This window comes from Myotis nattereri (genome assembly GCF_964212035.1).
Source record: "Myotis nattereri genome assembly, chromosome: 14".
In the NCBI taxonomy this organism is placed as follows: Eukaryota; Metazoa; Chordata; class Mammalia; order Chiroptera; family Vespertilionidae; genus Myotis; species Myotis nattereri.
This window is the reverse complement of record NC_138089.1, coordinates 35,234,714-35,299,947: the sequence shown is the minus strand read 5'-3', so window position 1 is coordinate 35,299,947 and position 65,234 is coordinate 35,234,714. Positions and strand designations below refer to the sequence as shown.

At 43.1% G+C, this 65,234-nt stretch overlaps 2 protein-coding genes across 3 annotated transcripts; both read left to right on the top strand.

Moving 5' to 3' along the window:
• Positions 1-15,543: 15,543 nt before the first annotated feature.
• On the top strand, positions 15,544-44,133 carry TF (transferrin). The gene is made up of 17 exons (XM_081106175.1): positions 15,544-15,636; positions 17,552-17,721; positions 20,867-20,975; positions 21,697-21,873; positions 22,628-22,775; positions 23,552-23,607; positions 24,142-24,320; positions 25,097-25,274; positions 26,928-27,082; positions 27,670-27,760; positions 28,358-28,393; positions 29,975-30,133; positions 33,598-33,742; positions 34,884-34,948; positions 40,867-41,051; positions 42,413-42,602; positions 43,939-44,133. The coding sequence occupies exons 1-17, from the start codon at positions 15,594-15,596 to the stop codon at positions 43,992-43,994; spliced, it is 2,142 nt and encodes a 713-aa protein (XP_080962301.1). The 5' UTR covers positions 15,544-15,593; the 3' UTR covers positions 43,995-44,133.
• Positions 44,134-46,701: 2,568 nt separating this feature from the next.
• Positions 46,702-64,686, top strand: SRPRB (SRP receptor subunit beta). 2 transcript variants are annotated; one of them, XM_081106173.1, is made up of 8 exons: positions 46,742-46,918; positions 47,510-47,604; positions 48,475-48,552; positions 52,215-52,297; positions 54,739-54,875; positions 56,516-56,570; positions 58,368-58,604; positions 64,621-64,686. In XM_081106173.1, exons 1-7 carry the CDS (start codon positions 46,756-46,758, stop codon positions 58,579-58,581), a joined length of 825 nt encoding a protein of 274 aa, XP_080962299.1. In that variant the 5' UTR covers positions 46,742-46,755; the 3' UTR covers positions 58,582-58,604; positions 64,621-64,686. The 2 variants fall into 2 exon arrangements, with proteins under 2 accessions (XP_080962298.1, XP_080962299.1); XM_081106172.1 differs by lacking the exon at positions 64,621-64,686 and having other exon boundaries at positions 46,702-46,918; positions 58,368-60,460.
• Positions 64,687-65,234: the final 548 nt, after the last annotated feature.

The window sequence follows — 65,234 nt, the reverse complement described above, 5'->3', positions numbered from 1 at the left end:
GAGATTTTACCATACCTATCTATTATATAAAAGCCTAATATGCAAATTGTCCTCTCGGGAGTTTGACTGGGAGACCAGGAGTTTGATAGCTCACTATGACGTGTGCTGAACACCAGTGGGTGGTGCAGAACAAAGGAAGGCCCCAGCTGGCAGCCAGAAGGAAGGCCCCCAATCAGCCCTGATCGCTAGCCAGGTTTAGGGACTCTACCTGTGCATGAATTTCGTGCACCAGGCCTCTAGTTATTATCATAATTCTAGCTTATGGTAGTGTCTCAATGAATGTGTTGAATGGGAACCTAAGTTATATATTGTTAAATGTCAATTTTATGGGTGTAGACTTTTGCCTATAAAAGAGTAAATAGCATAGGACTTGCCCTCTTTTCATTAACAACTAAGAAACTGGACAAAATATACAAAACAACTGTCTTCAAACTGTTGGACAATAACAGCGTAGGAATATGATTCCTGAAAGAAGGGAAGGAAAAGAGGTGAGTAGAATGCTGACTCTACTTTTTGCCTAGAAGAAATTTCTAGCTCACAGCACAGAGAGAGGGGACCCAAGAGAGCCCATTACATTGAGTTGAGGAAGCAGAGATAAGAGCTTGAGGAAGCCACAGTGATTGGAATTTATAACAAAAGAGATCTGATAACAGTCTCCTTGAGTCTTTGGTGAATTACTAATTTCCATGTGTGTAAATGAAATTGAAGTTCATCAGGCCAGGCAAAGAATAACTCTGAGAGACCTATATCCTGAACAATTCTCAGGGCTTCACAACCAGAATGAAGAGACCTCATTGAAAACCTAAGGATTTCACTGACGGTCATGCCTTGGGTATGGGTCTAAAATTGCTGTAGATTAAGGGCTGCTTTATAATAACTGCCCTTTCTGAGAGTGAAACTAGTCTTGGTAGGATAAAGCCAATCTGCAAGTAACTTAACTACCTTCTAAAATAAACCTCAATAATCATTAGAGGGAGACAAGAAAATCTAAATATCCAACAACGTGTTATATATATATAATGCCCAGTATCAAACACAAAAATTACCAGATATGCAAAGCAGCACAAAATGTGACCCAGAATCGGGAGAAAAATCAACCAATAGAAACACAACTAGAAACCACAAAGATTAATGTATTCAGACAATGAACTTGAAAAAGTTTAACAACTGTTTAAACACACAAAGGATTTAAATGAAAACATGAACATAACACAGAAAAAAGTGCAAGGTTTAACAAAGAACCAAAGAAAATCTAGAGCTGCAAAATTTTTGATTTTCAAGGAATTTGTCCATTTCATCTAAATTGTTTACTTTTGCCATAAAACTGTTCAAAGTATTTCCTTATTCTTTTAATATTTATAGGATGTATAGTGATATCTCTTCTCCCATTCTCCATACTGGTAATTTGTATTTTACCTGTTCTTTTTTTTCTTCAATCCTCTTCCAAGGATATTTTTTTCCATTGTTTTTTTTTTTCAGAGAGAATGGGGGGCGGGTATAGAGATGGGGGGGGGGGAGAGACAGACAGACATTGATTGGTTACTTCCCTCATGTGCCCTGACCAGGGCCAAGTATCGAGCCTGCAGCTGAGGTGTGTGCCCTTGACTGTTGAATCAAACCCAAGACCCATTGGTGTGCAGGCCAATGCTTTAACCACTTAGCAAAAGTGGCCAGGGCTCTGTTCTTTTTTCTTAATCTGTCCAATTGAACTTTGCAAAAAACAAATTTTTGGTTTTATAAATGTTCACTATTGTTTGCCTATTTTCTATCTAATATTCTGTCCTTAGAGTTATTTACATTCTTCTACTTACTTTCCATTTCATTTACATTTTTTTTCCCTTGGATTCTTAAGGTGCAAGCTTAGATCAATTACCTAGAACATTCTTGTTTTCTTAAAAAAATTTTTTTAATTGATTGATTTTTAGAGATAGAGAGAAGGGGGGGGGGTGAGAGAGAGAGAAAGAGAGAGAGAGAGAGAGAGAGGAGAGAGAAAAACATCAATTTCCTGTTCCACTTATTTATGCATTCATTGGTTGATTCTTGTGTGTGCCCTGACCCGGGATCAAACCCACAACTTTAGGGTTTGGAACAACACTATAACCAACTGAGCTAACCAACCAGGGCAGAATATTCTTATTTTCTAATATAGACATTCAAAATTATAAATTTCCTTCTAAGTACTACTTTAGTTGCAGCCCATAAATTTTGGTCTGTTTGCCTTTCATTATCATTCAGGTAAAAATTTTAAAAAATACTTTCCAAAAAAACCTTCTTTGATCTATGATTTAAATATTATTTTTAATTTCCAAATATTTGGCTATTTTCCAGATATGCTTTTTTATTAATGTCTAATATAATTCCTTTGTGGTCAGAGAATATATCCTGTATAACTTCAATCCGCTTAAATTTATTTATTTTTTTACGGCCAGCAGATAGTCTATCTTGGTGGATGTTCCATGTATACTTGAAAGAAAACATGTGTTCTATAATTGTTGGGTGTAGTTCTATAATGTACAGCTTTGTAGTATATACTGTGGCTCTATAAACAACAATTTGGTCAAGTTGGTTAATGTTATTGTTCAAATACTTTGTCTTGACTTATTTTCTATCTACTTTTTTTCCATGTAATTACTGAGAGAAGAGGATTGAAATCTCTAACTATAAGTATAGTTTTGCTCATTTCTCCTTCCAGTTCTATCAGATTTTGCTTTATATATTTTGAGACTCTGTTAGGTGTATACACATTTAGGATGGTAGGCTTTCTTGATGAATTGACTCCTTTATCATTAGAAAATGTCCCTAATTATCTCTGATAATACTTCTTGTCCTTAGTCTACTTCATTGGATATTATTAATATGACCACTCCACCTTCTTTTTTTTTAAATTAGTGTGTGTTTGGTGTATTTTTATTATTTTCTTTTAATCCATCTGTGTCTTTATCTTGAGGCGGGCTTCTTATAAAGAGCATATAGTTGGGTATTTCTTTTTTCACCGAGTGTGACAATTTCTACCCTTTTAAATGATGTGTTTAGTTCATTTATACATAATGTAATTATTACTGTTTGGTTTTTATCTGTCTCAACTGTTCTTTGTGTCTGCTTTTTTTGCCTTTTACAGGCATACATCAGAGATATTGTGGGTTTGGTTCAAGATTACCACAGTAAAGTGAGTACTGCAATAAGCGAGTCATAATCTTTTTGCTGGTGGAGGGTCTTGTCTTCAATTTGTAAAAACATGCAACATCTATGAAGTGCAATACAGTGAGGCACAATGAAACGAGGTATGCCTGTATTAAATTAATTATTTTTTGGTATTCCATTTTCTCTCCTCTATTGCCTTATTAGCTATTCTTTTATTTTTTAATGTCTTTTCCAAGATTTGCAGTATACATATTTAGCTTAATACTACTATCAAATAATGTTATATCACTTTGTGTATACTGTACGATCCCATAATAGTATAGTTCCACTCCTCCAGTGATGTGTGGTAACAACCAGATCTTTAAGGTTAAAAAAAAAGGCCCTGATTTGTATCATTTGCTAGTGTTATGGAGTACGTACTTTTGTCATGGGTGATTTCAAGCTACCAAAGTTATGTCAAGGAATTCAGAGTTGGGAAGAAATACACACACTCAGCATTTAAAGCCAACACAAGCTGACTACACTATTCCACTGATTTCCCTCTTTTACCTTTTGTGCTCTTTTTATCATATATTTCACTTCTACATGTTAGAAACTCCGTAATACATGTTTATTTTTTTTATATCAAGTAATCTTCTAAGGAAATTTAAAAATGAAAAAAAAGAAATCTTTACTATTTACCCACATGTTTAATGTTTCTGGCTCTCTTCATACCTTTGCGTAGGTTACATATCTTAAGTGTTTTGTGGGCATATCTTTCCAGCATGCTTTCATAGACTGTAGAGTAATTTCTCTCATTTAATTTTTTCTTGTAATAACTTTGTATAGTATTTGACCATGGGACTTTCTGTTGCTCAATTTTAAGTGAAATTTGCTTTCTTGAACTTTTAGAATAAGGCTATTTTTACTTAAAAACATATTAGCTTGCTTTTTAGGGTTTTTTGATTTTATTCTCTTGTCCACTTTGGTCTAGACCAGCCATGGGCAAACTACGGCCCGTGGGCCAGAGAAATGAATAAAACTGAAAAAAAAAAAAAAAAGACCGTACCTTTTTATGTAATGATGTTTACTTTGAATTTATATTAGTTCACACAAACACTCCATCCATGCTTTTGTTCCGGCCCTCCGGTCCAGTTTAAGAACCCATTGTGGCCCTCGAGTCAAAAAGTTTGCCCACCCCTGGTCTAGACCTTTTTATTTCATCCTTGTCCCTTTCTTTGACAATTTTGATTTCACTTCTAAATAGTGTTTCCTGCTTCAGACTGCTCCAGATCCTTTAGTACTTCTTGGGAAAGGTATTTTCATATCTAGTCATAGGTCATCTCCTTGCAGGCTTCCCCCAGAAAGTCACAGGCATGCTCATCCTTTATGCTGGGGGTTCTAGGAACACTATCTCCTGGAGTTTCACCTGCTCAAAAGCCCTCAGGCTCTGTTGTCCAAAGCCTTGGAGAGCCAGGAGAGCCAAACGTAAGTCTTGAGTGACACAGACCTGAGGGCTGAAGACTCTGATCCAACGGGGACCTTTCTCTGGTGCTGGGGAAGAGCTGTCAAGTGCCCTATCTCCACTTCCTTTCAATTCTAAGAACTTGGAAAGAAGACCAGAGCAGATGATTAATGGTTAGCATTCCAACATATTTGAGATATTAATGGATCCCCTTTAAGGATTGATAAAAGCTTGGGGCTCTCACTGTGGTATCAGACACACACACACACACACACACACACACACACACACACACTACTTGGTGTATAATTTTTATGTATTCATATCTCCAGTCCAGTGATTCTCTGCAGCCTTACACCACGTGCCCCTGGGCTGAAAGGGTGGGGACAGAGGCTAGTTAACCTGTTTTTAGCAGATGCTAGCCCATGGGACTAACTGTTGTTAAATTACACATATAGACAAGTGACATATATTTATGTAAAAGACCTGTCAGTGGGAACATTTAGAATAAGTAAAACATAAGATAATTCAATTGTAGAAACTAATAGTGGACACCAATTGTCTACAAATCTGTACAGGTCAGAGGTTTATTTTGGAACAGTAAACCAGGAGAAACCAGGTGGAATTTGCTCTTCTCTTCCAGTAGTGAGCAGGGACATTAAACAATGGTGTTTGCTTTGGGGGCAATAGAGTGATCAGTGATCTGTTTGTTTTGGCTTCAGACCACTAGACTCTGCTCAGCTTAACCAGTTGCTACTCATGGGCCCACCTGATGATCTTGGGACTTGACTTCTTTTGGTGAAAGTAACGGGAAGTGAAATCCCTAAATAATTTTGGAAGAAAATAAGAATGACACTTTCCAGAAACTGTGTCACAGGATGGTTAAGGACAACTGAAGACACTGAGTCCAAACTCCTATGTTCTAGCTTTGCTTGCCTGGCTGGGCACTTTCCCAGTTATATCCTCTCTGGCCTTCAGTTTTCCTCTCTGTGAAATGAGCTCATTGTAGCAGGTGGTCTTTCAAGGTGTGTTTTGCTGAAGAGCCCATTAGCAATGGGGGGAGCCATGAAGAAATGAGGTGGAGTTACTTATTATCACTGAATGTGCCATCAGTACTTGGTCCATACCAGGTGTTCTGTGATAACGATAGTCATTTATATCTATTGGTGACTGCTACATGCCAAGAAGAGCCAGCACTTTAACACATCTTCCAAATGACCCTAGATGGTATGTATTCATATTCCTTTTACTAACGAGAAAACAGAGGCTCAAACAGAGAATTAACTTGTTCAGCATCATGTAGCTTCTAAGTGCTCTAGAATTCAAACCTAGGAGTCTCTGACTCCAATTTCATACCTACTTTACCCCACAGATTGCACATAATATCCAGTACTTGTCCTTAAGAATGGACAGGTAATAAAAGGAGTGCACAGGTAACTGGTACACAGAGAAACAATACTGCGAGGCTCTGTCTGCTCTATTCTCTATGATGCATTGTCTAGGACAGCGATTCTCAACCTGTGGGTCGCGACCCCTTTGGCGGTCAAACGACCCTTTCACAGGGGTCGCCTAAAACCATCCTGCATATCAGATATTTACATTACGATTCATAACAATAGCAACATTACAGTTATGAAGTAGCAACGAAAATAATTTTATGGTTGGGTCACAACATGAGGAACTGTATTTAAAGGGCCAGAAGGTTGAGAACCACTGGTCTAGGACCTGGTGGACAGAGTGCCTGCAGGGCTTTCTGATGTGGTGTGACCTCATGGGCTGGGCTCACAGTACTGTGTATGCAGGACTTAAATGGGGAAGGTATTGGTAATGACACACGAAAAATAAGAAGGATAATGTGCTGGGTATAGAAATAGGAGATTTACTTTAATTGCTAATTTAGTTATCATAATAACCCTAAGAAGTAGGCATCATTTACATTTACTAGATGGGAAACTGAGAGTTATGTAACTTGCCTAGTTCACTAAACTACTGAAAGTCCTACCATAAAGAAATGAATATGTAGGAGCAAATGACCTAACTACACTAGTTTAGTGGTGGCCCCAGGCACAGAGAACCAGGGCCACATTTTCCTCTTGTCCTAACCTTTGAAGCTATAATCATGTCTCATGTTTACTTAATGACACTTCTACTACCACTATGTTCCTACTCTGCACTGGGTAAATGGTTTCCAATTACAAATCTGGGAATAAACTCTACTTCTGGGAGCAGATAATTCTATCTGAAACCTTTTCTTTAGTTTATAATCCAGATTTCTTGACACCCTGGTGTCCTGGCCACATTATACCAAGCTCTCAGAATTCCCCAGCCTTCCTTTTCCATCCCTAGCATTCCACTTTGTGGTCGGGGAGTCAATTGCCAGAGGGGTGTCTGGAGTGAGAACGGAAGCAGCTCCTGGGACAGATATGGCCTATTGCATTTTGCTTGAAATCAACCCTGCCATGGACCTCTAAACTGTATCCCTGGCCCTGAACTCTAACCCCCTTCCCATCTTTGCCAATCCTGTCCAAGTGTTCAGCAAACAATGTGCCAGAGAAGATCAGCTCTTCCTGCATGCCTACCTTCGATCAGGACTTTGTTCCTTTACACATGAGGGCTTCCAGAGTCTACTCAGCTTCATGGTCAGTGGCCTCTGAAGCTGTTCGCCTATAGGTCAGGTATGGTTGGATTAGATTGAACATTATACTAATGAGGAAAGGGTTTTCTTAGGTTGTTTTGCTTGCAGAATGGATTGTACTGGCTTTTGAAACAAGGACATATGGCTTCTAGTCTCTCCCAGTAAATTATAGAAGAACTAGAGGCCCAGTGCATGAAATTCATGCAGGAGGGGGAGAGGGGCCCTCAGCCCGGCCTGCATCCTCTCTAATCTGGGACCCCACAGGGGATGTCCGACTGCTGGTTTAGGACATCCCCCTCGCAATCTGGGACCCCTGGCTCCTAACTGCTTACCTGCCTGCCTGCCTGCCTGACCACCCCTAACCACTCTGCATGCCTGCCTGATCACCCCTAATCACTCTCCCCTGCCTGCCTGATTGCCCCTAACCACCTCTGCCTCGGCCCCCGCCATTGTGGCTTTGTCCGGAAGGATGTCCAGAAGGACATTGGGAAGATATCCGGTCTATTCTATCTAATTAGCATATTAACCTTTTATTAGTATAGACTAGAGGCCCAGTGCATGAAAACTGTGCACTCAGGGAGGGGAAGGACCCTCAGCCCGGCCTGCACCCTCTTGCAGTCCGGGAGCTCTTGGGGAATGTCCGACTGACGATTTAGGCTTGGCACACTCCCTGCCGGGCCTAAGCCATCAGTCGGACATCCTTAGTGCTGCCGCAGAGGCGGGAGAAGCTCTCGCCACCACCGCTGTGCTCGCTAGCCGTGAGCCTGCTTCTGGCTGAGTGGCGCTCCCCCATGGGAGCACAATGGCCACCAGGGGGCAGCTTCTGCGTTGAGTGGGATCTGGCCAAAACTGGCTCTCTGATATCCCCCGAGGGGTCCTGAATTGCGAGAGGGCACAGGCCAGGTCAAGGGATACCACCGGTGCATGATCAGTGCCGGGGAGGGACATAAGAGGTTGGCCAGCCTTGGAGGAACTGTGGGAGGGCTCCAGGGCGTGTCCCGCCCATCTAGCTCAGTCCTGATCAGCCGGACCCCAGCAGCCAGCTAACCTACCGGTCAGAGCGTCTGCCCTCTGGTGGTCAGTGCACATCATAACGAGCAGTTGAGCAGCCTTAGCATATCATTAGCATATTATGCTTTTATTATAGAGGGTGTCTGAATTGAGGAAAAGGGGCCCAGAGCTTCCTAACATTGAAAGATGCTGACCATGTCTGTTCAGTTATTACTCATTCTACACATGACTTTGCTATATGCCCTTGACAGTACCATCTGTAGAGACAGATAAAAGGCTTCCCTTTCATATTCCTCTTCCCTTTCCCCACCTTTCTCACTTTTCTTCCCTTTTTTGTTCTTCCAAAAAATTATAAGAATGACCAATAAGCATATAAAAAGATGCCCAAGATCACTAATCATTAGGAAAATGCAAATCAACTCTATGAGATACCTTTTCATATTTATTAGGATATCTACTCTTAAAAAAATCAGAAAGTAGTAAGAGTTGAGGATGTGGATAAATTGGAACTCTGCACTGTAGGTGGGAATATAAAAGGGGACATCCATTGTGAAAAACAATATGGAAGTTCCTAAAAAAGTTAAACATAGAATTACTGTATGACCCAGAAATACCCCAAAGAACAGAAAACCAGATCTTGAAGATATATTTATGCACCCATATTTATAGATGATTCACCATACTTAAAATGTTAAAGTAATCCAAGTGTGCATCGACAGATGAACAGATAAGCAAAAACATAATACAACATACAATGGAATATTATTCAGCCTTAAAAATGAAGGAATTACTGGCATATACTACAACACGAATGAAACTTGAGGACATTACTGTAAGTGAAGTAAGCCAACCACAAAAGTCAAATACTGTATGATCCCACTTAAATGAGGTACTTGGAATAATCGAAATCATAGAGCCAGAAAGTAGAGTGGTAGTTGTTAGGGGCTGGAAGTAGGGGGAAATGAGAAGTTACTGTTTACTGGGTATAGAGTTTCAGTTTGGGAAGATGAAAAGAGATCTGGAGATTAATGGTAGTGATGGCCACACAACAATTTGAATGTCCTTACTACTACTGACTTATACACTTAAAAATGATTAAAGTGGTAAATTTTATGTTATGTGTATTATGCTAAGTGATATAAGTCAGACAAGAGGACAAATACCATATGACTTAACTTATGTGTGAAATCTAAAAAACAAAATAAATGAACAAGCAAAAAAGAAACAAATTCATAGATACAGAGAACAAATTGGTGGTTGCCAGATGGCATAGGGGTTGGGGGGAATGGATGAAAAAGGTCAAAGGGATTAAGAAGTACAAAGTATCAATTATTAGAATAGTCATGGGGATGTAAAGTAAGCATATAGCCAAATATTGCAGTAACTATGCATGGTGTCAGATGGGTACTAGATTTATCAGGGTCATCACTTTGTAAATTAGGTAAATGTCTAATCACTATTTTGTACATCTGAATCTAATATAGTATTGTACGTCAACTGTAATTGAAAAATAAAAAAATAAAAACGATAGGAAAGAATTATAATCCACTGAAAAAAAAAGGAATTCCTGAGTCCATACTAATAAAAACAAATAAAGGAAATAAATATATGGAGAAAGAGAAGCACTTGTTTACTTTAGAATACCAATTGATAAATGATATAATTAGGGAATCACTATTTGGCGACTAATATAGTAATAATTGATTCAGGCAAGAATCATCAATGGGGGTGAAAGTGTGATGAGCAAAATATTAAACAAAGTATTTCCCCACACATTACTCATTAATTAAAAAGATAAATTTACAGTGTAGAAACCTGTCAGACACCATCCTAACCAAGCAAACAGTTTTAACGGAAGCGATAATGAGACAAACTACTATTGTGCTCCTTCTAATGCAATATCCTGAGGCACTTTTGTTATATTGCTTCAAAAATGCACACCCTGAAACATTCGACAAACCCAAACTGAGGAGCTTTCTACAAAATGCTGTTAAATACAAAATAAGACCATATCAACCAAATCCAGAAATTCCAAAGGACAAATGATGTAGTTTCTTCAGCAAATAAATAGCATAAAAGATAGACTGTTTTAGAGTAAAAGAAATTTAAGAGAGATAATCAATGCAACTCCTGGATCTTGTTTCAAGTTCTAATTTCAACAAGGTAAATTACAAATATTTTTAGACAACTAGGGAAATTGGCATATTAACTGGGTATTGGATGGTAATATAGAATAATTGTTTACAGATGTGATAAACACATTATGGTTATATAAAAAAAATTTCTTGGCTATTAGAGATGCATGCTTTTGTGGGTGAAATAATATAACGTTTGTTAATCCAGAAAAAAAAAAGTGGAAGTGGAAGGATGAATGAAATACGATTGGCAAATGATTGACATTTGTTGAAGCTGAGTATGTTGTGAATGGATGTTTATTATATTATTTTCTTTTGTATGTTTGCATTTTTTTCATATATATGTAAAAGAAGGAGGAGGAAGATGAGACAAATCTGAAAAAGACCTTACACCATAACTAGTCAAAAGTTTAATTTACTTCTTAATGTGGAAGAATTGGAATTCTTTTTCCAAAAAAATTGTAAGAATGGCCAATCGTATATAAAAGAATATGCTAATTATCCATTATGCCCTGAGGTGTAACGACCAAGGGCATCACGACCAGATCACGGATCAGCAGGAGGGTGGGCCCGCGAGGTACAAGCGGGCTGTGGAGAGCTACAAGCCGGGGCAGGGCAGCAAGCTATGAGGGGGAGCTACCGGAGGGCGGGGCAGCAGGCAGAGAGCTACAGGAGGACGGCAGCGACTTACTGGCGCATGGATTTGTGCGCAGGTCTACTAGTAATCATATAAAAAGATGCTCAAGATCACTCACCATTAGGAAACTAGACTCAAGCCCTGGCCGGGTAGCTCAGTGGGTTAGATCATTGTCCCAATACACCAAGGTTGCAGATTCGATCTTCAGTCAGGGCACATATAAGAAGCAACCAATGAATGCATAATTAAATGGAACAACAAATAATTGTGTCTCTCTTTCTCTGTCTCCCATCCTCTTTCAATAAATACATTTTTAAAAAAGAAACTCGATTATATACCTATTGCAGTGGATAGATGTCTACAAATCCTTAAGTATTTAGTGGACTACATATAATTTTCATTCCATACTACTAGTCCAGTTTCAAGTTATAGAAAGCACTTAGGTAAAATTATTGAATTTTGAATAATACAGTTCAAAAATACCTGAACTGTATTATTGATCTTGGTGATCAGAGTTGGGCGGACAAGGTAAGAAAAATCAAATACATTCTGTTCTTACCTTGCTATAATACAATTTACACAAGGAACCAAATATCTACTTTAGGACTTTTTCATTTCCATATAAATTTTATAATTATATTGTCAATTCCCAACAAAAAATATAAAACACTTACTGGGAATTAGACTAGAAGTTCATTGACTCGATATATTAATTTGGGGAGAATTGACATTTATATGATATTGGGTCTCCACTCTATGTTTTGGGTATAACCCTTCATTAACTTAAAGCTTCCTTATTTTTCCTCAGTTGTATTTTATAGTTTGGTGTATACAAACTTTAGACATCTTTTGATAAACTAATTCTTAGGCATTTGTTATTATTATACTACTTTATATAGCACTTTCATAGTCTTTTTCATTTTGTATATAGAAATACACTTGACTTTTATATATTTATCTTGTATCCAGCCTAATATTGCCCAACCTTTCTTTTAATAATTCTTTTAGAATTTTATACATGTATAATCATATATCACCTGTGAAAATAATAGTTTTTTTCCTGTTCAATACTTTTACATATATATGTATATATATGCATGTGTATATATGATATATGTATGTGTATATATGAATACAAATGTATACATACACACACACAGATCTATCAGATTAAGCAAGTTTCTTAGGATAAGTATGCTAAGAGGTTTTAAAACAAATGGATGTTGAATTTTATCAAACGCTGTTCCTATACAGATGATATGGCCATATAATTTTTCTCCTTTATTATGTTAATGTGATCAATTACATGATTGATTTTCAAATAACTTGTATTCCTGGAATAAATCCAACTTAGTAATAATTATCATTTTTAGATATTGCTGGATTCAATTTGCTAATATTTTGCTTACAATTTTTACATCTATGTTCATAAAAGGTAATTTTAAAATCTTTGTTATGATATCCTTGATGGTTTTTGCTTTCAAACTATACTTACTGGCCTAAAAAAGTTAGTGAGGGAGTAATGCTTCTTTTTCTGTTCCCTGGATGAGTATTTGTCAGATTGTCTAATTCTTCTTAAATGTTTAGTAGAATTCATCGGTGAAGCTATCTGGCCCTGGACTATTCTTCACAAAAAAGATACTTTTATGGATCCCTTGGGAAAAGAATGGACTCCTTGAGAATCATTGTTGGGAGATTTCTGAGAGGGAGAGGGAGAAGGAGAGTGAGAGGGATATGGTATATGGCATTTCAAATTATCTGACATTTTCTAAAAGGAAAATTACTCTTGGTTTCCACTCTTGGTTCTCACCACACTTTCCCTGAGCCACAGGTCTATGGGATAACAGGTCTGTGAGCACAGGATTCTATGATCCAGACTCAGGTCTTTTAGAGGAAAAGGCCCTGTTGTTGGGCAGAGTGCAGTGAGTAGGAGGTGGAGGAGGAACTGGTTTAAGCAGACAGAGGCTCTTTGTTTGCTCTGTTTCTTTGTAAATGAGGCAACATTTGGAAACAACAAATATTGGTTCCGAGAACTAATGCCTTCTGCCCATCCTCTTCAGGTCAGCTACCCAACACCCTTGCACGTACACACAAGTTCAGCTCTTTCTACAGGCGGACCAATCTTGTTGAAATTTAAGACTTTTATTCAGTTTATAATAGAAAATTTGGGTCATGACTTAGATTGTTCTATAACTGAAAAATCTCTCATATTCATATTCTCTCTTTCCTCCTTTCTTCCCTTCCTTCTTCCCTTTCTCTCCTCCTCTTCTGGATTAAAAAAAAAAAAAAATCAACATCAAGAAGGCAGTTGTGGTCTGCAGAAGGCTGGGGCACTTAGGAGATTTGAGTTCAAGCTCCAGAGCTCTGCGAACAAAGACCTGTTGTTTCACTGCAGTGTCCACATTTAAACAATGGTTAGGGTTAGGAACAGTGCTTGGCACATGGAAAGACTGCAAACACGAGACTTTCCATCTGAGCATAAGCCAGGGCATGCCTGAAGTTCTGCAGGCAGGGTACTTGATGGACCAGGCCCTCTGCAGACTGAAACCTGGGGCTGCATCTCTGTGGAGAAACGGCAGGGTTGGGAGTGCCCTGTCTATCCCTCTCATATGAGCTCTGTGAGTCCCTGGTGAATGGATATGTACATTCTAGAACCAGACTGCGTGATTTTGCATCTGACTCACCAGCCGCCTTTGGACACATTATTAACCTCTCAGGGCCTCAGTTTCCTAATCTCATCTGTGAAATGGGGATTCAAATGCACCAATCACAGAGGGTTAGCACCCAGTAAAGCTCTCAGTGAGTGTTAGCCACCATTAAGTGGTAAATGAGGGACAATGAGTTTTCTGACTCAAGTGTCTGTGGTGTAGAACTAAACATCATAAGGGAGAGTACAGGCATAAGTGTCACGGGCCCCATGAATCACTGTCATGTTAACCTTTACCTCCACACACACCCATACTCTTTACAGATGTGGGCACAGCCATACAACCAGGGTCCTATACACATGTACACCCCACAGCCAGCTTCGCCCCTTCCTCCAAGGAATGGCAGACATAGGGGTCTGTTCCTGTCCTCCTGCTGAGCAACAACTAAATGATGTTGGGCTCCTGCTGTCCATGTCTCATCTGACCTTCCTCCCCTGCACATGTATGGGCTTGGACTCAGAGGGCTCCACTGAGGAGGGGCATAGGGCTGGCCAGATGGTGCTCCCTTTGAGGGGCTTAGGCTAGGCTGTGCCTGTCCCTGGTGGAGCTGCCTCAGGAAAGGCTCACTATGTGAGTGCAGTAGGGGCCCAGGGAGGAGGATCATGGTCCATTGACCTTCCATGACCTCCACCAAGCTTTCCTGTTTGTGGATTAGCTCAACATTTAGCAACTCTCCGTCCTGCTTCCAGGCAGACTCTGCAAGCTCACTGTAGGGCCCAAGGAAGGCATCAGTTGACCATGGGCATGCCTGCTCTGCAGTGTCCTCTCCCAGCCAGCGCTGCCCCTCACTTTCCCCTCCATCTTCATCTCTGTACCTCAAGGTCCCCAAGTGAAGCCAGACCCCCACCCCTCAATGCCTTTCAATTATGAAAATAATAGAAATTTACACATTTCTATTCAGAAAAAAAGTTAGTTTATATTTGTTTAAAAAGTTTAAATATATTTGTTTAAAAAGTCACTTTATTTTTTCTAATAAGGTTGTGCAATCAAAACCTTTGAAGACTATTTAGCTGGAGAGCTAGGGTGACCCAGGTCATTGAGATCAGGCCACATCCTCCCCTGGGTCTCTTTCTTTGAGCTCATGTGGCACTTTGTTCTGAGTCTCACAGAATTTTGACCACATTCCTGGGCAGCTTCTTATGGGAGAGAATTTGTCTCTCCTGTGACTCTGTCCCTAGACCAAGATGTCCAGCAGGCTGCATGAAGGGAGGGAAGATTTCCGGTCCAGGAGCCTTGGCTCAGCAGGGCACATGGGGAGAGAGCAGCCCCTCAGTGGGGCAGGCCCTTTGAAGAGCCCAGGAGCAGGGGGCAGACCCCTGGGAACAAGTGAAGGATGTTGAGCCTGTTGTTTTTTTTACCTGAGGCCAGCTTTATTCTTCTTCGACACCCTCCCCAGGTAGGTCTTTGCCTGTCATTCTCTGGTTCTAGTCTGGATCTGGGCAGTTCCCTTCCCTCTTCCATCTGTGCAATGAGCACCTAGGACTGGGGCAGGACCAGCTCTGCTGTCTAGGGATTCAGGAACAGAGCCACCCACTCCCCACCCTACCCCTCACCCCCTCTTCCCCAGCCCCAACCAGCTGCAGTTCCACTCCTGCACAGAGGCAGCGCACATGAACAAAGGATTGGTTTTTCTTTAATTTCCTTCCAATCAGCATTTTTTTGCTGGACTCCTTCCATGGGTCTGACCCAGATCTCAGGAAATGAGGAGAGCGGGGGCGAGGATTGAAGGGTGATTGGGCAAGCGGGCTGTGCAAACACAGGAGGTCAAAGATTGTGCTTAGTCCCCCTGGTCAGGGATAAAGGGGAGCGGGGCACAGAGAGGCAGCGCAGAAGACCGTTGGTCTGTGCCTGCTGCTCCACCACGCAGACCCAGACCCGGAGGATGAGGCTCACCATCCCTGCCCTGCTGGCCTGCGCAGTTCTGGGTGAGTGTGGGTGCAGGGAAGGCCCCTTATACCCTGGACCCAGCCACACTGCCCCCTGGGATCCATGTTCCCTTGGGGCTGGACAGATAGTGCCTTTCCTCAGCTCTTCCCCATAGCACCTCTGCACCTGCTTTAGCACTGCCTCAGGGATAGCTCTGTGCCTGCATGCACCTCCTGCTTGCACCCCTGGCACTTTTTCATGCTCTTCTTGCTTTCTCCTCCTCCTCTTCCTCCTCCTCCTCCTCCTCCTCCTCCTCCTCCTCCTCCTCCTCCCTGTCCAGTAAATCTTGTAATAGAGAAATACAATAAATTAGAGCATTCCCATCACAGCTTATCAAATCCCTTCCCTGGGGCCTCTCAATCAAGTCCAAACAGTTTAGTGAGGCATTCAAGGCCTCGCTGGATCTGATCTCCTCCTCTTTGGCAATATGATGTTTCATGGGAGTCATTGGCGCTGACAATATCCTCCTGACACATAGCAGTCCAGGAGTTTGGAGCATGGGATTTAAAGCCAGATTTCTTAGGTCCTCACCATTGAGGAAGGTAGTACAACCTGTCCTGGGAGGGTAGGTGAGGATAATTGAGGCCATGGAGCCAGGCACTGGTGGAGTTTGTTACATCCCTGCAATGGGGGCTGCCTCTCCCACTCTCATCACCTCCTGAGATTATTGGCTCCCCTTATCCTCTTACTTTTACCTGCTACTTATGGCACATTTGTCACACCTTTGGAGACTTCCATGTTTAGTTATTTGTCTCTCCTGAAAAAGTTTACCCTAGAGTGTCGGTCTCACATTATTTGCCTTTGCCCCACTCCTTTCCCCCCCCCACCCTAAGACCTCATAGGATGTGCAAGGTAAATGCATGACTAAGACAAATTCCTGCCCAGGGGAACCCCAGGAGGGGCTGTTTGGGGAGGCTCTGCCCCTGGTTCCTAAGGTCTCCTGTGGTTTCCCAGGGCAGAGTTGGGATAAAGGCTGTTGGGGCAGAAAGTTCCTCCTTATGCATTCTGGAGAACTGCTGCCCTCCCCCTCTGCTGTTTTGTGCTTTGTGGATATCATTGGCTTCCTTAAGTTAGTTGATCCATGGAGAGTAGAGATAACAGAGGGTTTTGGGAACAGTGCCAAAGCTCACATGAGGGGGACAACACATCTGTAACCACATGGATTTTAGTAGCTACAGACATGGCTGACTTTAGCTTCTCCTAATTGCCACCAAAAAGACTGGTGAAAATTGAGGGTCATTGGAAACAGAGAAAACCACTGAAAATGTGGAGTTTCTAGTTATTCCCAGAACAGAAGAAGGCAGATGGTGTCACAGACAAATTCATGATCTCATCAGTCATTTACCTCTATCTACTGGCCAACCAGATGCAAATAACTCAGAATGTTATCTTCTTTAGTTCCCTGGGAAGAGACCAAAGACTGGAGGCCTGGTTTCTAGACATCTCGGCCACTAATGATAGGCTGGGTAAAACATCACTCTCTGAGCACAGTTCCTGCCTCTTTTAAAAGTGCTAATTCCTACCTTGTTGGCTTCCTGACTTGCGGTATTGAGCCAATGCCTTGAAGTGGTTGAAAATGCCATGCCACACCAATGAGGTTTGTGTCCCACTGCAGCCCCATGATGGGGAGGGAAGAAGGCATGGAGAGCACAGACGAGCGGACTGTGGTTTCCTATTGAGAACTGAAGGCCAAGCCCTCTCTCCTGCCAGCAATGGGTGGCAAGTGGGAACCTGGGAGGTCACTGGGGTTCGCTTCTCTTGTGCCAGCCTCAGAATGCAGTGGGACCTGTACCCTTCACTGTTCATGGACAGGAGTGGGAGGAGGACAGGACAGAGGGGATGTAGCCTGCAAGTCCCTTCAGAGGGTGCTGCTGCCCCTCTCACTGGGACAGGGCCCTGTCCTTTTTTCCACAGGGCTGTGCCTGGCTGTCCCCGACAAAACTGTGACATGGTGCACCATCTCAAATCATGAGGACACAAAGTGCACAGCTTTCAGTGAAAAACTGAAAAGCCTCCCTCAGGCTGCTGCTACTCTTGCCTGTGTGAGGAAAAGCTCCTACCATGAGTGCATCCAGGCCATTGCGGTAAGTCACTGCTGCCTAAAGGGGAGTGGAAAACAACCCACACTTTCTCTTGCTCCTGGCATTCTGGAACAATTCTGTACTCACACATAGGCCGATGTACTTTAGAAATGGACATAGGAGAGGCTACCTTTAAGGAGTGTTAAAGCAAAATTCATCATGCTCTGAAAGGGGGCTATTTTGAGGCACTACGTTCTCTGAACTCAGGGGAAAAATAAGAATGTTTGCTATCAAAATAACATGGTTTGGAAGTTCTTAATACATCATGAAAGTAGATGAATGATGGTCACAGGGAAGAGAAATATGGTGACAGAATTGCAGATGATAGCTGACCCCTTTGTTTTCTAGGTTTTCCAAAATCCTCTTCTCCTTCAACATTGTTCCTGCTCATTTGAACCTGTGTCAGTTGCTGGCTGGGCAATGGGGCTATAGTGATGGATTTAAACACACATGGTCCTTACTTTTGAGGAGCTTTTCTTAGGAGAGAAGAAAAGCATGCAAACAAGTAGATGTGTAATTTCAAAATGTGTGCCATAAAATGAAGGGGAAAAGTAGAATGCTCTGACAGAGCCTGGTATCAGGAACAATGAAGCTGAGACCCCAGGGATGAGCATGGGTAAGCCAAGAGCCAAGATATAACACTCCAAGCAGTGAACAGTAGCATGTGCAAAGGCCCCGAGGCAAGGGAGAGCTGAGCTTGTTTGAGTTGCTGTAGAGGAGCCAGGGTGGCAGAGCAGAGCAAGCAGATACTGGAAGGAGCAATGAGGTGGGAGAGGCAGACTCAGCTAAACGGAGCTTGATTAACTCAGGAAATTAGTGATTTGATACGAAAACTTATGTTTTTTTTAAAAGATTTTTATTGATTTCAGAGAGGAAGAGAGATAGAAACATCAATGATGAGAGAGAATCATTGATTGGCTGCCTCCTGCACGCCCCCTACTGGGGATTGAACCCACAACTTGGGCATGTGCCCTTGACCAGAATCAAACCTGGGACCCTTCAGTTTTCAGGCCGACACTCTATCCACCGAGCCAAACCGGTTAGGGCAGTGGTTTTCAACCTTCTGGCCATTTAAATATAGTTCCTCATGTTGTGAACCAACCATAAAATTATTTTCGTTGCTACTTCGTAACTGTAATGTTGCTACTGTTATGAATTGTAATGTAAATATCTGATATGCAGGATGGTCTTAGGTGATCCCTGTGAAAGGGTCATTCGACCGCCAAAGGGGTCACAACCCACAGGTTGAGAACTGCTGGGTTAGGGCTTGTGTGTTCGATTTTTTGTTTTTTTGGGTTTTTTTTTGTTTGTTTGTTATTTGCTTTTAAATTGGACCTCAGTTTCTATCATGGCTTAATTATAACCCTTGAATTATGAATATGATCAGCTTTGGTCTATGCAAGCCCCTCTTTTTAAATATGTTAATAATATAAAGTAATACTATTCACAAATCCACAAGTTCTCAAAACTTCATTACTGCCAATAGCTTATGTTTGCAGCAGCATTGGATTCTATGGGAATGGTGCCACTTGGGGTTATGGAACCCCCTGGCCTTACTTGCAATGATCTGCGCTTCCTCTTCCTAAGCAAATAGAATCCTAAGATTTTTTTTTGCCTTTTTAGTTTTCAGACTGATCTATGTACTAGAGGCCCAGTGCACGAAATTAATGCACTTGGGGAGGGGGTTCCCTCAGACCGGCCTGCACCCTCTCGCAGTCCGGGAGCCCTCAGGGGATGTCTGACTGCCGGCTTAGGCCCGCTTCCCATGGGGAGCTATACCTCCAAGATCTGTGTCATGTTTTATGTAGGGAATAAGACAATAGTAGTTCTAAATGAAATAAAACAATAATGTAAGCCAAACTATATATTTGTCTAGCTGATACTTGTCTAGAATTGTAATTCTATCAATAAAAACTATTCATAGAGTACTGGCAAGGGCTTCTAGAAAAATTATTTTGATTAAAGATAGTTGAAGAAAAATGGAATAGAAGTTAAGAGTATATATAAAAAAAATAGTGCTTCTTACTTTAAGAGAAAATAAATTATAGATACAGTGGAAGGTACCAAAAACATTTAAAGTGAACTATTAATTTTTCACTTCCACTAGTGGTACATTTAAATACTTTACATTCTTAAATTAATTATAGATACAGTGTGAAGGCATCCAACAACAACCAGCAAGAAACAGTGTAATGAAGGAAATAAACCCATACTGCCTGGATTCTAATGCTCCATGTCTCACTAGCTATATGACCTCAAGAAGTGATTTAAAGTGTCTCTGTTTTTTAATGTGTAAAATGCAGCTGCAGAATGGCTCCCGCCTCCAGAATGGTGCTACTGAAGGCTGCCAGCCAGCAATGTAGCTAACCTCCCAGCTTACAAGTAGGCACGAGTTATATAGTGGTGAGCTGTAACTTGTCTGAATACTCCATTAAATGAACAATGAGCCACAATGGACATAATCATCACTTAACACTTAGATCAGAGTAAAGCAAGACGTTAAATCCAAAGACACACTGACTCTATGAATGCAAGACTCCTGCAGTTATCTGGACCCAGGACAGGAAGGAAGAGTACTGAGTACTGAATCAGAGTGGAGAAGAGTATCATCAAAGCCCCACTCCCCCATAAGGAGGGCTGTACAGTGACGCCTAAAAAGGACTCAGCAGAGGGCCCACGATAAAGAGGTCACCGAACAACAGCACCTGGGCTCTCAATGTACATGTGTAAGAGCATGGCCGAGCAGAGGGGCCTGAGTGATTGACTGCAACCTCCTTCAGAGCCTGCAGTGCCTGGGCTGTGCACCCAGCCTGGTGCGGGGAGGGCAGCTTTCCACCATGAGGCCTGCGAGTAAAGCCTCTGTAGCTCAGGTTGATCCTAAAAGATCACACACAGGTTTCTGAGCCAAGAACCAGATTCCTCACCAGGAAAAAGAAAACCAACCCATTCCTTCCTCTATGTTGAAGGAATAGGAATATGGTGGCCAAACTCCCCCACTGAGGTGGTGGAGTCAACTGAAACGGTTTAGTGTGTGGTCTGACCAAGGTGATGGCTTTTCTGGCCCCAGAAGTCACCCTCACTCACCTGGGTTTAGGTGGTCTTTCCTGGAATTGAGGACTTCATTGGTGTCTGGTTTGTTCCTTTTCAGGAAAGCAAAGCAGATGCTGTGACATTGGATGCAGGTTTGGTGTTTGACGCGGGCCGAGCCCCCTTCAACCTGAAACCTGTAGTGGCAGAGTACTACGGGTCAAAAGAGAGTGAGTTCTCCCTGGGGACCCGGGAGAGGGTTTGTGGCTGTTGTTCTCTCCTGATAGACCCTTGTTCTCTCCCGGTAGACTCTTGTCTTATTTAGGCAGGTAATGGAGGAATGAGTGGGCAATGTGGTGCCCTATAAGCCCCCACAGGCAGAACTCCAGGCCTCTGTGGCTTTGGGCTGGCTGAGGACTGATGCTGCTGGCACTGACCTCCTGAGCCAGGAAATGTGCTCCCTGGAGAAATAGAGCAGGCAGTGTATAGCCTGACCTGAATCATTAGAGTTTAGAGCTATATAGAGAGTCCTCCAAGAACCACAGGTGCCTCACTCAGAGGAGAGACCACACTGGAGCACACACTCTGAGAGTAACCTGACTGCCCCTAGGTGCCAGGAAATACTCAGAGTCAGGAATGTGACCTCTGGTTTCCAGGTAGGCTTGGGTTGATAGATGTAGGCAGACAACCTGCAGGGCCAGGGTAGGAAAAATCATGTGCCTGTGGCCTTCTGGCCAGTGTTTGCCAGTAGGGTTATACGAATGTCCCCTCTCTGGTCCTTTTCTTCCCTGCAAACCTAGGGAAGTTATTCTGATCTCTCCCTCTTTAGGACCCAACCCAACATAAGTGTGGCTTGTGGGTTCCCCTTCCCTAGTCAGGAGCCCAGCAGTGATGAGCAATGTTTCCCTGAAGCCCAGGTTGTGGGTCTTCCATTCACATGTCTCTTTGTAGATCCACAAACCAGCTATTATGCTGTGGCCGTGGTGAAGAAGGGCAGCGGCTTCCAGCTGAATGAGCTTCGAGGAAAGAAGTCCTGCCACACAGGCCTTGGCAGGTCTGCTGGGTGGAACATCCCCATGGGCACACTCTATTCCCAACTGCCTGATCCACAGGAATCTCTTCAGAAAGGTAAGCAGTCAGGAGGGTGTGTGCCCTCGGGCAGATGTCCCTTCTTTAGGTGCCATACAGGCCACTCTGAGGTCACTCAGACATGATCAGGTGGTCATGTGTGATGATTCTTGGGGTGGAGGTGAGAGGTTAACCAGCTTTAAACTGGTTGGGTCTGCAACACTGGCAGCCCTTGGGAGGGTTCGGCTGAGTCTTCTCTTCTCTGAGCTCCTGATACCTCAGCAGAGGCTGCCCGGAGGAGTGGGTGGGAAAGGGTATCAGGCCCGACAGAGGGTTCAGGCAGGACTAAGGTCAGTGGGCCCTACTGCCCTCTTCCCTGGGGTGCCTTCCTTTCTGTGTTTCCCTTCCTGCTGGAGCATTCTCTGATGGCCATCTGCTGGCCATGAGCCTGGCATGCACCTGTCCAGGTGGGTCTGTCATCTCCTGGGCATGACTTCCAGGGAAGACTTCTCTGTGAAGACTTCGTTCCAGTGTGATGAGGCAGAGAGGAGGCTTGCCAGTGACCTAAGACAGGCCTTGGTTGGTGGCAGGCATAGGCCTGGTCCTTGGGGAGGGCGGTGGGAGAATAGTTGTTAACATGTCCCTTTTTGGAAACCTTGATCTTGACAAATGAACACACATATGGGCAAGCCGGGCCTGGTATGCTGGTTTTGTTCTGGTCACTCTCTGTTCATGCATGAGCCTGGGCTGGGACCTGTAATTGTCTTTGGCCAGGCTGGCTCATGCCCTGTGTTTCACATTCTGTGTTGAGCAGCAGCGTCCAATTTCTTCGCGGCCAGCTGTGTCCCTGGTGCGGATGCGACAGCCTTCCCCAAACTGTGTCAGCTGTGCGCTGGGAAAGGGAAAGACAAGTGTGCCTCCTCCCACCATGAACCGTACTCTGGCTACTCGGGTGCCTTCAAGTGAGTGAGACTTGCTGCTGCTCCATGGCAGCTGAAGTGTTCAATGTCCTCAGGCTGGGAAACCCTCTCTGGCCCATAGCATAGCCCAGCCTGCAGCAAGAGTGTTCAGGTGGCCTAACCCCAGAGCTGGGACTCCCTAGACTAGGCCAGCACATGCTCCCTTCATGTTTCATTGATAAGAAAGCCGCTTTCCTTGGTACTCTTCTGTCTTCCCAGAGCCCTTGAATCTAGCAAGTGTGTCCTCTCACTGTACTGGGCAGAGCCTGAGGGGACAGGAACATGCCTAGTGTCCAGGACATTCTCCAGTGACTGGCTCTGTTTTCTACTGCAGCAGTGTCACTTGCTCAATGTACTGGCCTCTCTCCTGCCTCCCCTCATGGCCTCTGTGCAGACAGACAGCTCACATGGCTCATTTCTTGCTTCTTCTTTTCCCTTGGTTTTATAGCAAGCTAAGGGTACTTTTCTCCCTCAGGAGATGCTATGCCTTTATCTTCCATTTCAGAAATTTGAAAAACATTCTCTGTACTAAAATATCTTCAATGCCTTTTTGCTGCATTGGGGCACCTGGTGAGGGACCTCTAGTTCCTGTGAGCTCCCCTCTCACACATCGGTGGTACCCTAGATAACATAACCCCATGGTGCTTCCTCTGCTGTTGGTCTGCACAGAGGTCTCCACCAGGCTCTCCCCTTGTACCAGGCTGGACAGGTGATCAGACCCTCAAGCCAGAAGAAGGGTCTATCCTGCGGAAACCCTCCTAATGTGTTTCTTCTCACAGGTGTTTAATGGATGGTGCTGGGGATGTGGCCTTTGTCAAACACTTGACGGTTTTGGGTAAGTGATAGAAAAATTTGCAGATCCCCTCCAAGCAGTGGGCCTTCTCTATTTCCTGCCTCCCTTTTCATGCTCAGTAGTCAGACTTGAGCATAGTGTGTTCATCCTTTATCACTGCTTGGGTTTCTACATGTTCAGAGATATGTGCCTGTGGGGTCCCCACCTGGACTCCTGGGCCTTCTTCCATCATTCAATATCCTGGATACAGGGCCCTTTCCTTCTGTTAAATGTTGCCATAGCAAAGGATTGGGGACAGGTCTGGCCAACCTTGGCCAGTAGTTGGCCTACTTAGATGAGACCCAATTTGAGACATGGGGCAGTTAACCCTGCACTGGGTACCAGAAAATTCCTCTCCTGTAACTGGCTGTGGGATCGTGAGCAAGTCAGTTTCCCTGTGTTCTTTGGCCCTCAGTGTCAGCTCCAGGCTTCTCAGCTCACACATTTTATGATGCAGTGGGATTGCAAGGGAGGGGAAGGGGACCAAAAGCTCATGGCTTTTCGTGCAGTAGGTTCATCTGGGCTTTCCTCCCTCAGAGGACCTTCCACACCAGGCTGACAGGGACCAGTATGAGCTCCTCTGCAGGGACAACACCCGGAAGCCAGTAGATAAATATGAGGAGTGCCACCTGGCCGCTGTCCCTTCCCATGCCGTTGTGGCCCGAAGTGCAGGTGGCAACGAGGACTTGATCTGGGAGCTTCTCAACCAGGCCCAGGTACCAAATCCATTGTTCTCTCTCCTTAGTGGTCCTTGCTTGGATGTGGGGCATTTTCCTTCATTTCCTTAATGCCACTGCAGACCCTTCTGTTTTTAGGACACAGTGGGGATTATGCTACACACCATCCACTTATCTAAAAGTGCTCAGCAGGGACTCTTCTCAGAGTAGTATGGAACCTAGTCTTGCATTATCATCTACCAGACTCCTACATTTTGGACCAGTGACATGAAGATGCTCCTAACTGCTCTATTACATTTCTTTCCAACTAAATCAGGCTTTTAGGACAAGGGCAAACATCCCTGCCCTCATGAGGCCTTCCACGAACTCCCCAGAATGAAATGGTTTCTTTCTTGATGTCCCTCAACCTGATCGCAAGGGAGCTGCTTGCACCACTAGCTTTACATTCCTACGGCAGCAGAATGCCAGAAATGAGCCAACTGTCTATCATCCAGCCCTCCCATCCATCCATCAAGAGTTTAAGTGACAATCACACAGTGTCAGCCTCTGACAGAGATACTGTTCTTGCACTCAGTGAGCCATCAACCCAGCCAGGGAGACAAGCACAGAAACACAGTCAGGGAGATAAGATGTGGTAAATCCCTCAGAAGGCTGTAAGTGGAAAAGGTGTTGGGTAGGAAAGAGCAGGCCTGACTGCCCTGGCATTTGAAAATTTCATGGTTTAATTTAATTTTCTGGGATTTTGGTTTTCTTAGTCCCATTTCACAACTTACTTTGGTCATTGTAGCCATTCACTGCTGTTTTACCATAAATAGGAACATTATGGCAGAGGTACATCTGGAGACTTCCAGCTCTTCAGCTCCTCCCAGGGGAAGGACCTGTTGTTTAAGGACTCTGCCCAAGGGTTTTTAAAGATTCCCCCTAAGATGGACTCCTGGATGTACCTGGGATATGAGTATGCCTCTGCAATTAAGAATCTGAAGGAAAAGACACGTAAGTACTTGGGAAGGACCATGTGACCTTAGGAGCTTGGAAACCAGATGAGGGCAGGGACCAGTGATAGAGTCTGTTCAGGTACTGAACATCTGCCCTGATGTTCCTTTAGCTGCCCTACCTGTTGGATAGATGTTAAATGGCATTCATCATCATGAGATAAGCCTGGGCATCACCAAAGGGAATTCAAGGAAATTCATGCATAAAATGACGGGGTATAAATCAGGGCTGCCCCAACCACTTTGTGAAGCCAATTAGCCTGGCACAAAGTAAGTCAAAGAGAATGAAATAAATTTCCTACCTATAAAGCCACTACAATGGTCAACATGTGGCCTAGTGAGCCTGAAACTCTAGACAGGTCCATCCTGTTTCTAAATTTTCTTGGGTCACTGGAGGTTTGTTTGGTCATTCGTTCATTCAGCAGAGAATTATTGGTTATCTGGCCATAGATTGTGCTAGGTGCTGGTATATAATGGTGAGACAAACATATTAGATTTTGCAATCATGACGTTTTCTCACCAGTAGAGAAGACAAATGTTCAATGGATAATCATTCTATTGAATGATCAATTAAAATGGAGAGATTTACTCAGAAGAAGGGAAAAAACCAACACAGAATAAAATACCATGGTCCTATGAGACTATGAAAACAAAAACAGGTCCTGGAATTGAGATAAGGCTTCCCTGAGGAAGTGGCTCTTGAGCTGAGTCTGATGCTTCAGTGCGTGTCCATTTATTCAGCAGACATTTATTGCGCTGACCACAAGCCAGGCACTGTCCTGAACAATGAGGGTGCAGTGGAGAAAAGACAGGCATGGCCCTTGCCTGGCAGAGCTTATGTTCTTCTACAGCAGTGGTTCCCAACCTTTTTTCGGTCATGCCCCACCTAAGCATCTCTAAAATCCTGATGCCCCCCCTGTGACATATAACTCTTATTATTCAAAAAGTGAACTCCTATTCATATGGAGAAAGACTAAAAGGCCATTAACTTGTCTAAACAAGCTTCCAAAGAACATGGTATCATGAAAGAGAAAAATGAAAGGACAGTTGAAGTACTGAAAAAGAAATCACTAAAAAATTGTTAAAAAAATAATAATATGAAGTAATATGAAAAAATAGCAAATAAAGTTTCAAAACATATAATAGAGAACTGAAATGCATAAATATGTCACAATACATGTTAATACACTGTATATGAGGCCCCTAGAACCGTAAGAAATGCAAAAAATTCACTGTTAACAACTCATTCTCGAATTGCTCCCTTAAAAATTAAATTGCCCCCCCTGTGGGGTGTGTACCCTACGCTGGGAACCACTGTTCTACAGGGAACAGACAATAAACAATGAACAAATAAATAAGAACAGCTCAGGTGGTTAAGTGTTATTTCAAAAAGAGGAAAAAAAGCTAGCCTGAAGTGATAGAAGGCCCGGCATTTCGGAGGATGATTGGCTTCTCAGAAGAAATAAATTTAAACTAAGTCTAAATGATAAGTCAATCAAGAGATTGTTATTGCCTTTGCTTTCTAAGATAATTCCTTGAATGGGATCTGTTTGGGCAAATCCCAGCATTTTCATGAAGACAGTTAGTAGCATTCAAACTAGCAGGCAGCTCCTGGTGCCACATCGGAAACCCCATTCTCTTTCTTATGTCCTAGGCCCAGATGCCTCAACGGCTAGATGCAATACTGTGAAGTGGTGTGCAATAGGCCACCAGGAGAGGCTCAAGTGTGATGAGTGGAGTATAAACAGTAAAGGGCAAATAGAATGCGAATCAGCAGAGACCACTGAAGACTGTATTGCCAAGATCATGGTATGTCATTCCTGCTTCCACAGGGCAGTGCCCTTACCACTGCTGCTACCTGTCCTAAGTATTCCTGGGAGTGATATGAAAACCCAGGAATAATCAGGTATGTGGGCGGCTAATTCACTAGGCAAAATGAGTTAGAACCTTTCCCTCACTGAGGGAGCCCAGCCCCACAGAAGCTTCAGCATTTTTGAACTTGTGGACTGATGGGCTCCTTAGAGCTGGGCTCCACTCATCTGTCTTGCAAAGGAGAATCCTTGGTGTCAGGAAGATGTTGTGGGAATGTCTCTGAGACAGTGTGTCCTATTAGAGGACCAGCGGACTGAATGTGGGTCTTTGCTCCTGTAGAAACTAAGCAAGGCACCCAGAACTGATCATCAGTTCAAGGTGGTTTGGGTGAAAATGAGAGTATTTTTTATTTTCTGTGCTGGGTGTACCTGGCTGATCCTTTGGGGGTCCAGAACTAGCAACAGCTGTCTCCTTGGTACTTGATGACCCAGACTGGGAAGGCTGCTTCAAGGAAACACCTGGAAGGGCAGACAGGACAGGAAATGGCCTCCTTACATCTGCTCTGATGTGCTGTGTCTTTGCAGAAAGGAGAAGCTGATGCCATGAGCTTGGATGGAGGCTTCATCTATATTGCGGGCAAGTGTGGACTGGTGCCTGTCCTGGCAGAGAACTACAGTAAGTGGAAGGAGCACCCCTCAGTGTTGTATTTCTTCTAGGCTACGAAAAAAGGAGATTGGAAAATCATAGCCTGACTTTTACTACAATGGCCATAAAAGATCTTGCTTACTGAGTATCTCCCACTTCCCAGGCTCTGGGCTCCCTCATCTCTAATCCCCACAGTTAACTGAAGGATAGTTCTTCTATCATACCTTCCACCAGGGGAAATGGAGGCTTTGCATTGCAAAGTTCCAGCTAAAAGAGAACCTACTGCAGAGAACAGTTGGGATTCTCAGCTGAGATTCCTGGCAGGTCTTCTTGCTTGCAAAACTCACACTTCTCCTATTGCTCTGGTGCAGAGATTCAAGTATAATTGGCAGGGACCACTGTGGCTACAGGACAGAGAGCAGGAAACTTGAAATTCATAATTTTGGGCTAAATTCCATTGGCCAGTGAGTAAAAGTGAATTTGCACAATCAAAAGAGCTTGGGCTTTTTGGGAATTGGTGATAAGTAGTTTTTATGGCTCTTTTTATTCTGATCTGCAACATGGGGAAGGCATGATTTCCAATCTATAAATGAGTATTTAATAAATTCTTCATTTTCTCTTCTCCAGAAACTACCAGTAATTGTAAGGAAACAGCAGAAAAAGGTGAGTTGGGATTGGTAACCTGAGTTTAAGATAAATTCCATTGCTTTTGGGGAAAAGGAAGGTAAATTTAAATTCAAATCACAAGTAGATAAGGCAACAGAAGAGATCAATTTTTAGGATGCAAAAGAATCATGGAAAGATAGTAAATGGTAATGATGGTTCCCTTTTTACACTTGCCATTACTTACACCAGCGGTTCTCAACCTGTGGGTCGTGAGCCCTTTGGGGGTTGAACGACCCTTTCATAGGGGTCGCCTAAGACCATCTGAAAACGCATATATAATTACATATTGTTTTTTGTGATTAATCACTATGCTTTAATTATGTTCAATCTGTAACAATGAAATTGGGGGTCACCACAACATGAGGAACTGTATTAAAGGGTTGCAGCATTAGGAAGGTAGAGAACCACTGACTTACACAAAGGATTTCTCATTGAATCCTATAAGGTAGGTCTCCTCATTCTCTAAGGATGTTTAAGAGGCTGAGAGTTTATAAGCTGTCTAGGCTCCTATATCCTATAAGCACATCTACACCCTCCTCACCACTCCTGACTCCCTAGCATTACATTAGGCCTGCAGTTTCAGATGAGTACCAGCCAAGGAGCCTGGTATATTTGTTTCTGGCTGGGCTGGGGAGAAAGGCTCACCCGGACAGACATCTAAGAGGATAAAATTCCCCAGTCTTCCAGCCAGGGCTGAGCTGAGGAAGCCAGGCCAACCTGGCTCTTGCCCAGGGTTCTGGCTAAGGTGGATCTGGAAAGATGGGGTGGGAGCAAGTCAGGAAGTCTTACACCTCGGTAAGCACTGGGCCCCAGAACCTCTATGCACAGTCCTCTCCAGGTCATTTTCCAGCTACTAGTGTGCAATTCTGTCCTCGTGACTTTCCCTGATTACAACCTCCCAGCCTTTCCCCATCACTCTAGGAGCCAAGCTCAGTAGGAGAATATAGAAAGGCCTTTTCTTATTCCATGGATAATACGATTGCTCTGTTTTCTGTTGTAAACAAGTTACTGAGTTAAATTAGACAGTTGAAATCACAGGTTGATGTTCCATCCCCAGTATTAAGAATCAGCAACTATTTGCTGCTAAAAATGGTAGTTGGCTTGATTGTGACAGTTTCCACTTCACATATTTTAGTGTAAATCTGTATTCTCTTTGTCACAAAATATCTGGCCAGAATATCCCCTGCCGTTTATTGGCCATATACAATATTTCCTGATAACTGTTAGTACACTATGTACCCTTCAGTATTCATTCCTCAGATGTTCCACAGTGGAGGGTGAGTTGCTGATTTATAACTTCAGTAGCTTTGTGCATTTGGGAAAGAGTCATACACCAGCCATTGCTCTATGATAATATATTCTTACTATTTTGATTTTTTAGTTCAGATTAATCTCCACCTGAAAGAATGACTTGTGCTCACCTCACTGTTATTGGGAAGGGCTCCTTCAGAGACAGTAGGAATAATTCAGAATAATTTTGCTTCCATAGGGAGATGGCAGGCTTTGACTGTTGACAGGCACTCTGAAGGGCCTAAAGGTGTTAATACATCCTTTTTTTTTTTAATGTATCTCTTATAGGATATTTGGCTGTGGCTGTGGTTAAGTCATCATCACCAGAGGACCTCACATGGAACACTCTACAAGGCAAGAAGTCCTGTCACACTGCAGTAGATAGAACTGCTGGCTGGAATATCCCCATGGGCCTGCTCTACAGCAAGATCAATCACTGTGAATTTGGTGAGTGAATCCTGGGAGGTCACTGTAGTCAGGACAAGCCAGAAAGAGGTGTACTGGGAAGAGAATGGTATGGTACAAAATGCTGCTGGGACTCTGGTTCTATAGTAGTTAAAATTTGCTTAAAGTGAACCTTAAGGAAATACCTAAAAGGGATGGTAGGTCTGGGGGGATGAATCAGAATGGTTCTTTTTGGTTGCACATAATGGCTTACCTTTCTCTCTTATGAAAAAGAGGAGAGGTGAGCAGTCCATGCTGATATGATCCTTAGAAATCCAGGTCCCCTCTCTCTTTTGCTTCACCATTCTGAGCATGGGGCTTCTGTCTTCAGGGTCATTCATAATTACCGTCACATCCATAATCCAGGAAACCGCAAGGAGCAAGGGCAACTTAAAGTGAATATTAAGTAAATATTACTGTATATGAGGCCCCTAGAACCATAAGAAATACAAAAAATTCACTGTTAATAACTCATTATCGAATTGCCCCCTTAGAAATCAAATTGCCCCTGCATGCATGCATAGGACATCCTGCATGCATAGGACATCCTGCTGTTAACATATTAAAGAAGCCATCCAGGAAATCTAACCCAATCACTTCAAATAACTTCTCATTGCTCAGAATTCAGGCACATACTCCACTTAGCTGTAAAAGACACTGGAAAATGTCATCTTTTATTTGGGCATGTTTCTGCCCAAATAAAACCAGAACTTTGTTTTAAAAAATTAAAAATAGAATTACCATATGATCCAGCAATTCTACTTCTGGGTATTTATTAAAAGGAAAAAACACTAATTCAAAAAGATATATGCACTCCCATGTTTACTGCAGCATTATTTACAACTAGTGGCCCAGTGCATGAATTCATGCACACTAAAAAGGAAATTAATTAGAGGAAATATTTTAATATCACTATTTGCCCTTTCTCTATAATAGAAGGTTCAACCAAATTCATGATCGACAATGACAGATTGAAGTACATGTGTGTGATTGGCGCCAGTGAGAGCTTTATATGTATCGTACATGCACAAGTCAACTTGGCCTTTTATAGATATAGCATAAACTTGCTTAATTAGACCTGCTTTCTAATTTAGCTAAACTTTTTCTAGCCCAGTGAAACACCCCAACTTCTCTTTCAGGTAATTGTCAGCAACACAGCAGTACATATCCACACGAAGCAGATTATTATTATAGATCACACAGGGAGAACAAAGGGTAAAATATTTAACTGCAGCAGTGTTTGACTATATTCTGCGCAGTGAGAAAACCTGAAGTCATTTTCAAGATCCACCATTTCTTACTTCTTTTTAGTCGGGTCAAGTTTCTAAGCTTTCTAAATCTCCATTTTCCGGTTAATGAAAATAAAATAGGATTCTACTGAGTCTCCTATCTACCTACTTCAGGACTTCTGTGAGGATCAAATGAGATGAGGCACTGGAAAACGCTTCACAGACATTTGGTTAAAGTGTAAATGTTTCCACCTGGCTGTAAAGCAAGTCATGTTCCTGGGCTGAAGAAACTGTAAGGAGGCTAGTCGCTAGGGAGAGGAAGCAGGGCATTGCTACATGATGTCATTATTGGTGCCCACAGACACCGTTTCCGGGCTGGGCTGGGCTGTGGGCCGCATTTTGCGCCATGGGGTCTTAGCAGCATTGGTTGTGATTTGGTGGGGTGTCGCTCCGGGGGTGTGGCGGGGCCTGTGTCCCACTTGGAGGAAGCTGACTGCTGGTTTGTCAGCGCCAGGTCCATGGTGCCGTTTATTTTTAAATGGCCAGTGCATGTCACAGCAGCTCCTGCGTTGAGTGCCTGCCCCCTGGTGGTCAGTGCGCGTCATAGTGACCAGTCAGATGGGAGGAGAGACACTTAACATATTAGCCTTTTATATATATAGAAAAAGATAGCCAAGACACGGAAACAATCTAAATGTCCATCAATAGATGAATGGATAACAAAAATGTCACACACACACACACACACACACACACACATAGGAATATTATTCAGCCATAAAAAATAAGGAAATCTTGCCATCTGCAACAAGATGGGTGGACCCTGAGGGCATTATAGTAAGTGAAATAAGTCAGACAGAGAAAGATAAATATTGTATAATTTTACTAATATGTGGAATCTAAAAAAAAAAAAAAAAAAGGAAACCAAACCAAGCTCATAGATACAGAGAACACACTGATGGTTGCTAGAGGCCAGGGGTGGGTTTGGACAACATGGGTGAAGCGGATCAAAAGGTACAAACTTCGAGTTATAAAATAAATAAGTCATGGGGATGTGCTGTACAGCATGGTGACTAAAGTTAATAATGTGTGTTAATAATATTTAAAAGTTGCTAATAGAGATCTTAAATTTCTCATCACAAGAAAAACAGTTTTATAACTGTATGATGGCAGATGTTAACTAGACTTATTGTGGTGATCATTTCACAATATATTCACAATCATTATTTGTATACCTGAAACAAATATGTTAAATGTCAATTATATATAAAAAATGATTAATGGAGAAAAACATTGAAAAAACTAGATCTTTGTTACTAAGGAACAAGGGGAAATAGCTACAGGGTCAACAGCTATAATCCCTGCCTTAGGGCTTTCTGGGCAATGTGAGTGTGTGAGATCCTTAGGTCTCACAAGTGACTGCCTGATTCCCAGGACTCTTCCAAGGGATGGAAATCAGTATATATTCTCTGTCCACTGAATATCCTCCAGTATGAGCTTAGTTTTCTAATAGTTTCTAAATATTTTCTAATAGTTCTCATTTACATTAACTTCCTGAGTATGTCCTCCCTGCCACCTCCAAATATGTGCAACTGATGTAAAAAGGAGAGTCCTCTAAAAATAGTTAGGGACCAGATGAATTGTATGTGTGGACTGGATCACATTTATGCATGCAGTTGTTTTGGTACCAACTTGACAGGAAGCGAAGAGTAGCTGGGGTGACATTCAGAAGCTCTGGTTCCCAACCAGCAAGGGCACCACCTCTGCTCTCCTGAGTCTCCTGGAAGTGTTACAGCCAGGGGAGAGCAGCTGAGCTGTGACTAAATTTCCCCAGCTCTTTTTTGAGCTTTGAGTTCTACTAGTAAGTTCTGTAAAAGCCTCTTGTAATAAATGGCAGGAGAAGGAAACATCTGCAAATAGGTGGCACAAGTTCAGGGAATGAGACCTTCAATTTTATCCCCTTTAAGTCATTTCCATCTTTTTCCTTTAGATAAGTGATCACACTCTCAGGGTGTCCGAAGAATTCTCTCCACCCAAATTGTAACGGTCACTAACTTCTATTCCCAGTCTTAAGTTTCCCTTTAAAGCCTATAGCCTGGCAGGTCCTGAGTTGATGGAAGGTCCCAGAATAAATGAGTATGTTCTGCCTGTCTTGGGCCATACACACCTGTTAATGTGTTAAATGAAGGCCATTCATACTGACTTAGGAAAAGCTGACTTCTTCTTGCCCTTCTGCAGATAAATTTTTTAGTCAAGGCTGTGCCCCTGGGTATAAGCGAGGTTCCAGTCTCTGTGCTCTGTGCGCTGGATCAGAAACTGTTCCAGGAAAGGAGTGTGAACCCAACAACAACGAGAGATACTACGGCTACACGGGGGCGCTCAGGTAAGACTTAGAAAGCTGGAATGAATATAATAATACTCCCAGCTCTGACAAGATTCCTTTTTAGGAACTAAGGTGAGTTTCTTATGTTACTAGCCTATTAGTCCTGCGTGTTTCAGGTGCCATATTCAGCAACCATGTGTAGAACCCTGTGTGAAGGGCCCTCCAGGACTGTCTCCAGACCTGGCTGTCATAGACAGCAAAGACTGGCAGTAAGGTTGGTCTCAACAGAGGGCACTTTGCCCCCTGGGGACATATGGCCGTGTCTGGAGATATTTTTCATTATCAAATAGGACTGGAGTGGGTTGGTGTGCGGAGAGGGTGCTGCTGGCATCTAATTGGTAGAGGCTGCTAAACATCCTGCATGCATAGGACAGCACCCTACAACAAAGAGTTATCTGGCTCCAAATATTACAAGTGCCAATGTGAGGGAACTCTATCATAGTTGAATATAGGAGTCAGGGGCCTGGCTCATGCTCTTCATGCGCCCCTGGGGAACCTACAATCTGGAAATATACAAAAGTAAAGTACATGATTTCTACATTCCCAACTATAATTCTATTTCATGGAATGTTTATCATTTTTTTATACAGACACCTGTGCACCTTACGACCTTATTACTTTTTAACTGTCCTTTCTGATTCAGGCCTGTGTTACTTAGTAGTTCGTTAATCCATCAACTGCACAATGATGGTAGCATTGTAACTGAACTTCTCGGTGAAGAAAAACACTAAATTTTATCCCAATGTATCAGTTAGAACCACCTTGTGAATTAGAGTAAGTACAATTCACAGTCTACACATTTCCAATTTTACAAAGAAATTACCTCACTGAAAAACTACTCTCTAAAATATGTTTTGATGCTTAGAAAATGATATAGCTCTCTCTGTTGGAGAAACTGTGCAGAATTTAAGATTCAGTGTGTGGAACCGAGACTGTATAACTACAAAGCAAATCGGAGATTTCTTTTTCTTTATTCCTTTGTGATGTAAGATTAGTATAATAGTTGATTAGTGATAGAAGGGGAGTCCCAATTGCTGATGTCAGATGGCCAGCTCTAGATCTGTAAGGTGGCCCTCCTGAAGGAAAGATCTATCTTGCTGACTTCCTCTTTTCTCCCTATCTTCCTCTTTTCTCTCTGTAGGTGTCTGGTTGAGAGAGGAGACGTGGCCTTTGTGAAAGAAGAGACTATCGATCAGAACACTGGCGGTATGTGCACATGCTCCCTGTCCCTCCACACCGGGGTTGCCGTGTTCCCTTGTGTTCAGGATGCCTTGGTGAAAGTGTTATGGACTCTATCAGGCTCCAGAGCTCTGATTCTCAACCTTTTTGTTCAGTGGAGAGAGGTTTTCACCTGGGTAAGGAGTGTGGCAAGAACTGTGAGGTTCCAGTGGCCCTGAATTCTCTCCCAGGAACCTTCCCATAGGTGCAGGCATTGTGCTGCCTGTCCCCTAAATACTTCAGGGCACATTTATTAAGAACAAGGACATTCTCTTATATACCTACTTTACAATTACCAAGAGCAGGATATTTACATTAACATGAATTTAATATTCATTACATCCACAGTCCATATTCAATTTTTCTGAATCATTGCAAAAGGGTCCCTTATAATTATTTCCTATATTTTCAGGTCCAATATATATTCCAATGTATTCTATGTCCACTGGGGGGAAAAAACCCTAGAGACAGTGGCATACCAGTAGGGATGAGTACCAAGATCGTGGATTCTAGAACCACCTCCATTAAAAGTAACCAGGGCCCCTTAGAACAACAGCCTATTCTAGGGCTGAGCAGGAGAAATATAAGGTGAGCTTGGAACATCACATGGAAGTGATCAGTGATGGAACATGTGAAAGCACACAGGAGCCATTTGGACCCCCACTGGCCAAATCTGGGGCATTCTGAGTATTAAAAGAAATAATAATAATGTAACTATAATAACCCATTAAATAAAAATAAGAATACATGAGTCCATCCTGATTAAACAAATGAAGGTAGAGGAACAGATATTCCTTATTGTAGAATACTAACTAATAAATGTAGAAATAATTATAAAGTTAAAAAACTATCACTTGGCAAACAATAGTTTTTTATGATTGATCCAATCAAGATTGATTGAATCAGGAACTATTATTGGATCCTAAAACAAGAGGGTGAATATTGGATAGCTATGACATTAAAAAACAAGCCCTGGCCAGGTGGCTCAGTTGGTTGGAGCATTGGCTCATACACCAAAAGGTTGTGGGTTTGATTCTCAGTCAGGGCACATACTTAGGTTACAGGTTTGATCCCAGTCAGTGTGCATACAGGAGGCTGGTAATTGATGAATTGATGTCTGTCTCTCTCTCTCTCTCTCTCTCTCTCTCTCTCTCTCTCTCTCTCTCAAAATCAATAAAAAAAACATATCCTCAGGATTTAGAAAAAGTTTTTAAAGTTGGTAAGAATGAGTACGCCACCTGCCCACTCGGTATTACTACTTATAGAGCCCAATATAGTCCAAGCAGCTATTTCTTCCCTTCCTTTCCTCATGCCCCTTCACCCAACCTCAAATCTTTCCAGCAATCCATCTAGAATAAACTAACTCCAAATCCCCCAAGAAGCCTTCCCTGATGGGACACACATATCCACAACAGAATCCCTGGTCCATATTGCTAGTATTGTTGAACTCATCCCACTTTGTAATAATAAACTGGCCACACGAAATCTCTGAGCTCCTTTTCCCCTCCTTTTCTATCCCAACACTGACTATAGTATGTGGCATACAGAAGTGCTAAGTACTTACTTGAAGGAACATTGATTTGGCTAATTTTCCTTTCCTCCTTCCTATTATTTTTGCATTTTTTCTTTAAAGGCTGTCCTTTTTCCTGCTACCGAGTATTACCCTAGGACTGGTTCTTTGTCACCCCTTGATTTCCTTTTGTACTCTTCTGAGTAGGGCCCCCTTTCTAGGCTTCAATTCTCTACTTTTGCAATGGCTCCAAGAGCTTTGCCTCTTGAGGGGAATTTAGAGAGGAACCTATCCTATATTGCCACATGGTCATTTTTATGTACAAAGTACACTGGCGCTGCAACCTCAACCTGTGTAAATCCGAACTCCTCATATTCTCTCAAAATCCAGTCCTCTTCCTACAGCCTTTGTCCCTACTGAAGACTTGACCATATGCCCTGCTAGTCAAGCCTAGATTAGCCTCTATCAGTATGATTTTATTTCTTTAAAATATGTCTTTATTAATTCCGTGGTATGTTGTGGTATAGAAGAATCAGGATACAAAAGCATGTGGACTCTATGATCTAATTATTTAGATTTGTCTGCAAATTATGTGTGTCGAAAAAAAGACTAGAAGAAATGCACCAATCTGAAAAGTGGCTGCTGTGGGATTATAAGCGTTTCAGAATTTTCTTCCTTAAACTGTGTAACATTTTGCAAATTACTGTTGTAAAACAAAAACCAAAACCAAGGATTAGTTTTACTGGAAATAAAAAGTTTTATGATGCACTTCTAGATGCCCACTGCTACCCTCCTAAACCAGACTAAATCTCCTCCCATCTCATTATTCTTTTTTTTAAAATATATTTTTTTATTAAGATATTACATATGTGTCCTTATCCCCACGTTACCCCCTACCCACCCCCCCGCCCCCGCTCATGCCCTCACCCCCCCGTTGTCCATGTCCATTGGTTAGGCCTATATGCTTGCATATAAGTCCTTTGGTTGATCTTTCCCCCTTACCCCCACCCTCCCCTACCTTCCCTCCAAGGCCCAACAGTCCAATCAATGCCTCTCCATCTCTGGATCAGTCCTTGTTCATCAGTTTATGTTGTTCATTATATTCCACAAATGAGTGAGATCATGTGGTATTTATCCGCTCTCCAGTTCCATCCATGCTGTGGCAAATGGTAAGAGTTCCTTTTTCTTCTTCCTTTTCTTAAAGAATACCTTTCAGCATTTCATATAATGCTGGTTTGGTGGTGATGAACTCCTTTAGCTTTTTCTTATCGTGAAGCTCTTTATCTGACCTTCTATTCTGAATGATAGCTTTGCTGGATAAAGTAATCTTGGTTGTAGGTTCTTGCTATTCATCACTTTGAATATTTCTTGCCACTCTCTTCTGGCCTACATGGTTTCTGTTGAGAAATCAGCTGACAGTCGTATGGGTATTCCCTTGAAGTTAACTGAGTTTCTTTCTCTTGCTGCTTTTAAGATTCTCTCTTTGTCTTTTGCTCTTGGCATTTTAATTATGATGTGTCTTGGTGTGGTCCTCTTTGGGTTTCTTTTGTTTGGGGTTCTCTGTGCTTCCTGGACTTGTAAGTCTATTTCTTTGACCAGGTAGGGGAAGTTTTCTGTCATTGTTTCTTCAAATAGGTTTTCAATATCTTGCCCTCTCTCTTCTTCTGGTACCCCTATAATTCTGATGTTGGTACGCTTGAAGTTGTCCCAGAGGCTCCTTACACTATCTTCATATTTTTGGAATCTTTTTTCTTTTTTGGTTGGGTATTTTTTGTTTCTTAGTATTTCAAATCTTTGACTTGATTCTTGGGATCTTCTAGTCTGCTGTTGGAACTCTGTATATTATTCTTTATTTCAGTCAGTGTATGCTTAATTTTGAGTTGGTCTTTTTTCATATCCTCCAGGGTCTCACTAAATTTATCGGCGGTTTCCATAAAATTCTTGAAAAACCTTATAAACGTGGCCTTGAACTCTATATCCAGTCATTTGCTTTCCTCCATTTCTGTCATTTGTGACCTGTTTCTTTGTCTCCGCAATTTTTATGCTTCCCTGTGTTGGTAGAGTGGTTTTGTGTGCTAGGTGTCCTGTAGGGCCCAGTGGCTCAGCCTCCCCAGTTACCTGAGGTGGACACTCTTGGTGCACCCCCCTGTGGGCTTTGTGCACAGTCTTGTTGTAGTTATGCCTTGATTGTTGTAGGATCACTGGGAGGAATTGACCTCCAGGCCAATTGGCAGTGAGAATCAGCTGTGTCTGCAGTGGGAGAACTTCTGTGCTGAAGACACCCTTCTGGGGCAAGACTTGCTTCAGTGGGGCTTTGGTGCTCACTGAGTCTGTGCCCTGAGTGTGTCTGCTATGGATCTGAGGAGTTGTAATCTGGATGGTCCCCTTCTGACCACTGGGTACACTGGCTCTTGGATCTAAGGAGGTGCTAATTTAGCCTCTGCCTGAGGTTACACAGCAGGAGCTACGAAGAGAACTGCAGGTTCCCCTTCCTTTTTTGGAGTTTGGAGGTGCCCTGATGAGGCCCACCTGTGAAGCAATGCAAGCTGCTGTGAGGCCTTCTGCCTTCTCTTGGAAGTTCTGGGTCTGTCTGGCCCAGCTGCACTTTGTTAGGTAATTTTCAGGTTGCAAAGGGCCGGGGCATTCATATGCAAAAGCCTCTGCTGCAGCCTGGGTGGGGCAGGGTCTCAGGGAATCAAAGGGCGGAGCAAGCAGCTATGACGGATCCTCAGCCCTGCCCTAAGGGGCCGCGCGTCTCAGTGTCCCGATAATTGCTGCAAGCACCTCTGAAGGAAAGCCGCCCTCAAGTTCAGAGTTCTGCTTGCTGCCAGACAGTCCAGTTTCTCCCCGTATGAGTCCTGGGTCCCCAGAGACTTCCCAGAACCGGAGTTCAGAGCAGTCGGGAGCTTGTGACTCCCTCCCGATTCAAAAAGACAGCCACGTCCTCAGGTGCCAGCCCCTTAACGCACGCGCGCCTCCATACCTCTGCACTTTACTTCCGCAGCTCCTCTGGCTCTCAGTGTGCTTTTCTTTCCTTCTAGTTGTAGAATTTCCACTCAGCCAGCCTTCCTGTAGTTCTGGATGATGTCTGTTTTGTCTTTTGTTTTTGTGTTTTGTTGTATTTTTGAAGTTGTTGTGGGAGGCAGCAATTTCCAGGTGTTTACCTATGCCGCCATCTTAGTTTCTCTCCTCATTATTCTTAATTGTCCTATTTTAGGCTCTGGCTCATACAATAACATTGATTTCCATTCCTAAATCCTCATAGACGCACTTTTCCTCCTGCCAAGTGCCACACTCAAGGCCTTTAGTGCCTGGGCATGCCTCACCTGCTCAGCCCAACCACCGAGACTGTCCCAGTGGGGCCATTCTCCTTTCACCCATTAGAAACACCAGGTTTGTACCTTCCTGAGTCTTACCAGTGCCCTCCACCTTCCCAGAGAAGCATTCCTTTTTCCTCCTCCCAATCCTATACAAGATACGTAAAACCTTGCCTCTTCCAGGTAGCTTCCCCTAATTACTATACCCTCACTGTGCTGGTTCTGAGTTCACACAGCATTTAGAGGTATGTTCTACCGCTAAATGGGTAGAACTGGAACTGGTAAGAAAGGAAAGGAGAGATGTTTAAAGGTGAGTGAAGATGTGTATGGTTAGGCAATTTGAGTTTTCTGTTAACACTAAAAGGGTACATTTTGGGAGTGCAGAAAACAGGTATTTTGACTTTATACGTAAGTAATATAAAATTTTATAATAGTGAATCCATGTATTAGTTGTTCCATTAAATGACAAAAATTAAATGAAAATTAAGTTAAGGAAACGATTAGGAGAGAAGTAAAAACTGGGAAAACATTTGAGAATTGCTCTGGAGCCAGAACCTTGAGAATGGGTAAGATTTTCTTTTCCAGAGAAAATATAGAGGTGAAGCAAAGGGCTGAGAACAGGGTATGGACCTGCGTGCACAGAGGAATGTACCCATTTTCAAACAGAGCCAGTATGAGTCAGATTTAACACACTGCTGCAGTTTCCAAAAGGGCTTCTAGGGAAGCTCCTTTTCTTGTTGGTGTAAGAAGATAGAGCATAGAGACTGTCAACCAGTTGAAGGTCACATACTTCCTACACTGGAGCAAGAGGCCCAAACGCTTTGGAATTTAGTAGAAATGAAGAACTTTTGGAACAGCATCCACAGAACACAGTCCTCTTCTCTGGCTGGGTGGGGCAGGTTGGAAGGGGTGGTCGCTAGGAATTCCTGGTAAGTCTCTTCCTCTACACATCACTGTGTGCACTCCTGCTGGCCACTGGGTCCAGGCCCTCCACACACCAGTGGATCGGTCACAGTGCCCGGAGAGGGTGACTTGACCAAAGCTGTCAGCTGTGGCTGACCCACCTTCTCTATCTCCAGGAAAGAACACTGCTGACTGGGCTAAGGACCTACAGAAGGAAAATTTCAAGCTCCTGTGCCCTGATGGCACCAGGAAGGCTGTGACCGAGGCTGAGAACTGCTACCTAGCCCGATCCCCAAATCATGGTGTGGTCTCAAGGCAAGATAAGGCAGCTTGTGTTCACAAGGTGCTACTTGAACAGCAGGTAGGAACCAGCCAGGGCCTCCACCCGTTCATTCTGGGTGGTGTGGATTATCTGGAAGGAGCTCACAGCTAAATGGAGCCTCTATTCCTGCATTCTCTTTCTGGAAACTAGAATTGGGAGGGTATGGATTGTGGAACTGGATCTCCGAGGCCTGGGTCTCCTGGTCACTGGAGATTAGCCCCCATCTGATGTGCATGTCCTCAGGTCTGTCTTCCTGCTTTGCCCTTGGTACCCTTGTTTTCTGCACATTTGCATTTTTTTTTTTTAAATGAAAAGGACTGATTCTGTTTCCCAGATCTCCTTGACACAGGTCATGAAATGTGGATCTGTGTTTCCCTTGCTTAGACAGACTGAGAACCACTCAAACATCCAGAAAAATCCAAGCTCCCAACCCTCATGGAGCTTCTCCTCTGGCCGGCCTTGGTGAGGAGAGGGGCTGCCTGAGTATTCTAATTATAAAGGCTCCTCTACCCACAATCACCATCTGCCTATTGATTTACCATTAGTTTTATTTTTAAAAAATTAAGATAGCATATTTTTGTGAGTCCTCTTAAGGTAAATTATAGTAGTTCAGACTTAATGAAGATTTCCTAGGTGCTAGGTGGAATCATCATTTCACTTAAAATCTTAGGAAGCGTGGAATAATTAAGCCTCTTGCCCACGATAGGATAAAAAATGTAGTCAAGCCCTGGCCGGGTAGCTCAATTGGTTGGAGTGTCGTCCCATACACTGGAAAGTTGCAGGTTTGATTCCCGGTCAGGGCACATACCTAGGTTGCAGGTTCAATCTCCGGTTGGGGCACTTACAGGAGGCAACTGATTGATGTTTCTCTCTCACATCAATATTTCTCTCTCTCCCTTCTTCTCTTTCTAAAAATCAATAAAAACATACCCTTGGGTGAAGATTAAAATAAAATTTAGTCAAACATGAACTTGTAACAACCACCTGTACCACCACTTATTGGGTAGCTCATGTTTAAAATCTTCTTTGACAGTAACACTTAGAAGGGACATGTTTCTGCCTGTCCTCTCGTTTCCTGCAAGCAGCCCATGAGGCCATGGCCAAGGAAGTGGGGTGGAGAGATCAGAGAAATCGGGAGCAGGTGGCTGGGTGGGAGGGACTCCACAGAGGATGTGGACCACGAGGAACCCTACAGAGGACTTTGGGACGTCATGAAAGCATGGAGCTGGGGCCAAAAGTGGGTGAATGCCAGGTGAGGGAGGTGGAGGGATCCTGAGGCATCCTCTGTAGCTTCCCTTGCTTTCCAAAGCTGGTTCCTAACTTTTAGTCTCCTCCATCCCATCCATGTGTTCCTAGTTGCTCACTTCCACAGTCCTCAGCACTTCCTATTCATTTGACAGGCCCAGTTTGGAAAAGATGAAAATGGCTGCTTGGGCGACTTCTGTCTGTTCCAATCTAAAACCAAGGACCTGCTGTTTAGGGATGATACAAAATGTTTGGCCGAACTTCAGGGCAGAACAACGTATGAATCCTACTTAGGAGCGGAGTATGTCACAGCTGTGGGTAACCTGAGACAGTGCTCAACTTCAAGTGAGTAGGAGGAACAGCATGGGGGAAGCTGCAAAGCAAATGTGGGCAGGGTTCTGGGTGGTGGGTACAAAAGGAGAAGTGGGCTACAGTCCCCAGGAGATGGCCAATGGACAAGATGAAACAATGAGGGAACAACATAATCCCAGAACATATGAAGGCTACTTGTAAGGGCAGTTGGCAAGGAGGCCATTGCCTCAGGGCACTGAAGTAGTGAGTTGTCTGGACATGCTGAATTCCATGTTATTACTAAGAGAAGGAAGGGGTTTATGTGCCCATGCCCATTGCTCTGCACTAAAATCCCCCTTTTTTTTTATACAGAGTTGCACTGTCTAATACAACAGCCCCTAGCTATATAATGCCATTTAAATTTAAATTACTTGAAATTAAACAAAATGAAAAATTTAGTTCCTCAGTCACACTAGCCATAATTCAAGTGCTCAACAGCTACATGTGGCTCCACATAGGTGAGCAAAGATGCATTTCCATCAGTGCAGAAAGTTCTTTAATGCAGCGCTGCTCTTGAGAGCTTGAACAATGATAATCCTGGTAACTATAAAGTTGTCATATATAATACTCACCTAGAACACCAGTTTTCTCAGAATTAAAATACAAAAAAGTACGTTTGCACTATATGTATGTTGGACCTCATTTAATCACTTGAAATCATTTGGAAGATGTGGGAGAATAGTATGTTACAGGGTGAATATACAGCAACTTTTGTGTGCATGTAAGTGAGCCACGGTCCTTAAGATATGCTTTCAAATCCACATGGCCATATGGATTCTGATTCCCAGGCCCTGTGGATACTGAATCAGCAAGTCTGTGCCACAGTCAGGTTTTCTGAATTTTAACAGCTGCCCCACATGATTCTGATGTAAGGAACATGCTTGCCCAGGGCCACTGTTGTGAGCACCCAGTTATAATTACCTAACCTATATCCTCCAAGAGGGGACAATCTGGCTTTGCTGTTCTCTGCTCCATCCCCAGCCCCTAGTACGGAAACTGGCTCATGCAGGTGCCTGGTGCATCTTGCTATGGTGGTTCCTTTCCAGCCTAGAGAGGTCAGAGAAGACAGTACTCGCAGGCTCCTCCCAATCACATGGACTCAGTGTAGGAGCTCTGCCTATAAGACATCAGGTGGGGGATGATGCAGGGCAGGGAAATCGTGTTGCCATCCTCGGTATGGGGCCTGACCTGGGGTAGGCACAAGGGCTATGCAGGCAAGTGGAGAAGGCCACTGGGATGCTTTTGTATCAGATTTAACTGTTTATTCACTCGACAGAAAATAAATATAGGTATATACTGACTTTCCTACCTTTCTTCTTTTCCCCTACAGAACTCCTGGAAGCCTGCACTTTCCATAAACCTTTAACTCCAAAAACGGGGCCATGAGCTGATGGAGCTGGGAGCTCATGTGACCCATCAGCGTCCCCTGGTCTCGCTGGCCTGAGGGGTTTTTTGGCTGCCTTCATAGTTCAATGTTGCCATCTGTGCAGGAAATAAATAAAAAATATTATTGGTTTTACCTTTTAAAAACTTCATTCTTTCCTAAATGTTTGTCCTGGAAGGATTTCTTCTATACTATCCATCTAAACACATGTGCAATTGAGCCCTTCCTTCAGAGCTCAAGCTCTGATCCTTCCCACAGCTCTGATCCTTCCCATAGCCACACCTCCTGGGTACAGTCCCAAATGGAATTCTTTCTAAAAGGGGTCTGCATGGTCATTATAATGCAATCAAGTGTATGTGGCTGTGTGTGTGTGTGTGTGTGTGTGTGTGTGTGTGTGTGATGCTAGGGAAGGGGCAGGAAGGAGGATACAGAGTGAGTTATTGAGATAGACTACAGAAAAAGAATATAAAATATTTATATATTTAAATTTTTTTAAAATGAATTTCATCAGATCCTGATTCTAGCTGGTTGGAAAAGTGAATCACTGTGACATCTTCTTGCTAAAAATCATCCGTGACCCCGATTCCCACAGCAGTCATTGCCCTGTCTCCTCCCCTCCTCAGTCAAACTCCTGAAAGATGGAGGCTCGCTCTTTCCATGCCTCCTTTATTACTAACGGCTGAGCATACGGAAATCAGCCTTCCGCTCCACTCACTTCCCTGCAGCTACCCTGGCTAAGATCGCCACCCACCTGCCAATTGCGAAAACCAGTTTTAGTTCTTTCATTCCTGAGTCTATGTGCTGCACTCGATACAGCTGACCACTCACTCTTCTTTGCAAGTTTCCAGCTTCTCTGTCCTGGTAGTCCCTCTGTCCATTTGTGGCCTTACTTTGGGCTCATCCTGCCAGCCCTGAGGGAAATAATTGTAGGGAAATAATCCTGGGGTTCTTCTCTTGACCCAGCACTCTTCTCACTTTGCAGGCCCTCCCTAAACAATGTGAGTGACTCTTGGGCATCTACATCCATAGCTATATTTCTGACCCCTGCCTCCAGTGTCCCCACTCACACCCCCTCCTCCTTACTGTGGAGCTATACTCGTGGAGCTCTCACAGGAACCAGATACCCCCAAGTCAAAAACTGGAGGTGATCATCCTGCCCCTTCCCTCTCCCGCTTGCCTAACCTAACTGCTGTCTACATGTATTTCACACCAGCTAAAGTCATGGTCTTTTACCCTCACAGGAGCCATAAAGTGAGGAGTCAAATTCCAACTCCCTGTTTTCTCTCACTCCATGTCCACGGCCAGCAAGTTCTGCTGATTTGCCCTCTAAACAACCCTTCAGTTTGCCCCTTTATTTCCTAACTCCTTCCACAGCCTCAATTTACACTCAGGCACGGAGCTGCCGAGAGGGAGTTTCTGGACACAACAGTCCACATCTCTCTTAAATTTCTAATGTCTATGGAAACAGGATTCTAGGTGCACTTTGCAGTGAAGACCTGAGTTCACCTTTTCACACACACACAGCCCTACTTTGCCTTGAGCCTCTCAGCATTCTGCCTTATTTAATATTCACCAAAACTCCACCCTTACCCCAAATCCTGTAACTTTCTTTTCCTTTGTTTGGTGAGATACCCCATGGGGTGTAGTCTGTATTGTTGCAATGAGTCAACAAACCCAACTTTGTCAACAACGTATGGGAGCACCTACCATGAGCCAGACACTGTTCTAGGGACTGCAAATACAGCAGTGCATGCTATAGCTCCTTAATATAATTTGTGTATTTTTATTTATCCCTCTCTCTAGATTGCCTTATGATCCGTGTATATGTACAAAGAAATGTCTGAAATCATGTTCATCAGATATTCTCTGTATCCCCCTATCGCACCGTCCATCCTCTGTCAATCCTATGCCCCATTATATTCAGATGAAATGCTTCTGTGGCTAAGATGTGGAAACTGCCCAGGTGCCCATCAGCAGATGAGTGGATTTAAAAAAGCTGTGGGCCATTTACACCATGGAAAACTTTGCAGCAGCGAAAAAGAAGGCTCTCTTGCAGGGACGTGGAGAGCATTACGCTAAGCGAAATAAGCCAGTCTGAGAAAGACAGGTGTCACATGATCTCACTCACATGTGGAATCTAATGAACAAAGTACATTAGAACACATTGGAACACACTGGCCAATCTCAGGAGGGACGGGTTGGGAGGGACGGGAAGAGATTAACCAAAAAACTTGTATGCGTAGCCCATGGATACAGACAGCAGTGCCGTGAAGCCTGGGGGCTGGGTGACGGAGGGAAAATGGGGGACATCTATAATACTCTCCACAATTAAAAAAACCCATCAACAAATAAAGAAATGTTTCTGTAACGTTTGAGTTCCTCACAAGGCTCACCTGAGGGAAGGAACGACTGGAAATCCTCATTGGGGATTTCTCGAGCCACTCGTTTTATTCCTCCAGCATCCTGTCAAAAAGCATGACGAGGGCGGAGACATGTGACATTTATCTCCAAGGGTCAAGGCCTCACTCGAGAAATTCCTCTGCCGGCCCGCTAGCGCGGGCGGCAGGTACGCACTGTACGACAGCTACGCACTGTACGACAAAAAAGAACTACAACTCCCATCAGGACATTCGGGACCATGGTCCCCGCGGAGTAAATATAACTCAGGAACTACCACTCCCGTGATGCTCCGCTTCATACGTCTGCTCAGAGCGCAGGGACACGTTGCATTTGCGGCGCCGCAGACCCCGCACGCCTCTCAGCATGGCTTCCGCGGACTCCCGGCGAATGGGGAATGATGGTGGTGGTGGTGGTGTCGGGGGCGCCTTCCAGCCCTACCTGGACTCCTTGCGGCAGGAGCTGCAGCAGAGGGACCCGACGCTACTGTCAGTCGTGGTGGCGCTTCTCGCGGTGCTGCTGACGCTGGGTAAAGGGGCGGCGGTGCTTATGGAGGGTGCAGGGCGGGGAGTCCGGGCTTGGACTGGGAGGATTCCGGGCGGAGAAGGCACCTGGGGGGGCGTCTATAGAGGGAGACTCACCCCTGAGGACACACTGTCCTCCTCCCCGAAGCAGGGGGAGCATCGCTGAGTTAAAGGGGAACCCTCGCGACCCTGGAAGGGATGTCCCAGTCCCCGGGGAACGGGTTACTCTTCTTCAGCCCCTGTTCAGCCTGAGGGCGTTACCCCTTATATTGCGTTTCCTGCCAAGCCGCACAGGGCCTCCACTTCAAGTTTGAGCGTCGCGTGTTTTTGCCTGCAAGGCGCTGGGGATACAGAATTAGACTACCTTGCACTTAGAGAGTCCACTGTCGGGGTGCAGGGGGTGCACACAAAAGTTGATGTTGGATAGTGGCCGGTACCCAGTGGGGTCTGTAACCACAATAACAGTAAAAGTACGTTTCCTATACTAGTAATTGCGGCGTTGTGTTGTAGACTTCTGTTAATTTCCTCACCCCAGCCGTACACACACACCGTTGCTGATAAGGCCTAACCTTGGTTCTTCTCCTCTCCCCCCACAGTGCTGTGGAAGTTCATCCGCAGCAGAAGGAGCAGTCAGAGAGCCGTTCTTCTCGTTGGCCTGTGTGACTCCGGGAAGACATTGCTCTTTGTCAGAGTAAATGCTTTGGTTTACATCTCTCTCAAACCTGATAGGAAAATTTAGGGATTCCCATTATTTCTGTCAGGTCATGATTTATTTTGGAGAAGAAACTGATGCTGATAAATTGGGGAGTTGATTCTTGACGCACTTGGAAGGACAAGAAGACTCCTGAAAACTCATGAACTGGATTTTTTTTTTTTTTACCATTTCTATTTCCTCGTGCTTACCAAATACTGATATTTAGTCCTTATCCCATTTAAAGGTTTTATGTAACCACTTTCATGCTATGGCTAAGGATGACAGAACTCCTGGAAAGATAGAAGACATTGATCTGTATATGGTGTATAATCCATTGTACAGTATACTCTCCTGATAGCTTGTCAAAGAAAAATTTTAAAAGGATGATTCTTTGTCGTTGGGCTCCTTAGGTTTCTTTTCACAGATAATATTTGTAATCTGTTTAGTATTTTTGTTTGTTTTTTGCTACGGAGAGTAGCAGAGATGTTCTCATTATTCTTCCTTTTGAGAGTATCAAAGATTTTCCTTCCAATAAAGAAATATACTCTTTAAGTATTTTAGTAATTAAAAATGTGTAGGGACAGGTGGTAAATTTGGCCACTAACCATTTGAAACTCTTACTTGAAAAAAGCATGGATTTCCCCACCCCTCTCAGTTGGGTAGAAGGGAATAAAGTTTGCAATAAATTAGATTTTTTTTTTTTCTACAAGTAAAGGGGAAAAAAAAAATCAGCATGGTTCTTTTCACCTTTTGCAAGCAACACTCATTTATTTGACCACTTAGGAGCATTAGAACAAAATTACTCTCTTAAAGTTTGCTATTTACATGTTTACGCTGATCTCACCCATGTTATTATTTTTTTTATAGTTGTTAACGGGCCTTTACAGAGACACTCAGACTTCTATCACTGACAGCTCTGCTGCGTACAGAGTCAACAATTCCAGGGTAAGCAGTTCCTAGAATGTTGGGAGTCAACCATTTTACTTCACTATGATGTGCCAGGAAAGGACATTTCTAACATAAATTAGTCTAAGGGTGTAGCTTATTGTTATGGATAAATATAATCCATGTGACAGATTCTGGTCTTGACCATCCAGGCAACAGATTTAATCATGCCCCCTCTCCTTTGTTGTACCTCATGTACCCTGACGTTACATCACATTTTATTAGTTTTTGTGTCTGTGTCTTAAGGGTGAGCATCAAGCCTTTCTCTTTTCATTTATGTTTTGACTATGTAATACATGTATATGGGACAAAAATTCAAAATGTTAATAAGGATCTTTGGTGAAAAGTAATTTTGCCTTTCCTGTCCCTACTACTGAGTCTTCTCCTTAGAGGTAATAACTTCCCATATCCTGTGTACCCTTTCAGGTGGTCTGCGCATATACAAACATATCTGTATGTCCTTTAATTTTTTGGCTGTACCATACAATATACTTCTTATTTAATAAGAGCCCTATTAACAGACATTTAGTTTGTTATAATCTTTTGCTTTACATACAATGTTGCAGTGAATATCTTAAAAGAGTATACATGAGTATATTTCAGAAAATACCAGTAAGGAGTCATGAGAAAGACTTTTTACATACCTATGTAGCTCTATGATGTCAATAGTGACTATCAAGTCAGTTATAATGCTTAGTAAGTATTTGGTGAGTGAGTAGAAGGAAGTTTGGGTGGCTGATTGGAGAGATAGATATACAGTGGGGCCTTGACTTACGAGTGTCCCGACTAACGAGTTTTTCGAGATATGAGTCATCTCTCGGCCGATTTTTTGCTTTGAGTTGCAAGCTAAAATTCGGGTTATGAGCCAGCTTCAGATACCCCACCGTTAGTTGGCACAGCGAACATCACAGTGAATGCCACAACATCAGCCCAGCATTCAATTCATTGTAATGGTGAAAATTGATTTGATATACGAGTAATTTGAGTTACGAGCTCTGTCACGGAACAAATTAAACTCGTAAGTCAAGGCCCCACTGTATACTTGGATGAATTAAAATGGTGATCTTAGCCCTGGCCAGCATGCTCAGTGGTTAGAGTGTTGACCCTTAGATCTGTGGGTCGATGGTTTGATTCCCAGTCAAGGGCACATACCTGGGCTGCAGGTTCGTCCTACCCTGGGTCAGGGTGCATGCAGGAGGCAACCAATCAATGTGTCTCTCACATCTCTGTTTCTCTTTCTCTCTCTCTCTGTCTCCTGCTCTTCCTCCCTTTCTCCACCCTTCCCTTCTACTCTCTGTTAAAAAAAAAATCAATGAAAAAAATATCCTCGGGAGAATTAAAAAAAAAAAGGTGATCTTAGAGACCTTCTCTTCTTGTGTTCCTTTTGCTTTTCTGAATTAAACATTGTAAGCAAAATCAAGAGACATCCTTTTAAATGTCTTAGAGATATTTTTGCTCTTTTCAACAATGATATTCTTTTTGGCCAAGTACTTTTTAAACTCCTAATATTCAAATTTTGAAATTTCAGGTTTGGGAGATCTTTAATTCTTGGGGCACTTGTACCAGGTCTTTTAAAGTGGGGAATTCCAGCACTTGCTGGTTTGGCTCACTGGATAGAGCGTTGGCCTGGGGACTGAAGAGTCCTGGGTTCGATTCCGGTCAAGGGCATGTACCTTGGTTGTAGGCACATCCCCAGTAGGGGGTGTGCAGGAGGCGGCTGATCGATGCTTCTCTCTCATCGATATTTCTAACTCTCTATTCTTCTCCCTTCCTCTCTGTAAAAAATCAATAAAAAATATATTTAAATAAATAAATAAATAAATAAAGTGGGGTATTCCAGGGTATGCCTTAGGACCTATACTTTCCATTAGAGTCATCACTGGCCACTTGTGACTATTGAGCACCTGAAATGTGACTAGTCCAAATGGAATGGTGCTATAAATGTAAAATACACACCAGACATTGAAGACTTGGAATGAGTAAAAGAATGTAAAATACATTAATGTTTTGATTTTTTAACATTATATGTTAAAAGGATAATATTTGAAATAGAGGGTGGGGAAAAAGTAGTTTTACAGTCGTGAGTATGTGAAAGAGTTTATTCTTGTATTATTTATTAACTAGAGGACTGGTGCACAAAAATTTGTGCACTGGCGGGAGGGGGGTGTCCCTCAGCCCAACCTGTGCCCTCTCACAGTCTGGGACCCCTCGGGAGATAACCGCCTGCTGGCTTAGGCCTGCTCCCTGGGTGGCAGATGGCAGGCCCGATCCCGCAGTGGGGCGGGGGACGGATGGCGTTGCCCCGCCCCACCTGCAGTATACAAATTTAATGGCCATCTTCATTGGGTTAATTTGCATACTCTTCTGATTGGCTGATGGGTGTAGCAAAGGTATGGTCAATTAGCATCTTTGTCTTTTATTAGTGTAGATTGTATTTCTCCTCCCTGTATGTTGGATTAAATAATATATATTATTAATATTACCTATTTCTTTTTACTTCTTTAAGGTGGTTTTCAGAAAGCTTAACATTACATCTGAAACTTACATATTTCTATTAAAAATGTAGAAACTCCACCCTTCTTTTTTTACTGTTTCTCTTACCCCCTTATGTTTTAGTTCTAGCCTCTCTGTCAGGATAGTAATGCATCTCTGGATTATTTAATAGTGTTTGCTGCTGTGCTGATTATGAAATGTGGTAGTGGGTCCCAACCTGAGATCCTTAGACTCTTACCTGTATTTAAAAAAAAAAAATACACATCATATTTTTGTCCATAAAAGACTGCACAGACTAAGTGACAGGTCATAATAAGTCCAGCTATATTTATGTCAAATCTGAGTGATACTGACTCCCTCCTGCTAAACAATGGTTAAGGATGGCTATGGATAAGGTAGAGTATCTGAGAAATGATTCGTGGGTCTGATGATACGTGTGCCAGAGCTGTATCTGAGAGTCTTGCCTTTGAGCATTGTCACATCTACATTGAACCTGAGCTCAAGGATGAAGGCCTGGAATGAATAGCACTTAAATGGTGCTTAATGAGTCTGCTCGGTAGGGCACAGTCCTCCCTGTTTCAATGATTGTCATCTGCATCAAGAATTGACACAAAATATTGACAGAGTTAGAACAAATGGTGTGTCTGGTAGACATATTTAAAATTAAATTATGGTGGAAATGTAAAAGAAAGTTTTGTTATAAAAATTGGGGGTCCCTGTAATGGTAACATGCTATATGGTAACATATAGGGTGTTATATTATTTAGTTTTGCTATTATTTATACTAGTGTATTTCCCCAGTCTCAGATGGACCACACTTCCCTGACTCCCCCAGACAGGGCCAGGTTTTCTCATGTACCCTCAGACCATGTATCAGAGTTGTAATTTCACATTGACATATATGTAATTTTATATTGTGTTGATCTTTCTGATCATAAGGCCTGTTAGAGCAGGGACCATATCTGTTTTTGCTCAGTGTTCCTCGACTGATGATTTATAAATAGAAGATGCTTGGTGAACATTTGATTCATTGATTAATTAGAGTGAACATTTTTTTGATTAATTAATTGGCCACTATTCTGGTACCTGAAATCTGATATGAAAGGTTTATGTTGTGAATGTGAATCAGGACCAAAACATTAATTTAATGTTATTGCTGCCATCCTTAGGGCACTAACCTGACCTTGATTGACCTCCCTGGCCACGAGAGCTTGAGACTTCAGTTCTTGGAGCGGTTTAAGGCTTCAGCCCGGTGAGTAGGAAGTGGAACGGGCTTGCCTGAAATCTGTATGTCAAAACATGTTTGCTCTGATGGTATTTGGGAAGCCTCTGGTATCCTGGAGTGGAAAGAGCATGGACCCTGGGGTCAGCCAGTTCTGGGTTGCAAGCCTAACTTCACTAGGATTTTATGAGGATTATGTGAGGTAACATTTGACCTGTTTCTCAAGAGTGTTCATAAAGTGTTAACCCTTATCATCACGTTAATAAAGTTTTCAGTTACTCTGGGGACAAATTTAATAATGCATAGAACTATTAAAATCTGAAAGAAGAATTTTAAAGGTAAGTGGAATCCTAGAAGTTATTAAAATCCAACGTTATATATTTTTAAATTACCTAAAATTGATACCTCAAAAGTATAGATCTGTATTTTCATATTTTAGTATTGTTCTAATGTTACTAACTCTTATTTCCTAAAATTCTTGTGCTACAGTTTAAGATGCTTATTCTTACTTAGTTTCTAACTCTGATAAAAACTCAAGAGGAAAATTAATATACTAGATTTCACTGATTTTTAAGACACATTTTAAATATCAAATTGAAATGCTACTTACAGTTGATGGCATCATAGTTATAATTCGCAGTATTTTTTCTTTCTTAGTTGTACCTGAAATAATAATGTCTTTTAATTGATGGAATCTTAAGTTTGATGGAATGAGGTAGTTGTTTTTTTACTTATTTTTTGAAGATGTTTGACTTACATTTTATTGCTTCCTTGGCCACAAGATGGTGCGGATGAGCAATCTAGTACAGATGAGACTGTTGGTGTGATTTTAAAAACCAATTTTTTTAGAGCAGTTTTAGGTTCACAGCAAAATGTAAACAGAAGGCATAGAGATTTCCCATATATCCTTATCCCCACACATGGATAACCTCCCCTGTTCTCAACATCCTCCACCAGATTGATTCAGTTGTTCCAATTGATGAACCTATGTTGACATATCATAATCACTCAGAGTCTATATATTACATTAAGATTCACTTTTGGTGTTACATAGACTACAGATTTGAACAAATGTATAATGACATGTATTCACCATTATAGTGTTATACGGAGTATTTTCACTGCCCTATTGATTCCTTTTCTTTAATAGTTGTAGGCCTATTCAGGTTGTTTATTTCTTGTGAGAGTTTTGGTAGATTGTGTCTTTCAAGGAATTGAACCATTTTACCTAAGTTATCAAATATGTCAGTATAGAGTTGTTCACATTCTTTGATAATCCATGGGATCTATAGTAATATCCTCTTTCATTTCTGATATTAGGAATTTGTGTCCTTTCTCTTTTTCTTAGCCTGGCAGAAGTTTATCAATTTTATTGTTGATTATTTTTTCAGAGAACCAGCTTTTGGGTTTGTTGGTGTTCTCTATTGATTTCCGGTTATCAATTTCATTGATTTCTGCTGTAACTTATATTATTTATTTTCTCCTGCTTATTTTAGATGTGATTTGTCTTAATTTTTCAAGCTTCCTAAGGTAGTATGCCGGGAGCTGGTCCATGCTTGCTGTTTCAAGGGACCTGGCATATATGGCATACTGTTCTTAATATGTTTGCTCACCTTCTAGGCACCATGTGTTTTAACCTAGGTCTCTGAGAAAGGTTGTTTCCCCAGGTAGGGATTTTCCCCTGAAGTTAGGGAGGGAATAAAACCTCTTAACTAAGTGCCAGGTGGGTAATTAATCACTTTAACTACGAACAATCATGCTTAAGCTACATAATCTTTACTCCCTGGAATGGAGATAAGAAACGCCCTAACCTTTGAAATAGAGATTGATAGGATTGGAATCAACTGGTATAAATACAGATGTAAGAAGACAGACAGAGAGAAGACAGAACCTAGGCACAGAACCTACACAGAACGTTCTCTAGAGACAGAAGAACTTCGCTGGAGAGAACATGGCAAAAGATCCTGGACTGAACCTGACTACAGAAATTGACAAGAGAACCTGACTAGAACCTGGTGACTGAACCTGGCTGGAGAATCTAGCGAGGGAACATGGCTACAGAACCTGGCTGGAGAACCTGGAGAACCTAGCAAGAGAACATGGACACAGAACCTGGCTGGAGATCCGAACCAGAACTTCGCTGGAGATCCAGACCAGAACTTGGCTGGAGATCCTGGCTAGGCTGCTGATCAACTGAACACTGTTTCCGTGTTATTCCTTCTTCGCCGACTCCGTCCACACCTTTGGGAACCCCTGGACCTGCTGGGGTCAGACCCCGGCAGTAGTAGCTTAGTTTATTGATTTTAGGTTTGTCTTCTTTTCTAGTATATGCATTCATGCCATAAATTTCAGAGTATAGAATTCTATTGTTGGGATGGATTTTTCTCTTAAAGAAAAATTAAGGATATAATTTTTTAATATTAAATGCTGTTGAATGCTGACATGTCAGTTTTTCATTTTTCCCCCTCCAGGGCTGTTGTGTTTGTTGTGGATAGTGCAGCCTTCCAGCGAGAGGTGAAGGATGTGGCCGAGTTTCTGTATCAAGTCCTCGTTGACAGCATGAGTCTGAAGAACGCACCATCATTCTTAATTGCCTGCAATAAGCAAGGTGCCATCACATTTTCTGGCGATAATAATTGAGGTTTTCCTGGGATTGCTACTAAGAATTAATATAGTTACCTAAGTTATTATTCATGAGGAGAGATAATTGCTAATGAGCTATAAATTGAAGGATATTAAACCTTAAAATTTATTTATACTCTTGCATTTTTATTAATATTATCATGTTACTTTAAGGCATGACAAAGGAGTAACTATAATAATTGTGTCTTTGATACAGTGTTTTGCTTTTTTGAAATTGTAAGTCATTTTACTTTACCTAGTTAATTTCATCAGATTGACAATATGTCATGTCAGATACTCAACTGTGGAGGGACAAGTAGAATCTCTCCTTTCAAACAAGTTTATCATCTACTGTATTTCATCAAGGGGAGTTTGCAGAAGTTTTTCTTTAACCTGGTAACAATTAAAAACTTTTTAGTCACACCCAATAAAACTAGGCTTCAGTTTCATTACTTCTAAAATAAGATAGACTAGTTGATCGTTAGGCCTCTTTCAGATCTGAAAGTCTGATTCTATGAAGAGCCCCAATGCATTTCCAGCAAGTGATCAGGTAATCTAACAATGCCAAGTCAGGAATCAGTCTTAGGATCATTACCTGACCTTCTCTTTATTTCTCCTATTCAGTATAACAAGGGGTGTGTGGGGGGGGGGGTAATATTTATTTGGCTTTAGCTGTGTGCCAAACCAGTGCTTCTTTTTTTTTTAAAATATATTTTATTGATTTTTTTACAGAGAGGAAGGGAGAGGGATAGAGAGTTAGAAACATCGATGAGAGAGAAACATCATTCAGCTGCCTCCCGCACACCCCCTACTGGGGATGTGCCCGCAACCAAGGTACATGCCCTTGACCGGAATCGAACCTGGGACCCTTCAGTCCACAGGCCAGTGCTCTATCCACTGAGCCAAACCAGTTATGGCAACCATTGCTTGTTTCTTACCAATGTGCACTTGATGCTGTAACATACCATTTTAATATCAGTTGGTAATATGCTTAGTTTACTTTTATATGACAGGATGTTTCTGTTGGAGTGAAGACTCTTGTTAAAAATCATAAAATTGGTAAGGTTTTATTTTTGTTACATTGGCAGGAATTATATATATATGTTGAATTAAAAGATCTGTAAGGTATGGAAAACTTTCATGAAAGAGCTAGTCAATTTTAGAGTCACCAGCTTAATATATTTGTATTATAGGAAAACTTATACATCCAAATGTAAAGCTTACTTTGATAAGGAAGCTACTAGTGATAAAAAGCTGTTTTTTTAAAAAAAAGGTACATGTGGCCCTGGTTCAGTGGTTGGAGTGTTGGCTTGTGTATCAAAGGGTTGCGGGTTCAATTCCTGGTCAAGGGCATGTACCTATGTTGCAGGTTCAATCCCCAGCCTGTGTGGGCAGCTACTAATCAATCTTTCTCTCTCTCTCTCTCTCTCCTCCTCCTCCTTCTCCTCCTCCTCCTCTTTCCCTCCCCTCCACTCTCTCTCAAAATCAATGGAAAAATATCCTTGGGTGAGGATAAAAAGAAAAGAGTATGTGTGAGGTTGAAATTGGAATTTCCCATATATACAAGAAGTCTTGGGAAAAGACCCTTTTGGTTTAAGCTATAATAGTGTCCTCGTTTCTTTACAGACATTACAATGGCAAAATCAGCAAAGTTAATTCAGCAACAGCTTGAGAAAGAACTGTAAGTATGAATAAGTTCTCTTGGTTAATATCTGAATGGCAGCTATGCTGGGTATAATATTCTTGGTTGACAGTTATTTTCTTTCAGCACTTTGAATATATCATCCCACTCTCTACTGACCTGCAAGGTTTTAGTCTTATGGGGTTTTTCCTTGTTTGTGACAATTGACTTTTGTCTTGCTGCTTTCAAACTTCTCTTCCTTCTAAAATTGCATGTTCATCATCTCTTCCCATACTCTTCCTGCTCACTCTCCTGAGACTACATATTGTTTATCATTAGGTTACTGAGGTTGAAACAAGTAGATGATTGGTGTATCTAAATATTCTGTTGTAATTGTTGGAAATTATCTTTAGGAAAAAAATAATATATTATTTGTATATTCTTTTTCTAACAGTATAGTCCCAAGTCTTTCCATATTTAAAACACGGAAAGACCTTCCTTAGTCCATTTGCTTTTCACTCTAAAGAGCCATAGAAAACAACCCAGAAGGAAATGCTGTATTGTAACGAAGTAAAATGTTAAAAAATTGTAAAGGCTAGCATCAGTTAAAGTAGGAGTCTAATTTTAGTTTAATCCTGTGTTAGTGAGAATTAGGCTCTGTCATCTTTGAATCATTTTAGTCTTCTGAATAACAAGGTTTATTATGTTCACATGGCATTATGGCAAGAGCTGAATACATATAATGTTTTGGGGTTTTTCCTTTTAAGTTTTTTATTATAAAATATCTTATATACAAAGGAAAATATATAACACATATATGAATTTAAAGAATATTAAAATGAATATCCATTAACCCACCACCTTGCTTAGGTCCTCCTTCCCAAAAGCTATAGGCCCTATGTGCTCTTCCCAAATGCTTTTCCCTTTTTTCCTCAAGAGGTAGGTAATATTTTGACTTTGTATTTGTTTTTTAAATACTTTTTCCATAGGTGTGTGTGTCTTTCTAAACAAGGTAGTGTTTAGTTTTTCTTGTGGATTCTTCAAGAATGTTCATGCAATGTTACAGCAGCAAGAAATGCTTTATTTTGTAAGAAAGTAGAAAATAAAGCATTTAGATAGCAGAAAGGGTGGGAGTAGACCCATGAGCATTGTTTATGCACTGTTTATTAGGGCCAGCAGGTGGCAGTAAGGCGATTTAAATTGTGAGGGTTTTAATGGTTAAATAGTTTGAAGAATAGTAATTGTGCCCAAATAGGATATGAGAATCTGGATTTTGTGGATTTCTAAGCTCTATATCCAAAAGACTAAAGATAAATATAATTACCGTATCTACCCACACTTAAATTTCAGAAACTTACATTTTTATAACACTTAGAGCATATATTTAAAAAATACATACATACAGGGTATCCCAAAAAGTTGTATACACACTTTAGCAGCTGATAGCTCAATTTGGAAAATGAAATGTATTTTAATAAACATTGCATTTATAATTAATTCAAAGCTTGTGTATACATTTTTGGGAGGGGGGACACTCTGTATTTAAAAATGGCATCATGCAGGAGAGCCTGGTGGATGGGGCACTGGGCTGAAAGGAGGCTGGTGTGACCTGGGCCCTTTACTGCTGTCATCTAGCATGTAAGGTTGGACCCCATCTCACCTTTTTATCCAGGAGAGTGATTTATAAATGCACAGGATTATTCAACAGTCATGATAGCATCATTGGCAGTTTTATGACTAAGTATCTAAATGAGTGCTGAAATATTTAGGAAGTATCTTGATTTCCTAAAGGCCTTTATTTGTGATATTAAAAATTAAACTCTTTGCTTCCTGACTTTTTTTCGTTTTGCCTCACAGCAACACTTTACGAGTCACCCGCTCTGCGGCCCCCAGCACACTGGACAGTTCCAGCGCAGCCCCTGCTCAGCTGGGAAAGAAAGGCAAAGAATTTGAATTCTCGCAGTTGCCCCTCAAAGTGGAGTTCGTGGAGTGTAGTGCCAAGGGTGGAAGAGGGGACGCCAGCTCTGCTGACATCCAGGACTTGGAGAAGTGGCTGGCTAAGATCGCCTGAGGGGCAAACCCAGACACCCAGCTGTGAGTGTGTATGTGGTGACGGACAGTTTCGGAAAAGGGTGTCGTTAGAAACATTTCCTTGTTCTGGAAACAAGTTATTGTAGAATTCCAGCCTGGAGTTTTCTTTAAAAGTCCAGTTCCCCTTATTGCTTTCAAACTTGTCACTTTTATTGACTCGTGTGCCTTCCCTTTGTTAAAGTGTATGTGATGTCCCATTAGTGTATGGTTGATGTTGGTCTTTGTGACCATGACAAGCAGACTCCACGTAGAGAAGATCATGAGAACATGGTTACCATCTGAAAAGTTAAGAATCTTGTGCTTTGGTCCCTTTTTCCTGGAAACAAACCTCTGTGTATGGAACCAGTTAATTTCCAATTACCCTTGCGGTTCATGGACAGTATATCATTTAGTCCTTTTGAACTCTCAGATTTGTATGTACAATTACAATATGGTCTCCCGACAAGTGAAGACAGATATAAAGCAGCAAGGCTGTGTTGACAGTGGATCTGTTCTTCATCAGCTCAGCGACTTGTCCACACTCCACCCTCATAGCATTTAAGTTTCCAAAACGTGACGAACCCTTGGAATTAATCATTCCCAAGTGATAGAACTGTAAATGCTATTTTACCAAATGCCAAGGGTCTAGTGGTTTCCCCTAATGGGGAGTATATGGAGATTTAGAAGCTCTTCTGCTTTCTGGGTGGCTGAAGGCTCCTGAGCTATCTTCATGTGCTGTTTGATCAGCTCCTGTTGTGTACTCTTAGCTAGAATGCCGTGGAACAAATACAAAATGAAAAACGTTCTCTGGATTTTTAACGTGCATTTCACTGACATTAAGAAAAACGGCCTTTTCAAAGTGATTATTTGCTGTCTTCTTAAATGTATGGATTTTATAAATTATTAATACATTTCTTGGTAAATAAAACAGCCTGTTTAGCTCAAAGCGATTAAGTAGCATGGTATAGTGCAGAGGTCCTCAAACTATGGTCCGCAGGCCACATGCAAATACAAATATTGTATTTATTCCCGTTTTGTTTTTTTACTTCAAAATAAGATATGTGCAGTGTGCATAGGAATTTGTTCATAGTTTTTTTTAAACTATAGTCCGGCCTTCCAACGGTCTGAGGGACAGTGAACTGGCCCCCTGTTTAATAGTGAGTACAGATGGGAGTGTGTATTAGATTCAGGCCTAACTGTAAGTTTCCAGGGCCTAAAGATTGCAGTGTACACTGGACAAACTCTCCTATGCTTGCTTCACACACCTACGGCCCAGCCCCACTATCGCCTAAAAGGAAACAAGGGTGGCGTGAATATGTGGGGAGCTAACCCCAGAACAGTGTGGTAAGAGCCATAACAGGAGAGGTCTAGGGTGCTCTGGGAGCACGCAGCAAGAGCACCTAACCTGGCCTGGAGGGATCAGGGAGAGTCAAAGAATAAAAGCAAATGGAGCTGACAGTGTCCCAGTGAGTGTGGTCCCCGTGTACACACTCTAGCTCTGAATGAGGGTACTCCAGCTCCCCTGCCCCAGACTCTGTGTCACACCTGCTGCTCGTGTTTGAAATAAATGCAAGCTGAGACAAGACGACGTTAGACCTTGACCCTGCAGAGTTCTTTGTGAAAGCCTCATTGCTCCTGGTGCCCTTCCTGTCCTTTGTACTGCTAGCCGTGCCCTTTCCTTACTCCGCAAGTAGTAATTTAAGGAAGTAGGTAAGAACAGTGAGCCAGAAGTCAGAGAGGAATGTGATAAATGTGACGTGTTCGCATCATCATAGATGCTCATGTGGGTACAAATCAATGGCTTGGTGCTGCTGTGAAGAGGCCTGGGTTCTCTCAGATTTGTTTTTTCTCTCTGGTTAATAAAGGGTTTTACTTTATTGGAGGAAGCGTAACACCAAAACTGATTGCAGAAGGGGAGCAATGGCGAATTTTACTCAAGGCCTAAAGAAGGTTGTCTGAAGAAGGCAAGTTCTGTCTCGGTGATTCTCTGATGTGTGTGCCTGAGAATTCTCTGTGATGCATGTTGAACAGCCGACCTGAGGACCCTGCTCCGAAACATTCAGTGTGATAGCAGATCAGGTGTGGCCTCAGGAATCGACATACTTAACATGCCCTTTACAGGCACATGGGGTCCCTGGGAGCATCCTCTGAGTGATCTGGCCGGGAGTGTGCCTTTAGCATGTTTGTTTTTAAGTCCTTTGGGCCACAAGCCCTGCTTAGTTTTTGTAACAGGGTGAAGTAAGAAGCGGGGTACAGACCCTTCCTGGGCGCTCTTCTGCTTCCTCCTCCACTGCAGTCTTTTCATACTCGTGGGTTGGGCCAGGATGAGGTCATGGAGACTGGTCCATGGGAGTTGGGAAGGGGTTTTGGTGGGAGGACAAATGTGTTCTTTACCTTGGTGGTATCCTCCTGGCTGTGAAGCCATTCAGCCAAAGTAGACCTATTCCATCCTGAGATGGGAGGCAGGTGTGGCCAGAAGAGGAATGTCAGGCCACGGGGACTGACAGACTAGGCACGACTCTACATCATAGTGGAGACACTTGTGGCTTGAAACACCTTGGGAACAGCAGTGCCTGAGCTGCTGTGGGGGAGGGAGGGTGGTACTGACACCTGCCTCCAGGGCAGCAGCCACCTCATGGGAATGGCTTCCCTGCTACGGGAGAGGTGCAGACCACAGTGAGGAGCCACTGTGCAGGGGCAGCTGCGATGAATAAGCCCTGGGCACTCCATTGGTAATCACTGCCTGCTTCCGGAATGGAATCCTCCAGGGGCACAGAGCCCACGTGCAGACAGACCGAGGGGTTTAGGCCCCAGTCCCGCTGTTCTCTATTCTAGCCCTGCTTTCAGGCCCCTTTTGCAAGGGTCCCGGGGCCTTGGAATTAGGTTCCAGGTCCCTTCCATACCATGTGTCTGCCAGTTTCCTGGGGTCCTGGCTCCTGATCAACAACAGATGCTGTTGGGGAGTCCCTAGGGTTTTCCACTTACCTTCTCCCACAGCCTCTGTCCCAGTGCCTCCTGGGAGTCCAGTGGTCCTGCTGAGCGTGAGGCACTTGGCCATGGTCCGTTGTCTTAACTACGATCATTTCAGCCAGAATGTTGTGTTGCTGCTTTTTAAAAAAAGACTCGAGTTTAGTACGGAATTGCCAACGCTTCGATTGGTTTATGCCCATTCTCCCCTGAAGGATATTAAGATGCTCAGCTCTTCTTTCAACCCTTCACATAGTGAAAGTTGATGACTACCCTGGCTTTTGTGCAGGAAAGTAATCGTAATCCTACTCTCTTTCCAACTATAATTGTTGATTGCCCACAAGAGCCTTGTATGGCATTCGTTCATTCAGAAAACACCAAGCCTGTGCCGGGCTCTAGGAATAGTGGCTGCAGCACAGTTCCTGCTTCTTGAGGTACACAGTCCCATTCTAAGGTGAAAAACAACGCGCCCTTTCTGTGTGGCTCCCCTCTCTTCCCTCATCTCATCAGCGTGACCTCCACTGGCTCTGCTGGTCCCTGAGCACCGCGTGGCCAGTCGTACAGCCCCGGCAGGGCTGCCACTTCTTCTTGTGGGTTGTGTCTCAGTGCCTCCGGGGGTGCCAGCGTCTCCCTGTGGTCCTGTTAGCGTGAGGTACGTGTGTTGACTTAAGATCATTTTATTTCAACTGGGCTAGGCTTTTTTAAAAAAAATTAGAGATTAGCGTTAGGATTATCAAAGTTCTTGGATAGTCCTGCGTGTCACGCCATTCTCAGACTATGCACCCCCTTTGCTGTCCTAAGTCATGTTGCCGGGAATACTGTAATCTTGGGGAATTTACGGTTCACCTCAAATTCTTGGAACAGCATTACTCTGCCTTTCATCAAGTCCGTACCAGCATGAGCACATCCCCCCAAACCTCTGCCTCACATTTTACATCTGGCAGCCAGTACAAGGAAGGCTACTTGGGCAGGGACATCTCTTTCCTGTTCCTCCTCATCAGAGATGGTTTCTTCAAGGTGGCAGATGGGAGGCTGTTCCAGAAACTTCAGAACCTTGAAAGGGGAAAGATAATGGGTGAGGTTGAACTTGGAAGAGTGAGACCTGGTGAACTTGCCTCAGGATTCCTGGCCTTTGCAAGTCAGGGCAATTCCATGCCTGACCACGGCCTTCATGTTGATTTTGGATGGATCCCACCACTCTTGGCCTCAGGGCGTCTTTCAGTCTGGAGATGACTGAGACCTGAAGGGCCTCAGAAATGTTCTGTAATCGGTGTGGGGTGAAGTCGGAGTGGTATGTGGCACCTTGGTGTCCCCTGAAAGGTTGATTATGGTTCACCTTAAATTCTTGCCTCCACATGGCTTCCTGGAAATCATCAGAAGGAAGAGAGATCCAGTCCCTGCACCCACCCTTGATCACCCCTAGCCCTGGCCAGTGGGGAGCAGGGAAGACAGAAGACACATACACTGAGTCTCAGTTCTGCCTGGAGTTTCCCTGTCCATCAGCCTTTAGGCAGAATGGAGGTTATGGAAGTGAGTGTGTCCTACCTTTGCCCCCTCTGAGCTGGTGGAGAGCCCAGGTGAGGAGGAGGAAGGAAGAAGCAGAGGGCTTTGGGTAGTGGACAGACATATAGGAGGGTCTTTGTGGAGCATGTACTTGAAGAAATACTTTTTCACACACCATACCCTTCCCAGAGCCCCTCCCCTGCCCCATATATGATTGCACCACTTAGAAATATTAGACAAGAAGCTTTGTGTTGAGAATTAGGACAGTTTATTGTTTGATCAACATGCTGAATCTTCCACATTTTACACAGTTTTATGTAAAGTCAGTGTGGCCGTTTATGCCTGCTGAGCCAGCAAGAGATGGAAATACCACCCTCCATGTTCCTCATGGCTAGTCCCTTCCTGGGGTGGGTGAGGAAAGTGAGGGGGAATTGATGCACACCGTGATAGGAACTGGCTTTTGATGTATAGACACTTCCCGCTGGAAGGAAGCACCCAAACCCCACTGCCGCCAGCATCACCCACACCGGGCTGGCGTCCAGGGAGTTCACACATTGAGAGCCCAAGGTTTTGGAACACCTAAACAGTTCAAACAAAAATCCAAAGGGTGCCCTAATCTGTGGATGCCCACAACCATCAGAGTGGAGCTGGGGACTGGCCCTTCTTTGCAATGGAGGAGCCTGAAATGTACGTGGATTCTTTCCTGGCTCACTCAGATACTGGAGAGAATCTCACGTCCCAACCAGAGTAGAGAGTCTGATGAACACCCATGCACAGCAGCCCTTTATGTGCAGGTACACAGTCACGTTTGTACACACAGGTGGGTGGCGGATGGAGATGGAAACATCTTGGTTCTGACTGCTTCCGACCTGCTGGGTGACTAAGGAAGTCACCCTTCTCTATCTTGGTTTTCCTGCCTGTGAAACAGGAAGGGTTGAGACCTCTGCCTCACACCGCTGTAGCCGGGTGACAATGCCTCACATTCTTGGGGAAGAGGTAGTTTGGAAACGAGTGAGCATACAACCCGGCTTGGTTGATGCAGACAGACAGACTTCTACTTAGCTGCCCCTCATGCGGCTCAGACACGCCTCACAGTCCTCGGCTGCCTGTTCTCACATTCTGAGTCCTCACCTGCCTTCGCTGTGTGAAGGGATGAGGCTACTCTGCCTGCAGGACACCGAAGCCAGCGGTGTCATAGTTGTCACATCTGGTCCCTGAGGGCAGGGGCTCCAGCACTGGCCGCCATCAAGATGTGTCTGCATCCTTAGCTACCACCATTGCAAGCCTTGTTTCTGTTGCCTGAGACACCTGAACTGACCTGGCCATTGCTCCTCGGACCGGGGAACAGTACAGAATTTTGGAGGATGCTGACAGGAAGGGAGCAGTGATGGGAAGAGAGTGGTGACCGTGAGAGCAGGGGGGCCTCTGGCAAAAGAAACTTGCTTATATCGGTCAGCAAGCGAGCTCACCCTGGATGACACAACTGCACCTCTAGCACTCAAGATGCTCCTGTCACACTTTCATTCTGTCGCGTGCACATTTCAATATGCATCTGCTTTTTCCATCTTAGGCTCAATTTTTCAGTGCCTGCAAAACAGGAGCTTTACCGACAGCTTTTCTTTGACATCCCCAAAGGAAAAAAAAAAGAAAAAAAAGAGGGCCTAAAGAAGATGACTCCACTCATCTCCCAAGTCAGGGCTAGTCTTGGAGGAGAGGGACTGAACTACTGGTAAACAGAGATCATTTTCCAAAAGGAGTCCTCCACTTTGCCGTGTACTAGCCCATCAGGATTCAGCAAAGATGTCAGTCACTGGGGATGCCGAGGCAATGCCAAGACCTAACCTGGTCATTTCATTATTGAGCCTGAACTCTCTGAGTTGAGATCTACAATCAGCAAGAGGACAGTGATGGCACCTGCCTGCTGAACATGAGGGCCAAAGAACAGTGCACTTCTGTGCAAGAGCTCTGGCTGCCCTAACAGGCGCCAGGAAATGTGGGGAGAAAGGAGGGTCCTGGAATGGAATGGCACCCCCGAGATGGGAGGACAAGATGTGGTAACTGCCCTCACCTTCAGAGGCCCACAGGGCTGGGGAGAGCCTGGACTCCAAGGAGGGGGTGTTGTACCTGCTACGAAAGGCGGGGCTCACAGAGGCCACATCAAAGCAAACAGTCTTGCCGAACCGG

Excerpts from the sequence above, each read along its gene's own strand:
- TF (XM_081106175.1), top strand. The coding sequence starts at position 15,594 with ATGAGGCTCACCATCCCTGCCCTGCTGGCCTGCGCAGTTCTGG. Across the intron at positions 15,637-17,551 it reads GCTGGCCTGCGCAGTTCTGG|GGCTGTGCCTGGCTGTCCCC; the intron begins GTGAGTGTGGGT and ends TTTTTTCCACAG. Across the intron at positions 25,275-26,927 it reads GAATCTGAAGGAAAAGACAC|GCCCAGATGCCTCAACGGCT; the intron begins GTAAGTACTTGG and ends CTTATGTCCTAG.
- SRPRB (XM_081106173.1), top strand. The coding sequence starts at position 46,756 with ATGGCTTCCGCGGACTCCCGGCGAATGGGGAATGATGGTGGTGGTGGT. Across the intron at positions 46,919-47,509 it reads CGCGGTGCTGCTGACGCTGG|TGCTGTGGAAGTTCATCCGC; the intron begins GTAAAGGGGCGG and ends CTCCCCCCACAG. Across the intron at positions 54,876-56,515 it reads AATTGCCTGCAATAAGCAAG|ACATTACAATGGCAAAATCA; the intron begins GTGCCATCACAT and ends GTTTCTTTACAG.